The following is a 68,401-nucleotide window of genomic DNA, read 5'->3' as shown; positions in this document are numbered from 1 at the left end:
CAGAGAGGGCTTCCTGGACGAGTCTTCCCCCAGGGACCCTGGTGCAGGTTAGGAGCTGCCTTCTAGGGGCCCAAAGCAGAGAGAAGTCAGGCTTTGGGGTGTGGTGGGCCAGGGTAGCTCTGGACTGTGGCCCCAGATCAGCCTGGAACCTGTGACCTCAGGTGCTGCTGCGAGTGAAGGAGAACGAGCTGCAGTATCTGAAGAAGGAGGTGCAGTGCCTCCGAGATGAGCTCCAGATGATGCAGAAGGTGAGTCCTGGCCAGCTGAGGTGCCAGAGGGGTGGGGAGCCCCTGGATCCAGCTGTGCCCTCATCCTGTGATCACCTGTTCTGTGCCGGCCACTCCTGGCCTCATCAGGCCCTCCCTGTGCCTCCCACTTGTAGGGGTCAGTATTCCCATTTACAGACAAAGAAACTGAGGCTAAGAAAGGGTAAGTGATTTGCTCCAGGCCACCCTTGTTTTTATTGGGTTGGCCCAAAATTTCTTTTGGGTTTTCCCATAACATCTTATGGAAGGGACCCGAATGAACTTTTTGGCCAACCCAGTATTTAATCAGAAAATATTTATTGAATACCCACTACGTGCTCAGCACTATACTGGGTGCTGGGTGACTCGCTGTGGACCAGATCAAAATCCCTGTCCTTGCAGAGTATGCATTCCAGTGTGGAGTATGCGTCCCAGAAACCTGTGTTTCTGGGAGCTGGGGGGCTGAGAATTGGGGCCCAATCTGACCCACCCTTGGTGCCGTGTCCATGTGTCTTTGACAACTCTCTGTGTGTTGGTGGTTCTGGGAGACTCCTGGAAGGGGCCCAAACCCTGGGCCGGGCTGACCTGCCCTCCCAGCCACTCACTTGAGTGTGTGGCCTCGGACAGAAGCTTCACCACCCTGAGCCTCGGCTCTCATCTTAAATGGGATGAAAATGATGCTGAAACCTGTGTCACTGGGTGGAGCGGGGGAGCCTTCTGGGGAGGCCACCTAGAGGGAGAAAACCAACCGGGGGCCTTGGAGGGGCCTGGCTGTTTGTGCCGACGGGTGGGCAGGGCCAGGAGGGAGGGCTCCCTGCCCTCACAACGCCTCCCCGGCCCTCAGGACAAGCGCTTCACCTCGGGAAAGTACCAGGACGTGTACGTGGAACTGAACCATATCAAGACGCGGTCAGAGCGGGAGATTGAGCAGCTGAAAGAGCACCTGCGCCTCGCCATGGCCGCCCTGCAGGAGAAGGAGGCTGTGCGCAACAGCCTGGCCGAGTAGAGGTGGGCCCGCGGGGTGGGCAATGCGGGGCAGGCAGGGGGAGGCCGTCACGGGCGCCGGGCTGGAGGTGTGACCTCAAGGCTCATCTGCACCTGAAAGCCTGTGCTGCCCCCTGAGCCAGGGCACTTCCTCCTCCCAGCCTCCGTTTCCCCGTCTGGATGGGGGGACAGTGACGCTGGCAACTTGGGGCCATCCTGGGGATCCATCAGACTCGCCCAGAGGCTGCTCTGTGAGCTGGAGCGCGTTTCCTTCAGAGGTGGGCCAGCCAGTTCAAGTCTGTGATTATCGGCCTGTCCCCGCCATGTGACAGTGGGAGCTTCTTAACACAGAGCGACAGCTGCAGCCCTGCACCGTCCACGCCCCTCCCCAGGGCTGGCAGTGCCCTAACTGATCAGCCTGGGCTTGGGTGGCAGATCTGGTGTGGGTGTGCCTACCTCCTCATCAGACCCAGCAGCACAGCTCGCTGGTGTGTCTGCTAATCGCCCACAGGTTCCTTCCTCTGAGCTTCACACCCCAGACATCACTGGAGGCCGTGTTCTGTCCCACTCAGTTGCACGGTCGTCCCTGACTTAGCAGGGTCTGAGACTTTTTTTTTTTGATGCATTGGGTCTTAGTTATAGCATGTTGGATCTAGTTCCCTGACCAGGGATTGAACCCAGGCTCCCTCCATTGGGAGCACAGACTCTTAGCCACTGGACCACCTGGGAAATCCCTCTGAGCTATTTTTTTGATGCTTTTCCTCCTGCCCTATCTACCTGGAGCTTCCTCTTTCTAACACGTCCTTGGGGACTTCCTAAGGCACTCGGGAGAGGCCACCCTGCGGGCCAGGCGTGGGGAGAAGCCCAGAGGAGCAGGTCTGGCCCAGCCTTTGGGGTCGAGAGGCTTTAGAAGGACCTGCTGGTCACACTTCCCTGGCCTTAGCCAGATCCCCTTGCTCTGTTTATTAAATTGAAATGTAGTTGGTTTACAGTGTTACAGTTTACAATGTTGTTTTAGTTTCTGGTGTATAGCAGAGTGATGCAGTTATATATACTGGGTTGGCCAAAAAGTTTGCATTTTTCCATAAGGTGTTATGGAACAAACTTTTTGGCCAACCCAATAGAAATACAGATATGTTCTCTTTCAGAATTTTTTTATTATATTTTATTATAAGATATTGAATATAGTTTCCTGTGCTATACAGTAGGACTTTATTATTTATCTATTTTATATATGGTAGTTTATATCTGCTAACCCAAACTCCTAATTTATTCCTCCCCCACCCCTACTTCCCACTTTGGTAACCATAAGTTTGTTTTCTGTGTCTGTGAGTCTGTCTCTGTTTTGTAAATTCATTTGTATCTCTTTTAGATTCCACATTCAAGTGGTATCATATGATATTTGTCTTTCTCTATCTGACTTATTCCACTTAGTATGATAAACTCTAGGCACATCCATGTTGCTGAAAATGGCATTATTTTATTCTTTTTTATGGCTGAGTAATATTCCATTGTATTAATTATATGTATACTTTATCCATTCACCTGTCGATGGACACTTAGGTTGCCTCCATGTCTTGGCTATTGTAAATAGTGCTGCTGAGAACTTTGGGGTGCATGTTTTTTTTCTAATTAGCAGACTCCCCCAATCTTGTCTTCTAGGTCCTCGTGGTCCAGCCCACTGCAGACCCCCTAGTCCAAGGGGACCAATCGCCTTCCTTCCCTGCTGGACGGACGTCAGAAGCCAAGCTTTCTTCCCACCCTCTGTGGGCTCACACCCACATGCACTCACACCCACCACACACATGCACACACACACATACACACACACAGCAACACACACACATACACATGTACACTTTCTGCGTATCTGAGCGCGCCCCTAGCACTGGGTCTTACCTTGCACCTTCTTCAGGATTTTATATGTGAAGAGATTTTTATATAGATTTTTTTTTCCTTTTTTTCCCCCCAAAACACTTTATACGTTTTAAAAAGCAATTCCTGGTGGCACATGCCTCCAGCACCAGCCCCCACTCTGTCCCCAGCCACCTGCTTGGGTTTCTGGGCCTGTCTCCCCATCTGGGGTCTAGCGGAGGCCTGGCAGTAGCTGTGGCAGGGTGGACTCGGTGGGAGAGGCAGGGAGCCGGCCACCCTCTTCCTACCCTACCTCCCACTAACTACTTCCTGCCCTGGGGGGGACCCACTCCCTGGGACTCTGGACAGAGGGACAGATGGACAGAGGGAGCCGGCAGCTGTCCCCACAGCCCTGCCCCCTCCTCTGAGGGCTGCTGGGCATGGATCTGTGGGAGCCGCCCCGTGCAGGCATTTCTCTCCTGCTCCGTGAGCCTTCTTAACTTAATAAAATGTTCTGGCAGCTCTGGTGTCCTGGATGGCCTACACAGGGTGGGTGGCAGAGGTTGGGGGTTCTTTTTTTTTAATTAGAGGATAAGTACTTTACAATATTGTGATGGTTTCTGCCATATATCATCATGAATCAGCCACAGGTACATGGGGGTATATAGGTATATCTATCCTATATGTGTAGTCCGCCAGACTCCTCCATCCATGGGATTCTGTAGTCAAGAATACTGGAGTGGGTTGCCATGCCCTCCTCCGGGGGATCTTCTTGATCCAGGTATTGAGCCCTTGTCTCTTACATCTCCTGCATTGGCAGGCAGGTTCTTTACTACTAGCACTACCTGGGAAGCCCACGTAGGTATATATATAGAGAGAGAAAGGCATCCCATATGTCCCCTCCCTCTTGAACCCCCCTCCCTCCTTCCTCCCCATCCCACCCCTCTAGGTTGTCCCAGAGCACCAGCTTTGGGTTCCCTGCATCATACAGAAGACTGTCTCTATGGTCGGGGTTTCTTAAAGTGGCTTCACCACCCATACCCTCCAGCACTCCACCCTTCCTAAAGGAGCAGCATGTGGGCTTCTGAGGGCGGGGTTGAGAATCTGGTTTCTCCACCAGGCTTTGCAGCTCCATGTGGGGTTTGCAGGCCAGCAGGAGCAGCTGTGGTACCTGGGAGCTTGTGAGAAACCCCAAGTCCAGGCTCCGCCCTGACCTCCTGAGTCAGAATCTGCACTTTAACATGCCCCCCACGCCCCGCCCAGGCATCAGGGACATCTCACTTTGAGAAGCCCTGAGTGGGTGCTGGGCCAGCCTTGGAGGAAGGACCGGGACCTGAGGCTTTGCCCATGACTGACTTTGGTCAAGCCATGCCCCTCTCTAAGAGCCTTAATTTGCTTCTCCATCAAATGAGTATCTTTCAATCCCAGTCCCATGTTGACGCTGTGCCCAGAGGTTTTGTCCAGCCTGGCAGGCTTAGGGGCGGGGAAGTAGAAGCAGTCACCCCAGGCCACCACGCTGGGGGCCTCATCTCTGTTGGCTGTTGAGTTGATCGTGGATGGCCCCACCTGGGGCTGGGAAGAGGCCCCCTTTCTGAGATGCCATCGGTCCAGCCTGGGCTGTCCAATTTGCAGGGCTGTGGCGAAGGTGATGAAGACAAGGTGGCCTCACCCCCTGCAGCTATTCCCATCAACCCTTGGGGGGGCCTCTGTGCTGAGCACTGGGTGTGTAGAGTTGAACAAGAACTGGCCCTGCCCCCGACTGAGGCCACAAAAACAGGTCACATAGGGTTGGGTTCTAGAAGGCTGTGGGAATCCAGGGGAGACCCCCAGCCCACAGGTGGAAGAGTATTTTGGGGGTGGCTTTGGAATATGACTTTTCTAGATGGAAAAATGGGTCCATGGAGTCACAAGAGTCAGACTCGACTGAGGGACTGAAAAACAACAAGATGAAAAAATCAGAAAGGCTTTCCAATTCCAAGGGGAAAGCATGAGCAAATGCCCTGTGAACCTCCCTAGTGTGTTCAGGGAACCCGTGGAGGAGCAAGCTTGTGGGGTGTGGGGGAAATGTGCCCCATTCCCTTGTAGTGATGGGTTTAGGAATGGCCATGGGATACAGTTCCAGCCAATGAGATGGCCCAGGAAAGTCTTGACTGGAGTGGAGGGATGGAGCAGATCATCCTCAGAGGTCTTCCTTACTCTTAGAAAGGGGCACAAGGAAGAGAGGCCTCTCTCTCCTGACCTTTGGACAGTGCTGGGTGAAGTCCCCATGTTGCCACCATTTTAGCTCATTAATATGCTAAAGATGGTGGATCAGAAAGAAAGAAGAACCAGAATCCCTGAGCCATCAAATCACCCAGGCTTGGTGCTGCCTTGATTCAGGACTTCCCGTCTCATGGGGTAAGAAGCATGCCGTGGGCAGCCCCAGTAACCAGATAGTTGAGTCCAGGGCCCTGCCCATCCTCACCAGGCCCTGTTGCCCCAGACCAGCCCCTCCTGGACATCATTCTAGCCCATCCCCTGCCTCAGTGACTCTCTCAGTCCAACTTGGGCTGCCCATGTGGCACCTGGGCTGTGGCAACACCCACCCCACCCTCTCCGCAGGCAGGGCTTCCCAGGCAAACTAAAAAATCAGGCCAACCTATGAACAGGAGCCCCACCTCAGCCGTTGAAAAACAATGAGATATCCCTCCCCACTCCACCCCACTAAAATAGCTCAAATCAACAGAACGAATAATACCAAGTGTCTTGAGGATCCGAAAAACTGGAATTCTCATGCAGGGCTGGTGGGAGTATTCTAGGTACCAGCACTATGAGGAACTGTTGGCAGTTTCTTATAAAGTTAAACACACACCTACCTGTGACCTCGCATTTCCACTCCTGCATGTACACCCAGGAGAAATGAGTGCTGAGGTCTACAAAATGACTAGTACAATAATATTTGTGTCAACCTTACTCATGGTAGCCCAAATCTGAAGACAGTACTCATGTCTGTCAACAGTAGACTGAATAAATGGTGGCATATTCATACATCAGAATACAATAGGGAAATAGGAGAGAATTACTGCTACATGCAAGGGCACAATGAGTCTTCCAGACATAATGTTTAGTGAAAGAAGCCAGCCACAAAAAGGCCCACGTTGGAACTTCCCTGGTGGTCCAGGGGCTAAGACTTCAAGCTCCCAAGCAGGGGGCCCAGGTTTGACCCCTGATGAGGGAACTAGATCCCACATATTGCAACTAAAAAAAAAAAAATGATCCCACATGCTGCAATGAAAATAGAAGATCCTGCGTGCTGCACTAAGACGACACAGTCAAATACTTTTTTTCAAAGAAGGTCCATGTTGTACAAGTCCATTTATAGAAGTTCAAGAACAGGCAAAACGTCACTATGGAGATAGTCATCAGAACAGTGGGTACCTCTGGGTTCCTGGTATGGTAGAGCGCATGGACTCTAGTGGTAGGCACAAGGGAGATTTCTGGGGTGCCAAAAATGTTCCGTATCTGGACCAGGGAGGTCACATGTAAAAACCTACCTCGTTGCACACAATGATTTGTGCATTTGACTACCTGAATCGTGTCTAATTTTTTTAAGAAATCCAAGTTTCTAGCAGGTGCCCAGGTGAAGCTCCTAGGAAAACCACAATTACCTGTCACACCAGGAATTTGGCCAAAGCCACATGGTTTGGCTGCTAGGTCTGGTCTCCTCAGGCAGCCGACATGTGCTGTGGAAAGAGCACAGAGCAGGGTATCAGACATACCTGTCTGGGTTCAAACCCCAATTGCTGCCTCCAGCAGGCTACATGAACCTCACAAAGTCACATCCCTCTCTGGGTTTATTTCCCCATCTCTCTTTTTCCCCTTAGAACAGGGGTCCCCACCTCCTAGCCATGGACCTTTCAGGAATGTGGCTGCACACCAGGAGGTGAGCGGCAGGAAAGCCAGGGAAGCTTCCATCTGTGTTTACAGCCACTCACCATCACTTGCATTACCACCTGAGCTCCTCCTGCTCAACAAACTCAAGTCAGTGGAATGCACTTGAATCAACTCCCACATCCTTGGAAAAATTGTCTTCCTACAAAACTGATCCCTGTTGTCAAAAAACTTAAGGACCCCTGCCCTAGGCATGCAAGCCCAGTGTCTTTATTTATTTACTTAGGCAGAGTCTCTCAGCTTGTGGGATCTTAGTTCCTTGAACAGGGATCGAACCTGTGCCCCCACGAGTGGAAGCGAGGAGTCCTAACCACTGGACCACCAGGGAAGTCCCTATTTCCCCATCCTCTTAAGTGGAAATGATAATGCCTGCCACAGAGTTATTCAGGTATTGAATTACCAACTGTTTCAATGATCTATAAACGTAATGGTTTAGAAAGTTTTGTTATTACCACACTTGGTCCTGTGGATGGACTGGGCTCAGCTGGGCAGTTCTCTTGCTGTCTGTTCTGCAGTGGCTGTCAGTAGTGGCAGGGCTGGAGTTTCCTGAACGGTCACTGGGGTTGGCCATCGTAGATGGCTTCTTCACTCATATCTGGGCTTCAGCTGGGATGGTGATGATAGCAGAGGCCATTGGACATCTCTCTTTCTTTCTCCATGTGGTCACTTCATATGGCTAGCTTGGGCTTCCTCACGACACGGCAGTCTCCAGGCAGTCTGTGGTCTGACTTCTTACATGGTGGTTTACTTCCCTAGAGAGTTTCAAATGATGCTGGAAGCATCTACACGCCTCTTAGGACTTAGGCTTGGAAGTGGTGTGACACTGCTTCCGTCACATTTGTCAAAAACAAGTCACGGGGGCCACCCAGATTCAAGGGAGGGGACAACACCAGGGCATGGGTGCTGGGGGGTGGTTCACGGGGAGCCAGCTTTTTCCTCTGTGCTCCTGCTTCTCTACCTAACTCTCCAGCTCCTCTTTCTCAGTCTCCTTTGTGGAATTCTCTTCTGCTATCAGCCCTCTAATGCTGGGGTTCCCCAGTATCTGACCTCAGCTCTCCTATCTTCTACATGTTCTCCTGTGACAAGCTTGCTCTCTGTCTTTGATCTCTGCTACTGCTGCTACTGCTAAGTCACTTCAGTGGTATCCGACTCTGTGCGACCCCATAGATGGCAGCCCACCAGGCTCCCCCGTCCCTGGGATTCTCCAGGCAAGAACACTGGAGTGGGTTGCCATTTCCTTCTCCAATGCATGAAAGTGAAAAGTGAAAGTGAAGTCGCTCAGTCGTGTCTGACTCTTAGCGACCCCATGGACTGCAGCCCACCAGGCTCCTCCGTCCATGGGATTTTCCAGGCAAGAGTACTGGAGTGGGTTGCCACAGTCCTTGGCTTTTGTCTGTCTCCAGTCCAGACCTTTCTCAGAAACTCCAGACCTGGGCAGCCTCAATCTCAGGGCTGCTATCAAAGTCCTGTCTTCCCTCCAACCCACTCCTCTTCAGTTAATTACAAGAACATGCAGTCAGCACAGAGGATGCAGCAAATCCAGCCTGGGAGGTCAAGGGAGGCTTCCTGGAGGAGGTGGCCCTGAAGCTAAGCCAGAACTAGCTAGGAGAACGTATTCCAGGTCGAATGAACACCATGTTCAAAGGCATTAGAGGGGAGAAGAAGGTCTGTGTGTATATATATATATGGGTCACTTTACTATACAACAGAGATTGGCACAACATTGTAAATCAATTATACTTCAATAAAAATAAATAAATAAAAAATTTAAAGGCACTTGATGGGTCTTCCCTGGTGGTCCAGTAGTTGAGAGTCTGCCTTCCAGTGCAGGGAACATGGGTTCAGTCCCTGGTTGGGAAACTAAGATCCCGTGTGCTGCATGGCATTGTCAAAAAAAAAGATACTAGATGGAAAGAAAAGTCCATTCAGGGACAGAGCAGCTGTGTGTGGATTGAGGTTGGCATATATAGAGGGATCCAAAATGAGGCTGGAGGAACAAGCCAGACCTGGAATTCACACTGCAAGGAGGGTGGGTACCATGGGTCCAAGCTCTAGCTGCATTCTTAACCCAGTGGGGAGACACTGGGGAGTTTTAAGTGGGCACTGCCCTCGTTCAGGATGAGGATCTGGGCAAAGATGGGAGTGTGCACAACCCCTTCAGCACACGGGGTTGGTGAAGGCTCTGAGTTGGCCTTAGGGGTGGCATGTAGTGGGGGTTGGAGAGGAGAACAGGACCCCAAGGAAGAGCAGTAGGTAGATTCCCAATAGCCCCAGGGAGTGAATGCTTTGAGAAGGGACTGGCTGATGGGCTGGGAGAAAAGGCCCACTAAGGGCCTATTGGATTTCCTCAGGCCACGGAGGGTGGGGAGCTGTGTGGGTGATGGGGGCTATGGGGAGAGGACAAAGTTTTGTCACTTCCTTACCACCTTCACTCTTTACACCTTGTCAGACTTTATTCTGCCCCTCAGCTCCAGGGACCCACAGCTCCTCTGGGAAGAGCGGGGCCATGTCACCTCAGAAGGCACTGGTGATGCAGCCCTTCCCTTCTGCCTCCTCTGATGCCTGTGGGAGGCAGGATGAGGAGCGAGGAAGAGCTCAGGTTGGCGGCAGGGGCAGGGGAGTAAGGGGCCCAGAGAGTCCTTCAACCGTATCCTAGCTCCTAGGCAAACTTGGGCAAGTTATATAAATTTTCTGTGCCTCAGTTTCCTCATATGTAAAATGGGAATAGTAGTACATCCCTCTCAGGAATGTTGTGAAGCTCAAAAATGAGCCAAAAGATGTAACATGGTGAGAAAAGTTCCTGGGATCTAGTAAAATCCAATAAAAATGTTATTATTGCCGTGATTGTTATTGTTATGGGATGGTTATAAGGATTAAATGAAATAATGGAAGTACAATGCATGGCATGGGGCCCACAATTCAGTATTTCAAAAACAGGAACTATTATTTTTTATTTGTAGTGAGAGGTTAGCCAACTGCCCCTGCCCCTTGCCATTTCCAGGAGATCTGGTCGAACTTGGTCCAAACCCCAATTCCATGGCCTGCAAGAATCCAGGCCTCTTTATTCCATCTGGCAGGTTCCCACTTATCACTTGTCAGGGCATCCTGAGACTTCTCTTTCGGGGGGTGGGGGTGGTGGCAGGGATCTGTTGCCATGTCAGCCACACCCTTCAGGGGCTCTGTGATAAATCCTCTGGAAAAGAGTTCTGCTAGCAAGCTCTCACCATCTCGTCCCTGTGCCCTCTTGAGCCCAACAAGTAGGGGCACCTGGCAGTCTGGGAGGAGCCCACCTGGCTGTGGGGAACTGCCTGTTCCTTCTGCTTATCTTTGTCTCCAAGCCCATGATTCGTTCTGGGTCCTCCCCCATCCCAACGACTGGGACCTGAGTCACCCTCTTCCCTGGTCCCCAGCCTCTGGTTTTTCCCTTCCCATCAGTCCACACACCACCAGCGTGGGTTTTCTAAAACAGAGATCTCCCTTTGTGAAACCCTGTCCCGAGTCCCTGCTGTCCTTAGGATCGAGCCTTGGCACATGAGCCCCTACCCCGGCCTCCTCTCCCTGCCCCTTCAGGACCGCTGGGCTCTGGGTTTCCACTCCACAAAGGCACCTGCTGTTCTCAAGTGTGCCCACCCAGGCACCTGTCTGTCCTCACCCTTCATCTCCATCTGCACCTGCCACTTCCTGCCCCTCCCTTGGTAGGCCCCTGGCAGAGTCAGGACGCAGATTAGTCACCACTTGCCACCTCCAAGAAGCCTGCCCAGATTCCATCAAATGGAGCTAGATGCCTGCTCTGGCTTCCACAGCCCTTCCACCTGATATGTTCTCTCCACATGGCTCACTCAGTCCGGGAGCCCCCTGAAGCCAGGGGCCAGCTCTCACTCACTTCTGTTTCCCCAGCGCCCAGCACAGAACACCTGGAGTCTCAGCTGGATTCTTGTTTGTTGATTGACTCCCTGACTGACTGACTGGAAATGAATGACTACCCAGTCAGGCACCCTCCAGACAGGGCACAGACACAGCCTCAGCCTCACTCCCACACCGAACAGCAAAGGGTGAGGTCTCCCCATAAACCAGCTGGGAAGCTCAGCAACCAGCCGGAGGTGCTGGGAGCTAATGGCAGTTTCCTTTACATGAAAGGGCCCAGGTTGTAACCATGAGTCAGCCAGTCATCCCAGCGTCCCCTTCTGGCTTTTATGAGGGCCCTTTGGGCTCTGAGGCCCAGGGAAGGAGGAGCTCACAACTGAGGGAGCATCTGCTGTGAGTGGATTTTCAGACAACACCTCTTTGATGTGTTGCCCCCATTTGCAGAACAGGAGGCTGAGGCTCAGAGAGGGGACAGGACTCACCAAGGTCACTAACTTAATGGGTCACCTCACAGCGTGTCTGGTTCTAGAGCCCAAATCTTCTGACTCAGGCTTCCTGCCGAAGAGAAAAATATCTAGAGCCTTTTGTGGAGCACTAACCGTGTGCCAGGTTCTAGAATAAGCATTTGCATTCATCGTCTCTTTTAATCCCCAGAACAGCCAGTGAGGGAGGTGCATGGTCACCTCCATTTTATTTTTTGTTTGTTTTGGGTTTTTTTGTTTCTTTCTTTAAAATTTTTTTTTTCTGTTTTTGTTTTGTTGTTGTTGTTGTTGTTGTTACCTCCATTTGATAGGTGAGGGGCAGGGACCCAGCAGCGCAGGAATCAGAGAGCTCGAGTCCAGGTCAGTGGGTCTCATAGCACAGGGGGCTTCCCAGGCTGACCCAGGTCTTCTTACTGGAAACCACCCACAGACCACATGCCTTGAGTCTCTTGCTTGGGACATAGGTTTGCAGGGAGATAGGGGTTCACCTCTGTTGGGCTAACTTGATGAGCCACCTCCACACTCCTGCCTCAGTTTCCCCAGTTATGCAGATCAAGAGAGCTTCCTCCCAAGTGGGCTAGGAAGGCTAGGGCCCCTGGAAAGGGCAGGAAGAGGCCTGCATTGCTGTCCCTTCACCATCCCGCAGCTCCAGCATCACCCCATGTCAGTGAAAGTGAAAGGGTTAGCTGCTCAGTCATGTCCGACTCTTTGCAACCCCATGACTGTAGCCCGCCAGGCTCCTCTGTCCATGGGATTCTTCAGGCAAGAATACTGGAGTGGGTAGCCATTCCCTTCTCCAGGGCATCTTCTCAACCCAGGGATTGAACCTGAGTCTCCTGCCTTGCAGGCAGATTCTTTACCGTCTGAGCCACCAGGGAAGAGATCTGGGTTGGGGGGCTGCCAAACACACTTTCTTCTCAAAGCTCCTGAGCTCTTGCAGTGTGGCTCCCTGCCTGGACCTCCAACCCCATTCTGAACCCCCACACCAGACCCTTCCTGGCTCTGGGCACGCTGGACCCAGCTGGCCGCTCTCTCCAAGCGCCCTTGCATTTCCTTGAGATCATGGTTCACCGAGATCAGTGGCCGTCTCTGTGTCTCCATCTCCGCCATCAGGGCAAGGCGTGGAGCCTGCGTCCCAAAGATGCTCATGTGGTGTGGCCACCCATGGGTCCTGCTACCTCAGCGAGGCATTTCTAGCTTCAAGAGATGGGGGCAGCTGGCCAAGTGGGCGTGAAAGGTGACTCATGGTGGACACACCTCACCGGCAGTGAGACGTTGCTGCATTGTTGAGGAGGAGCCGAGGGGATCCTGCTGGGAGACCTTCACCCGGGACCCAGCAGGTCAGGACCCTCAGGACTCCAGGAGATTCTCATGTTCTCCCATTTCCGTAGGAAGACAGGCTTGGAGGTACCTCTGACTCCACACTCAGGGTCCCCCCATAACCCAGGCCCCAACCTCAGGCATCCTCTCACCTCTTCGCTGATCCATTTATTAAGTCAAAGTCTGTGCCTGTACAAGGATGTTCATTGCAACACTGGGATTAGGAAGTGGTTAATAAATTCCCCACCACATGCGTCAAGCAGTTATAAAAAGCAGTGAGGGGACTTCCTTGGTGATCCAGTGGTAAAGAATCAGCCTGCAAATGCAGGGGACACAGGTTCAATCCCTGGTCTGGGAAGATTCCACACGCTGTGGGTCACCTAAGCCCATGAGCCACAACTACTGAGCCCGTGCTCTAGAACCCTCGAGCCAAAACTACTGAAGGCCAGGTGCCCTAGAACCTGTGCTCTGCAAAAAGAGTGGCCACCTCAGTGAGAAGCCCAAGCACCACAACTAGAGAGTGGCCCCCACTTGCTGCAACTAGAGAAAGCCCATGCAGCAGAGAAGATCCAATGCGGCCAAATTAATTAATTTAAAAATTATTAATTTGGTGGCACTGTGCAGCATGTGGGATCTTAGTTCCCCCACCAGGGATTGAACTCGGGCCTCTGGCATTTAGAGCACGAAGTCTTAACCCCTGGACCATCAGGCAAGTCCCCAAATTAATTAATTTTTTAAAAGCGGTGAGGAAGTTCTTATATGATGATGTGGAGAGATCTCCAAGATGTGAAGTAAGGAAATCAACAGGCAAACCCAGGTGTGGGATGTGCCATTGTTTATGTAAAAGAAAGAAAATACAACAGGTATGATTGGCATATGTACTTAGAGATGCTTAGAACCTCTCTGGAAGGAGACACACTCATGTGCATGCACATGGAGAGGGAAAACCCAGGGGGAATATGGCCCTGGCTGTGCAAAAGCCTGGAGCAGTGGTTGCCTTGGGAGGGGTCTGGAAGGGTGGGTGACAGGGGGAAGGGATTCTTATTTTGAAGTTGTAGGCTTTCCTGAGTTTTCCCAGGTGCAGTGATAGCTAGTCCCAAGTAAATAAAAGCTTAAGTAATAAAATAGGGGACTTCCATGGTGGTCCAGTGGCTAAGACTCTGCACTCCCAAAGCAGGGGGCCTGGGTTTGATCCCTGGTCAGGGAACTAGATCCCACATGCCACAACTAAAGATCCCATGTGTCGCAGCTACGACCTGGTGTATATTAAAATAAATAAATAAAAGAGCCCCAAAGGAGCACACTACGGGAACCACAGAGCTAAAGCCAAGTCTGGGGTTCAATTTCTGGTCCAGCCAAGTACTTACTTCCTTCTCATCTGGAATGGATTGATGAACAGGATTCAGTGAGGTCATGGGGGCACCGCCCCCGAGCATGCTTGGCCACAGGGCCTGTGCCCACCAAGTGGCAGTTGTCATCCTTGCTGTTAATGTCCTGGTCAGGCCTGTCCCAGGACCTCAGTGACACAGATGTGAAGGACACACCCTTACCCCCAATGAAGACAACACCAGGGAGGGTGGATGTTGCAACTGCCCCAGCCAGAGGAGTCAGAGCCGCCTGTAGCGAGAGGTGACACCCACACTGAGTCTCTGGGGACTTGGGCGTCATCAGGAGACCAAGGCAGAGAAGGGCACTCCAGGCTGAGGGAGTGGGTGGGGACACCTGGAGCCACACCACGTAAACAGAGCTGTGGACGCATACTGTCGAGAATGCCTGTGCCCACGGCCACCCCATCCCCTGCATTCACACACTGCCCCGCTCAGACATCCAGCCCGCACAGGAGTCTGCATACGCTCCAGGGCCTTGCAGGTGGGCAGCTTGGGGGCAGATTTGCTTGTGACCACAGGCAAATCACTTAACCTCTCTGGGCCTGTTTCCTCACCTCTCACCTGGGGATAATAACAGTAACTGACCTTGTAGGAATGTGGTAAGGATTAAATGAGGTAGTTCCTGTAGAGTACTGAGAACACTGTTCAACAGATATTCACTGTTATGATTTCGAATAGGCATGTTAATAGGAATTCTAACACACTCAGTGATACATTAATATCATTACATTATGTGTTCATATTTCATAGACTCTAGATGGGGAAACAGTGGAAACAGTGTCAGACTTTATTTTTCTGGGCTCCAAAATCACTGCAGATGGTGACTGCAGCCATGAAATTAAAAGACGCTTACTCCTTGGAAGGAAAGTTATGACCAACCTAGATAGCATATTCAAAAGCAGAGACATTACTTTGCCAACAAAGGTTCATCTAGTCAAGGCTATGGTTTTTCCAGCGGTCACGTATGGATGTGAAAGTTGGACTGTGAAGAAAGCTGAGCGCCGAAGAATTGATGCTTTTGAACTGTGGTGTTGGAGAAGACTCTTGAGAGTCCCTTGGACTGCAAGGAGATCCAACCAGTCCATTCTGAAGGAGATCAGCCCTGGGATTTCTTTGGAAGGAATGATGCGAAAGCTGAAACTCCAGTACTTTGGCCACCTCATGCGAAGAGCTGACTCATTGGAAAAGACTCTGATGCTGGGAGAGATTGGGGGCAAGAGGAGAAGGGGACGACAGAGGATGAGATGGCTGGATGGCATCACTGACTCGATGGACGTGAGTCTCAGTGAACTCCGGGAGTTGGTGATGGACAGGGAGGCCTGGCGTGCTGCAATTCCTGGGGTCGCAAAGAGTCGGACACAACTGAGCGACTGATCTGATCTGATTAATGTTTTATTAAATGCATGCCTAGAGGATTTATATTAACATGTATTTTATGTTCAGTTCAGTTCAGTCGCTCAGTCGTGTCCGACTCTTTGCGACCCCATGAATTGCAGCACGCCAGGCCTCCCTGTCCATCACCAACTCCCGGAGTTCACCCAAACTAGATAGCACATTGGTCCCTCGAGTCAGTGATGCCATCCAGCCATCTCATCCTCTGTCATCCCCTTCTCCTCCTGCTCCCAATCCCTCCCAGCATCAGAGTCTTTTCCAATGAATCAACTCTTCGCATGAGGTGGCTAAAGTAATGGAGTTTCAGCTTTAGCATCAGTCCTTCCAAAGAACACCCAGGACTGATCTCCTTTAGAATGGACTGATTGGATCTCCTTGCAGTCCAAGGGACTCTCAAGAGTCTTCTCCAACACCACAGTTCAAAAGCATCAATTCTTCGGCACTCAGCTTTCTTCACAGTCCAACTTTCACATCCATACATGACCACTGGAAAAGCCATAGCCTTGACTAGACGGACCTTTGTTGGCAAAGTAATGTCTCTGCTTTTCAATATACTGTCTAGGTTGGTCATAACTTTCCTTCCAAGGAGTAAGCATCTTTTAATTTCATGGCTGCAATCACCATCTGCAGTGATTTTGGAGCCCAAAAAAATAAAATCTGACACTGTTTCCACTGTTTCTCCACCTATTTCCCATAAAGTGATGGGACCAGATGCCATGATCTTAGTTTTCTGAATGTTGAGCTTTAAGCCAACTTTTTCACTCTCCTCTTTCACTTTCATCAAGAGGCTTTTTAGTTCCTCTTCACTTTCTGGCATGAGGGTGGTGTCATCTGCATATCTGAGGTTATTGATATTTCTCCCAGCAATCTTGATTCCCGCTTGTGCTTCTTCCAGCCCAGCGTTTCTCAAGATGTACTCTGCGTATAAGTTAAATAAGTATTTTATGTATACATACACAAAAGCCTGTTAGCACACACATCTCATGTATGCCTATAAACATGTGCATATGTATGTATACACACACCCTCAAACACACACGTGTCTGCACACAAGCACCCTTTAAAGGTGCCCGCTTCACCTCCGCCTTCTCTTCCCAAGCAAAATAAGCACACAGGGCAGTGAGGCAGGTGGTCTGAAAGGCCACCCCGGCTTGAACCAAGCCAGTTCCGCAGGCCCCAGCCTCCTTCTCAGACTCACCAATAGCAGATCCAGACTGATAGGAGGCCAGGAACCACATTCCAGAGGCACTGAGTCAGAAGCTACTACTCTGAATGCAAAGAAGGCTCCAGGGTCATGGTGTGTGTTCTCAGCCTGGGCCCCCGCGAGGGTTGGTCGCATCTGTGTTCTTGCACCCAGTACAGTGCCTGGTGTTGAGCAGAAGGCCCGTCTCCTGGCGAGGGCTGACTATATGAGCAAATGGCTGCCTATGGTATGAGACTGAGACTAGAGTCGTCCTGGGATTATCTATTTCAACTTCATCTCCCCCCCAAACTGTGAGTGTCGAGAAGATAAAGCTCGTGTCTGATTTGTCTTTGTTCCCAAAACCCAGTCCAAATTCTGGTAAAAGAGTCATCAGTGAGTGAATTAGTTAGGACATATTCAGCTGTGGGTGACCAAACAGTAGCTTAAACAAGAAAGATATTTGTTTGCCTTATCTGGAAAAGTCTGAAGGAAGGATCCCAAGCTGAGCTGAGTCACAGTGTCTGGGATCCAGCTTCCTTATATACTTATATCTAGGACCTACACCCGGAGAAGGCAATGGCACCCCACTCCAGTACTCTTGCCTGGAAAATCCCATGGACGGAGGAGCCTGGTAGGCTGCAGTCCATGGGGTCACTAAGAGTCGGACACGACTGAGTGACTTCACTTTCACTTTTCACTTTCATGTATTGGAGAAGGAAATGGCAACCCACTCCAGTGTTCTTGCCTGGAGAATCCCAGGGACAGGGAAGCCTGGTGGGCTGCTGTCTGTGGGGTCGCACAGAGTCGGACACGACTGAAGCGACTTAGCAGCAGCAGCAGCAGGACCTACACCCCATCTTAAACAGTGGGTCCATTCACAAATGCACCTCATTGTCCAGTATGGCTGCTCTAGTTCCAGTCAACACATCTGCATCCCTGCCAGGAGGTAGAAGAAGTGAAGTGAAGAGGAAGGGGCAAAAGGCCTATGCCAGCTTTCTCTTAAGGAAGCCCTAGCACAACACTTCTATTTATATTCCTTTGGCCAGAACTTGGTCACATGGCCATTTTTAATTGTAAAAGAGGGTGGAAAAGGCAGCCTCCAGGTCACATGCCCAAGCCAAATATCAGAGACTGTCACTGTGCTCCAAGGGGGACATGGATATTGACTCCACCATCATCAGTATTTACCAACTCAACTCCCTAAAATTCAGACAGTATGTTGGGAATTCTTTGCCAGGCTGGGAGCACATAAACTGTAGTTGAAAAAAAAAAAAGACTCTAAAAAAAAGGACTCTAGGTGTACCCCAGCCTGTATTGCCTGTGCAGAAAAGGGCTGGCAGTGACTTCCAGCCCGAGTTCAGAGGAGGGAGAGAGGACCACTCAATGGTTACAGGCAAGCACTTTAGAGTCCAGCACGTTTGGTTTGGGCTCCAGTGCCTTTCAGTTGTGTGACCATAGTCACGTTCCTTAACTTCTGAGACTCTCAGCTTCCTCCTCTATAAAATGGGAAAAGTCATTCCTGCCTCAAAGGAAGATCTTGAAGATACAATGGTATCATGAACACAAGATGCTCAGCACAGTGCCCTGAGGAGATCCTCAGAAAACCAGCCCTGAGAGGAGAGGAATGTGATTACCTGACTGGCAAAGATCTGGGGGAATTGGGATGGGACTGGGGCTCAGCCACCAAGGGACCTGGAGTTCTTCAGGTACAGCAGGAACCAGCTTTTTGGTCACTTTTATTTTGTCCCCTATAAGTGTAAAACATTTACTATACAGGTGAAGTATGTTAATTTTTGAAAGTGAGCAAAAACAGAGGAGCTAAAAGAAGAATCAGCAGTAAACCTACCACTTAGAAGAAAACTTCATGAAGTTGTTGAATATCCTGCCAGACTGTTTTGTAACCCTCTGTATACACATGACCATGCACATTTATAAACTTCTTTTAATGTAAAATGTATATGCTTTTCATGGAATCACACTATACATAGGCTACTCGAAAACCGCAAAGTGCTAAAAATGCTCTGTTGAAATCTTAACCTCTTGACACATCAGCATCTTTTCATGACAACAAACTGGAGAGCCCCACCATTATTCTTACTGGTGTGAGATAAGACCAAGATTTACTCCACTATTATTCTGTTTCACACAGGAGTGCTTTTCATTTTTCTAGGGTTAAAAATAATGCTACAGTGAACATCCTCATGCAGAAATATTTGTGTGAATTTAAGGGTCATTTCATTAGGTTGGATCCCTTTAAGTGGCCCTCTTTCACGTTTTAAAAATCCTGGTCTCTCAAACAACCTACATTCAGAAATAGATCTCTACATTTAAAAAAAAAATTAAGGAAAGCCATATGGAACTGCCAGTCAGAAGTTTGGATCAGCAGGAGCAAATCCACTGTTTCCACACTGAACTGACACACATCTCAGCCAAAAGTAAAGACACTTAACACATCTGTGAGTCTCTCCCATCTTATTGTGAGTAAACACATCATTTCCGTCCAGGTGATGAAATACCAATAATGATGATAACAGCTAATGCTTAAAGTGTGCTGAGTATGTGTCAGGCACTCTTCTAAGTGATGTAGATATAATCATATCATATTATAATATAATAATATTATAGATGTTAGGTAAATGACATATAATTTACCATAAACATATTACATATGCACATACGAGTGCGTGCTCAGTCACTGTCTTGTCTGACTCTTTGCAATACCATGGACTATAGTCCGCCAGGCTTCTCTGTCCATGGGATTCTCCAGGTAAGAACACTGGAGTGGGTTGCCAATTCTTTCTCCAGGGTATCTTCCCGACCAAGGGATGGAACTGGAGTCTTCTACGTTGGCAGATGAATTCTTTACCACTGAGCCACCTGGGAAGCCCACATACACATATTTATCTATACACATATATACACATTTAGTCTTTGTGAAAACTCTATCAGGGATATGCCACTATTGTCCCAGTTTACAGGCGGAGGAAATCGAGACACAGAAGTGTCAGCTTGCCCAGACCTCATATCTGTAAGTGGTAAAGCTGGGACCTGAACCCAGACAACATGAATCTATGGTGCTTGGACCTCATCACCAGGCTAGACTTTGTGGACTTCTAGTGGGTCAGTGAGGCCTTCCCAATGCTGATATTCTAGGAGAGAGCACACAAGCCCAGAGAGGGTTAGCAAGCTATTTTAGGTCACATAGCAGATTCGGGTGTTTCTCCCACCCACGTTGCCTCCTCAGGTGTGTTTAAACACCTCCAGTGCCCATGGGGAAAGGCCCTGAACCTTTGCAGAGATGTCGCTCGCAGAGACCTGGAGTTTTTGCCCACCCCTTCCTGGGAGAGCATTTTGCTCTCCACCCCAGCCAGCACCAAAGCATGTTTTGAACACTTGCAGGGAGTGATGCCAGCTATGTGTGGGCTCCAGTTGGGCATGGCTCTCGCCAGAGAGCAGCTAGACCCAGTATGTAGGCCTCCTTGCCATCCTGGGCATCCCAGACTCGCTTCCAGGTTCCTTTAGCCACTGGCGCTGGTCAGAGTATCAGTTAGGGTATCTGAGAGTGTGGTGCATGGAGTAGAAAAACTGTATTTGCCCATCTGTCTAATCACTTTCCAGCCATAAGAGGTTGGTGTTTTTTGTTGTTGATTTTGTTTTTTGTTTTCCATATGGCACTTGGGATCTTAGTTCTCTGACCAGGGATCGAACCCTTGTAATGCAAGTGTAGAGTCTTAACCACTGAACTGCCAGGGAAGTCCAGCTATAAGAGATTCTGAATCTAATATTTAAGAATTCTAACGTAAGTGAGAATTCTAATATGAGTACTGAATTCTTGGCTTCCATAATTTCTCTGAATTCTTTGATTCTAGAATCTTTGACCTTCACTCCCAAAAGCTAGGGCCAAGGAAGGCCAATGGTCCCTCCTTTGGGCAGTCAGGGAGTGGCTGCCTGGAAAACATCAAAGTTGACGGGCAGCTGGTTTCGGTCTCTCAGAAGGAAAGGGCCACGGCCTGTGTACTCTGCCATCTTTTCCCAGAAACCCTGGTTTTGTTTGTGTTGTGTGTTGTTTGCAAGACGCCCTGGTCCCCCTGCCCCTAGCCAGGGACCCCACTTTATTTCCTCATCCAGGCGGGCTCTTACTCACTGGAAGGGCCCCAAGGTCAAGCTCAGCTGACCACTTCAATAGCAGAGCATGTGCCCCGAGGTTAAGGAGAACAACTGCTGCTGACGTTAGGTGTTGCTGGGTTTTGAAAAAATAAAATCAGACAGACCCTCCACATCTCCTGGGCTTCCACAGGGCCTGCACTGGGGTGGCAGAAGCAGGGCCTCAGATTGGGATAGGATGCTCCCAGCTTCTCCCAGGAGACCCCACCTCTGGGGGTGTCCATGATCTTCCAGGCTGTGGCTGCCCATGCAGCACTTGCCGGAAAAGACACAATCCCCCAGTGTTAGGGAGGACAGACAGGCAAGTCCAGTGAGGAAGTGGTCCCAGGGCAGCACGCAGGGGTAGATAAGGGCAAAAGATCACAGGCAGAGGGAGAGCTGAGATTAAGGTCCCAATTTGGCCTCCTCCTGGCCGTGGGATGAGGAGAAAGGACTGGCTTGGGGTCTGGAGTGAAACCAGGGCGCAGTAGCAGCACGTGGCACGAACCCCCCAGACAGGTCTGCAAAGGGTCTCCAGCCCGGAAGTGCTGAGGTCTGGTACCCGAAGGACAGAGGAGAACAGCAAGCTGGGGGGTGCTGGGACCAGTGCCAGGGTCAGCCCCACCAGGTTGCACATCCTGCCTGTCACTCAGAAGCTGAGTTGAGAATGGGCTGTGCCGCTGGACTCACTTGACCTTAAACACTTCTCCTCCAACTTATTCTGTGCATTTTCAAACCTACAGATGAGCTGCAGGAAAAGTTCAATAGGGAGACTTTCCTGGGGTATCCAGTGGTTAAGACTTCGCTTTCCAGTGCAGGGGATGTGGATTTGATCCCCGGTGAGGGAACTAAGATCCCCATATGAAAACTAAAATCCTTGCTGGGACTTCCCTAGTGGTCCAGTGGTTAAGCCTCTGTGCTTCCAATGCAGAGAGCATGAATTCGATCCCTGGTCAGGACACTAAGATCCCACATGCCATGGGGCATGGCCAAAAAGTAAACAAACATAAACTAAGATCCTCATATGCCATGCTGTGCAGCCTAAAATAAATAAATAAAATTTTACCAAAAAAATACTCCAATTAAATTCCCATGTATCCTTTGCCCAGACTCACCAACAGTTGAGATTCTGCCACCCTTGCTTTCTCTCTTGTGTTCTCTGTTGACATCTCTGTCTATATATATTCAAATCTATAAGCCTATATCTCTATCTAAATATATATATATATTTTGCTCAGTGATCTAAGTTGCAGACATCACAACACTCTCTCAGCCCTTCAGCATCCATCTCTTAAGTAAAAAGACATGCACTCACAAGAGCACAATCCAATGATTGTATTTAGGAAATGGAACACAGGTGCAATGTTATCTCTTATAGAGCCCACATTCAAACTTCCCCAACTGTTTCAATAATGTCTGTTAGAAGTTATTCTCTTTTAGATCCAAAGTCCATCCAGAAGCACGTATGGCATTTAGTTGGGTCTCTCTTTTCTTCTGTAATCTGGGACATGTCTCTGACTTTGTAGTTTTTCATGACTTCAATGTTTCTGGAGGATCCAGGCCAGTCATCTTATAAATGTCCTTTGGTTTGCATTTGTCTGGTTCTCTTCTCATGATTAGATCCTTGAACAATTCAAGGTCCTTGAGTACTAGCAGCAAATTGTTATCCAAACATGTTGATCTAATGTCCTCTCCCGCGAGCAGGGGAAGGGTGTGCCTGACTCACTCCCAGTCCTGTTACCATTTGTAAAAATCTTAGGGAATTCCTTCATGGTTAACACTATGTTTTCACTTCCGAGGCCCTGGGTTCAATCCCTGGTCAGGGAACTAAGGGGACCTAAGATCCTGCAAGCTGTGCAACCAAAAAAAAAATCCTGAAAGGTGGAAAATCTGATATTGCTACTGTTTAATGCTGCACATCTTAGCTTGTATATGAGATCAAATGAGATATTTGTATTTACTTGTCTATAATTTATCTGTTTATGTACTATTTCCCACTGTGGTGTGACCATTGTTCTTCCAAGGACTTGTAACATTATTCTATATGCTTTGGACATTTAATGTTCATCATATTTACTCTGGAGCAGTTTCTTAATATTATTTTTTTGCCTTTTATTCATATGTATGTTTCTGACATTATGAAGGTTCTTTATTACAAAAGTAATGCATGCTTATTATTTCAAAAATTAAAACAAAATGGAAGTATAAAAGTAAAAAATAAAGCCTGCCATGACCTAATTCTACTCCTCAGAGAAAACTGGCAATAATAACATGGATGTACACACACATATCCATAGCCCACTTGTCCAGCCTGGAGAATGACCTACTGGTCACAGATCAGCATGTTTTATTTTTTTAAGTTTTTATTACATTTGTTACAATACTGCTTCTATTTTATGTTCATTTTGGCCACAAGGCATTTAGGATCTTAGCCCCCCGACCAGGGATCGAACCCACACTCCTTGCATTGGAAGGTGAAGTCTTCACTGGACTGCCAGGGAAGTCCTGTGGTTGCTTTTTTTAAAACCATCTGTCATGCACCCGCATGCATTTATTGGTAAAAAGGCCCGGCGTCTCCCTCTTGAGGTCTCTTCCAGAATAGCCTGAGATTCCCAGAGCTCACTAGATTCTAAGGCCAATCCCACTTCCATAGCTCCCAGCCTGGCTGTTGCTGGCCCCCAGGTTCATACCAGGAGCTCAGTTCTTGATCCCTGAAATGGGAATGATGCCAGAAGGTGGGGGCGCGGTTGGGGGAGAGCATGGCTTCCCGCCCAAGCCACATGTGGTATCTGCCTTCCCACAGAGTGACTTCCCTCTTCAGGGGCACAGGTGTCTTCTTTGCCAGATGACCTTAGTCAGGACTGTTTCAATGGGTCAGATGGCAGCTAATCTCAATGACCCGTATAAGAGAGGGCCTGGTGCTCGGGGCTCTTTCCTCCTGGGGCTCCCAGGGACAGCCACAAATTTGCCCTCCTGGTCCCCAGATTAAGAGAGGGGAAGTTTATTTGTTTGTTTGTTTAATACACATTTGTTTTTCCTTATTCATTTCTTTGGCTGTGTCAGGCCCTAGCAGTGGCATGCAGGATCTTTTTAGCTGCAGCGTGCAGGATCTTCTACTTGTGGCACCCGAACTCTTATTGCAGCGGGATCTAGTTCCTCAACCAGGGATCAAACCTGGGGCCCCCTGCATTGGGAGCACAGAATCTTAGCTGGTCAATCCCTGGTCAGGGAACTAAGGGGACCTAAGATCCTGGACCACTAGGGAAGTCCAAGGGAGGGGAAGCTTTGAGAGTTGGTTAGAGCATGGAGTCAGACCCCTTTGGACAGGTTCCTTCCCCATCTGTCAGAGGAAGTGACAATAACAGAAAAAGGTCCAAATGCATTGTTGTCGTCCAGTTGCTAAGTCCTGTCTGACCCTTTGTGACCCCATGGACTGCAGCAAGCCCAAGCTTCCCTGTCCTTCACTATCTCCCAGAGTTTCCTCAAAGTCATGTCCATTGAGTCAGTGATGCCATCCAACCATCTCACCCTCTGTCACATTACTACCTATCAACAGAGCAGAGAGCCCTCAGCACAATGCTGGGCACACAGTAATAGCTCTATAGATGTGAACTATTACTACATACCTGGATGAAGTGCCCTATTTTATAAAAATTAGATCCCCACACAAAGTTTTCTCAGTCTGCTTTTCTGAATTGGTGTACTACAGACACCTCCCAAGTCTGCACATACAGCCTCCTCTCCTGTGGAAGAGTCACATGGGTTCCCAAAGGATGGTGCCAATGCAGGAGATTAAACTGTTTCTAAGAATCAAAACCCTCAGTCTTGGCCTTGCTGATGTCTTTGCTGCTTTAAATCTTAGGAAACTAGTTAAAGTTTAGTTCAGCTAGATTAGTTAACGTTTAATGGTGAAGCTATCACCTGCATTTTCATTCCTTTGTCCTGGGAGTGTGTGTTTATCTTTCTGTCCATCATTTGGCTCTGAATTCACATGGGATTTCGATCATTTTCCTAACTTGGGAGAAGTGGGTGAGAGGTCAGCTTCCAAGGCATGAGGTTGTAAAGGATGAGAAGGGACCAGGAGAGCTGCCAGTGAGGGTGGAAATGGGGATGCCCTTGAGGAAGGGTCCTGGTGTCAGACTTCCAGCCATCAGCATCTCTGGTTCCACCACCATCCTTGCTTCTGCTCCAGAACTCGGGACTCTTTCTGGTTGCTCCCTCACCTCCAACAGGGAACACTTCAGGGAGTCCTGTGGATTAGTCCTCCTTAATATTTCTCACATTTGACCCTTTTTCCCACCTCCACTGTCACTTCTCACCTCTAGCTCGCTGAGATGGCCCCTAATGGTCTCACCACCTTCATCCTGCCATTCCCCAAATCAGCCAAACTGTAGCCTATGAGAAGCAGTTGCCTTGACCTGGTAAAGCTGAGGCTGCACAAACAGCAACGTTATCTGGAAAGTAAGAAACTGGAACAACCTAAATATCAACCCAAACAGTAGTATATTAATTTCCTAAGGCTGCTGAAACAAATTGTCTCAAATTTGGTGGCTTGAAACAACACAAATTTATTACCTTACAGTTTTAGAGGTCAGAAGTCCAAATAGGGTCTCACTAAGCTAAAATCAAGCTGTCCGCAGGTGTGTGTTCTATCTGGAGGCTGTAGGGGAAGATCTGGATTCTGCCTTTTCCACCTTCAAGAGGCACCCCGCCTCTTGGCTTGTGGGCTCTTTCCATCTTAAAAGCCCACAGTGGTCAGTTCTTTCATGATGCCATCTCTCTGGTTGTTCTCTTCAGCCTCCCTCTTCCTCCACTTAAGGACCTTTGTGATTACACTGGAGTCCCCCTGGATAATCCAGGGTAATCTTCCATCTCAAAGGTTGGCAAACTTTACTCCATCTGCAAACTTGCCATGTGACAGAACACAAGCACAGCTTCCAGGGAAGGATGTGGACAGGTCTGGGAGCCATTTATCACACGTTGCATGAAGCCAAACTGCAGCTTCTTCCTACAGTGGAACATACCACTTTCTGGGATGGATTCACTGTGAAGCTGCCTCAGTGAAAGTTCTCTCCCTTGCGCAAGCCCCTTGTACAGCCGTGAGAGGGATCCTAGCAATGTGGGTCAAACAGTGCATCAGAAAAAATGTATTTCTGGATCTTATGATCTTTGTGATATTTACCAGGTTTTTATTTTTTTTATTTTTTTTTAATGAATAAGAAGATTTATTTTTTTTTATGTTTTTTCTTTTTATTTTTAATTTTATTTTATTTTTAAACTTTACATAACTGTATTAGTTTTGCCAAATATCGAAATGAATCCGCCACAGGTATACATAAAAGGAATCCAAATTGGAAAAGAAGAAGTAAAGCTCTCACTGTTTGCAGATGACATGATCCTCTACATAGAAAACCCTAAAGACTCCACCAGAAAATTACTAGAACTAATCAATGACTACAGTAAAGTTGCAGGATATAAAATCAACACACAGAAATCCCTTGCATTCCTATACACTAATAATGAGAAAACAGAAAGAGAAATTAAGGAAACAATTCCATTCACCATTGCAACGGAAAGAATAAAATACTTAGGAATGTATCTACCTAAAGAAACTAAAGACCTATATATAGAAAACTATAAAACACTGGTGAAAGAAATCAAAGAGGACACTAACAGATGGAGAAATATACCATGTTCATGGATTGGAAGAATCAATATAGTGAAAATGAGTATACTACCCAAAGCAATCTATAGATTCAATGCAATCCCTATCAAGCTACCAACAGCATTCTTCACAGAGCTAGAACAAATAATTTCACAATTTGTATGGAAAAACAAAAAACCTTGAATAGCCAAAGCGATCTTGAGAAAGAAGAATGGAACTGGAGGAATCAACCTACCTGACTTCAGGCTCTACTACAAAGCCACAGTTATCAAGACAGTATGGTACTGGCACAAAGACAGAAATATAGATCAATGGAACAAAATAGAAGGCTCAGAGATAAATACATGCACATATGGACACCTTATCTTTGACAAAGGAGGCAAGAATATACAATGGATTAAAGACAATCTCTTTAACAAGTGGTGCTGGGAACTCTGGTCAACCACTTGTAAAAGAATGAAACTAGAACACTTTCTAACACCATACACAAAAATAAACTCAAAATGGATTAAAGATCTAAACGTAAGACCAGAAACTATAAAACTCCTAGAGGAGAACATAGGCAAAACACTCTCTGACATACATCACAGCAGGATCCTCTATGACCCACCTCCCAGAATATTGGAAATAAAAGCAAAAATAAACAAATGGGACCTAATTAACCTTAAAAGCTTCTGCACATCAAAGGAAACTATTAGCAAGGTGAAAAGACAGCCTTCAGAATGGGAGAAGATAATAGCAAATGAAGCAACTGACAAACAACTAATCTCGAGAATACACAAGCAACTCCTACAGCTCAACTCCAGAAAAATAAATGACCCAATCAAAAAATGGGCCAAAGAACTAAATAGACATTTCTCCAAAGAAGACATACAGATGGCTAACAAACACATGAAAAGATGCTCAACATCACTCATTATCAGAGAAATGCAAATCAAAACCACTGTGAGGTACCATTTCACACCAGTCAGAATGGCTGCGATCCAAAAGTCCACAAGTAATAAATGCTGGAGAGGGTGTGGAGAAAAGGGAACCCTCTTCCACTGTTGGTGGGAATGCAAACTAGTACAGCCACTATGGAGAACAGTGTGGAGATTCCTTAAAAAACTGGAAATAGACCTGCCTTATGATCCAGCAATCCCACTGCTGGGCATACACACTGAGGAAACCAGAAGGGAAAGAGACACATGTACCCCAATGTTCATCACAGCACTGTTTATAATAGCCAGGACATGGAAGCAACCTAGATGTCCATCAGCAGATGAATGGATAAGAAAGCTGTGGTACATATACACAATGGAGTATTATTCAGCCATTAAAATGAATACATTTGAATCAGTTCTAATGTGGTGGATGAAACTGGAGCCTATTATACAGAGTGAAGTAAGCCAGAAAGAAAAACACCAATACAGTATACTAACGCATATATATGGAATTTAGAAAGATGGTAACAATAACCCTGTGTATGAGACAGCAAAAGAGACACTGATGTATAGAACAGTCCTATGGACTCTGTGAGAGAGGGAGAGGGTGGGAAGATTTGGGAGAATGGCATTGAAACATGTAAAATATCATGTATGAAATGAGTTGCCAGTCCAGGTTCGATGCACGATACTGGATGCTTGGGGCTGGTGCACTGGGACGACCCAGGGGAACACATGTTTACCAGGTTTTTAAAAAAAAACCTAGGATTTGTTGTGAGTTCTTTTCTCACTCTAAATATAAATTCACTTGTTACCCAATATTCTATTACAAGTTTGTATTTTTTTAAAGGACTCTAAAAATTGTATAAATGTCAGGTCCTACACAACTAGTATGTGCTCTGACCACTGAGCTACAGCTGCCTGCACCAATGGGATGACTGTCAAAAATACACTGAATAAAAGAAACAAGTCACAGAAAAAAATACTCATGATATGATCCCATTTGTCTATGGTCCAAAAACAGGCAAAACTAAGTTATACAGTAGTGTACGGGGTTAAGTACACATATGGGGAAACCATAAAGAAAGAAACAGAAGAGAATTGCTTACATAATTTCAGGATAAAGGTCACAGAGACGTGATTAGGGAGAGCAATAAACAGGGTTTCCAATGGACTGATGATGTTTCTTACGTTAACTTGAGCAAAAGAAACAGTTGTCTCCATATTGGTTTTAGAACTGAATATATGTTGCATACTCTCTTGCATGGGTGATGTATGTCATGATTTAAATTTTTTATTTTAAAATAACTGGGTTAATTATTTTAAGAAACAAAATTTTAAGCTTAAAATTCTCCAGCAGCTTCTAACTGCACTCAAAGCAAAATCTACACCTGTTGCCATGGCTTAAAGCCTCATCTGCTGCAGCCGGCTCTTCAACCTGAGGACATCTCCCATCACACTCCCCATCCTGCCCCCACCTAACCACATGGCCTCCCCTGGTGCTTGATCTACAAAAGCCCACCTGTGACTCCTTCCCAGGTCCTGGTTCTCAGCCTTATCTGCGCTTGACACAATCACAGTTTGCAGTGGTATCAGTGCCGTCTCCCCAGTGGCCTCTGAGCCCAGTATGACCAAACCAAGTTTGTTTTGTTCCCTCCTGGCCAAAGTAGAGGGTCTTTAAATGGGAGAACAGGAAGGTAGAAGATCTCTCTCCCTGAACTCCAGACTCAGGGTCTTCTATTTATCTGCCTTCTCAGCATTTCTACTCACACATCTGGGAGGCATTTCAAACCTAACCCAGCCAGAACTCTGAAACCCCTCAGTCTTGCCTGCCTCACTTAATGACAACTCCATCTTTGCTTGTTCAAGCCAAAATCCGCAGTGCCGTACTGGGACCTGACCACTTTCTGTCCCCTCCACTGCTGCCCTATGGACCAAATTGCCATGATCTCTCACCTAGATTACTGCAACAGACTCCCTACCCTGCTTCTGTCCTTGCCCTCTGCAGCTTCTCCACACAGCTGCAACAGGTGCCTGGTTGGCTACTGCCTGGGTCCCATCATGTCCCTCCTCTGCTCAGAAGTGTCCAGTGGCTCCCATCTCCCTCAGAGTAAAAGCCAAGGTCCCTACAATGGTATCCCAAACTATGTGACCTGTGCCTCCTTTGTTTCCCAGACATTAAAAAAAAACAAACAAAAAACAAAACCCTCATCTCCCCTTAGTGTCCTTCTTAATTCAGCCACCCCGTACATTCCTGCCACAGAGCCTTTGCACTGGGTATTCCCTCTGCTTGAAAGATTCTTCCTCCAAGAATAAAAATGGCTCCCTTTCTCATCTCCTTTGAATCTGCTCACATGTCCGATTCTTAATGAGTCCTTCTCTGACCACCCTATTTAAAATTGCAAACATTCTTCTCTCAGCACTCTTAGCTCCCCCATACCCTGCTCTCTCTCTCTATTTTTTAATTACCGCACTGGGTCTTTGTGGTAGCACATGGTCTTCTCACATAGTGCAAGGGCTTCTCTCCTTGTGAAGCACATGCCCTACTGGCCCTGGGCTCAGTAGTTGCTGCACCTGGGCTTCGCTGCCCCACAGCATGTGGGACCTTAGTACCCCAACCAGGGAGAGACTGAACTTGTTTCCCCCTGATTGGAAGGTGAATTGTTAACCACTGGACCACCTGGGGAGTCCCCCTGCTCTAATTTTTGCCTTTGCAACCAAGGCTTTCCGACATACCATACAACGGACTTCTTTTCTTTCCTAGCTTCTCCACTAGAAAGTAGTTCCCCAAGAGCAGAGATCTCTTGTTCACAGCCCTATCCCAGGGCCTGGCACATATCAAATGAATGCCTTAAGTTTTCCAAAGACCAGAATGAGTTCACATCTGGACCGGGAAAGTCATTGGCTTGAGAGTCTGTCACCCGTCACCCTCCTGGTTCACCCACCTTGGACAAATTATTTAGCCATCACAGACCTCCTCTCTGAAAAATGGAGATGTTATGTATGACTTGAATGTACTCAGTAAATTTACGGGCACATTCACCCAGGCATGTTAGTAAAAACAAGATCCCCGCATTCTAGCTCGATTTACCCCTTTCCATACAGGATTTCATTTCACCTTCACACCAACCCCAGAGGTAGGTAGAGCCCCTTTTTGATAAATGAAAACACCAAGGGCCGTTTTTGACAACCGAAAAACTGCCGGGAGGTCTGAGCCCCTCCCTAAATGAAAGGACAGGTGAGGTCTGACTCCCTCCCCATGCTTGGGGTGGCTCCGCAGTTCCGAGGCTCGGGAGGTCCCCGGCGGGTCGCAGTGCTGGGCTGCCACTCGGGGACTACATTTCCCAGGAGGAATTGCCCGCAGCTCTGCGGCTCCCAAGTTTTTAAAGGGCTCGCGTTAAATGAGGCGGAGGGAGTTCCGCCTTCTGCCGGCCAGTAAACGACTCGAAGCTTGGTACCCTGCCAGGGTAAAGGCGGGTGGGGCCGGGTCGCGGTCTAGAAGACCCCCCAGACTCTGCAGTGTCTGCGAGGCGAGGTGAGCTCAAGCCAATCTGGAGGCACCCTGTTCTCTTCGTGCCCACCTCGGTCTCGGACTCTATGTCCAACTCCGGGGAAACCCCTGCCAACCTCACACCCCGCCCCGCCCCGCCCCGCCCCGCCCCACCTTCCTATCCAGTTCTCCCTTACAAGGGGAGGGGCAGAGAATCTCGGCCCCTGCCCAGAGGGAGAAAGGGAGAAAGGCTGTCCGCCGGCGGTAAAGCCCCCGAGACCCCGAGGTGACACCTCCCTCCATTTCTGGCTTCTGGACCGGGAGAGAATTTACCGGTTGCTGGGATGGGCGGGGATTCGAGACGTGAGAACTATAAAATGAAGTGAAGGCCTGGGGGCGTGGGGAGCTGAGCCTCACAAAGCGCCTCCTCGTCCATCCTTCCTAGTCCTGGGACCTTCACCGTAAAATGGGAGTGATGGGGGGAAGTGATCGCGTTACCTGCTTCCCCAGGCAGGAGGCGCGAAGGATCAAGAAACGGCTGGAGAGCGCTGTGCAAATAACATTGTTTCATCATGGTGCCATTGAATTCATTCAGGCCTTATTTTTAGACACTCGGGGACCTGGGATGAGGGGATGACATATCTATAGGATCTCTGGGTGAAACAACATCTCGGACCTGTGGCTGTCACGTGGATAAGTATTTTCCTATCCAGATCTTAGTGGGAACCGGAAGAACTGTCTTCGACAATAACCAAAGCAAACCCATCAGAATGTTGTGTTTTCGAGCCAGGAGACTTCGGGGTAATTGACAATATTCAAATAAGAAGGTTGGGCTTTTGAACTAACCTGGCCCTTCCTGGTTTCTCTTCCTCATCTGTGGCACCAAGAAAAGCCCCGGAGAAGGTATCCCATACCGATAGAGTCTCAAGACTCCCCCTCCCCGTTCCCAATTATTTGGATTAATCCAACCCTTGGTGTGTGTGTGGGGGGGGGGGGGAACCCATTAATTTCCTTGTCCTCAGAGACTCCCAAGTCCAGTAGGAGCCTTTCCCCACACATACACACCTCCCAATTGCGACCAGTTTCCCCCTCTTCCCCCATCTAAACCCTCCAACCCTTCCCCATCTACAGCTGGTGTCTCAAACAGCTCCTGGACCTTACTACCCAGATGCCTTCATCATTTTGACTAGCTACCACCACCAGGGTATTGTTTAAGCTAAGAGTGTCAGCTTATTTGCTTGGAGAATAAAAGCGGGTTGTTGCGGGAGGCGACTCAGAGAGGGAGCATTACAGAATCTCAACCTAGGACCCCTGTCAAGAGGGACCCTGCATGGGAATATAGGACGTCTATGGCAGACTAGAGGTCCCAGGAACGCTGAGCCTCTGACCACTAAAGCCCCTCTGAGCCCCCGAGGCTCCCCACAGACGGTGATGCCCCTTGTTTTCCTTATCTGTACCTGCCAAGCAGCAAGGGGAAAGATACATACATTTTAACAAAGACACCGCATCTTCCAGCAAAATGGAGGTGGTCCCGGCCGGGGCTCCCTGAACAACTCACTTTCTGAAGATCACTCAGGACTCAAGCAATAGGACCCTCTCTTCGACCTCCCCGCCAGAGCCCCGTTTTCCCAAACTCCCAAAGTTCTCAGGGCTTCTCATCCCAGGGGTCCCCAGAACAGTCTTTGATAAGAGCCTTCTAAGTAGCGCCTTCATTGTTGACCTCCCCGCTCATTGTCTTCAAGGAGCCCTGGGAGGGGGACTAGACCCCCAGGCTGGGTCCTAGGAGTGGGGGCAGTAAGCTCTGTCTCTGACACCCCAAACCTCCTAGGCTGAGGAAGGACTATAAATGAATTACCAGTTAGGATACATGGAGGATATGGGGGGGGGGGTCTTTGAGGAGAGGAGGAGACCTGGGAGACCCCTCCTCATTCCCTCAGGGACCCATGCAGCATTCGGGGTTCGACCTCAGGAAAGATCCTTGATGTAGATGTCGGGGGCGCGCTGGGGGAGCGAACACAGAGGAGGGGGAAGGGACAAAGTTTGAAAGTGCCCTTCCAACTCTTCCAGGGAAAGTTTACTTAGGGGTCCCATGGCCTGAAAGATGGTAGAGGTGCGGGGGGCCCAGTGGCAGGATGACCCCCGAGAGGTGACCGGACCCCGGGGGAGCGACCCCTCCCCCCTGTCCCAGCTCGGCCCGGCTGGGAGTCGCCCGTCTCGGGGCCGCGTGTGTTAGTTGGGGCCGCTTTCGGGCCGCTCTGCTGGGCTGGGGGGTCCCGCCGCGGGCCGGGAGTGGGGTCTCCGGTAGCCCTAGGGGGGAGCTTTCCTACGGGGGTTTTCAAGCAGCGGAACTCCCAGGCCCCGCAGAGCCAGCCCCCCGCAAAGGGGAAATGTGCCGGCGCGCCAGCGGTCCTCAGCGCTGTTTGGGGCGCGTGGCGGGCGCGGGGGGCGGTGGCCGAGGCAGCTGGACGCCTGGCGGAGGAGCTCAGAGAGCCAGGCAGCGGCCCGGAGCGGCGGCGGGGAGCAGGAAGGCCCGGGCTGGGGGGAAAGGTCGGATTTGCTCGGCGGAAGAAACACAGATGGCGGCGGCGCGGCGCCATTCTGGGCCGGGAGCAGGCAGCCAGCAGCCCTGTCCTCACCGCGGTCCGCCCGCCGCCGCTAAATACCCGGATGCGCCGCCCGAGCGCCAGACGCGGAGCTGGGAAAAGGGAGGCAGAAGAGGAGGAGGCGGAGGCGGAGGCGGAGGCAGAGCCGGGCGCCGAGACCGACCGACAGACCGGCGTGGCTGGGCCACGCAGACACGGCCCAGTGAGCCCTCCCCGCGACCCGAGCCGGGCCCCTGAGCGCCGGCCTCTGGACTGGCCTGGGAGCCAGAGGCTCCAGAGCAGATCCCGAATCAGGCTTTCCTCGGTTTCCGACGAGGGCTGGCCCTTTGGAAGGTGCCTTCAACAGCAGGACCAGGCAGGCCACCATGACCGAGAACTCCACGTCCACCCCTGCAGCCAAGCCCAAGCGGGCCAAGGCCTCCAAGAAGTCCACAGACCACCCCAAGTATTCAGACATGATCGTGGCCGCCATCCAAGCAGAGAAGAACCGCGCTGGTTCCTCGCGCCAGTCCATCCAGAAGTACATCAAGAGCCACTACAAGGTGGGTGAGAACGCGGACTCCCAAATCAAGTTGTCCATCAAGCGCTTGGTCACCACTGGAGTCCTCAAACAGACCAAAGGGGTGGGTGCCTCGGGGTCTTTCCGCCTGGCCAAGAGCGACGAGCCCAAAAGGTCCGTGGCCTTCAAGAAGACGAAGAAGGAAGTCAAGAAGGTGGCCACGCCAAAGAAGGCAGCCAAGCCCAAGAAGGCTGCCTCCAAAGCCCCAAGCAAGAAGCCCAAAGCCACCCCAGTCAAGAAGACCAAGAAGAAGCCGGCTGCCACGCCCAAGAAAACCAAAAAACCTAAGACTGTCAAAGCCAAGCCAGTCAAGGCATCCAAGCCTAAGAAGACCAAGCCAGTGAAGCCCAAAGCCAAGTCCAGTGCCAAGAGGACAGGCAAGAAGAAGTGACAATGAGGCTTTTCTTGTGGACACTCCTGCCTATTTTCTGTAAATACTTTCTCCTTCTCTCTTGGTCTCATCTGCCATCCTGGATGCCCCTTTCCCTTCTGACTTTGTAAAGAGACAGAATTTGTATTCCTCAGAAATTAGGGAATAATACATTTTTCCTTAACCAACCATGCAAGGACAGCAACAACAAATATCTCTAATGATGAGAATGTACTTTTGTTTTATTTGTTACTAATCTGCTTGTGGGCTTGGGAATTTGGGTGGGTTTGTGTGTTTTCTTTAGTTGGGTGGTTGGTTCACTCTGAAGGTAAAAGTCGGTGGGGTTGGGGGGAGGAATGGGCAAGGTGGTTTGTTGGGGCTAGGTGACAGGGAGCCCAGGAACTGTAAGATTTGTAGGAGTTCCTCAGAAACCATCAAGCTTTAAGTTGAGCACTCCTGTGAGAGTTTCAGAACCTTGGTGGGGAGGAGAGAGGGATGGCAGCAGCTGGACGGCAAAAGAGGTAGATGGGGGTGGGGGGAAGCCCTCTCTTGGCTGTCTGCCACCTTCCCGTGGTGAGAGTGGGACGTCCAAACCCAGTTTCCTTCTCACTTCTGTTAGTCTGTCCCTGTGGCCTCTCTATTGTCCTAGGGAACCGGAGGGAGGGTTAAAGTGACAGCTGGTCCTAGAAACTAGCTTCTTTCAGTCAGCTAGAAACTAGCCACTGTGGGGGTTTCTGTGGATTCAGAAAGTCTGTTAAATGGGAGTGGAAACTTTAGGGGAAGAGTGAGGAGTCAGTCAGCCAAGTGCCTCAGTGTGCCCCTGTTGAAACTTGGGTTTTTCCACACAATTGTATTGTTTCCTAGGAGGACCTTTTTCCTTCCCCCCTGATTTTTGGTTCCTCTTGTATAAGAGGTGGCTTTGCTTGGCAGTCCAGTGGGGCTTCAGCCCTACCACCCACCACTTAAAAACCTCCAGACCTCTTTACTTTTTTTTATATGTAGTGGTAGACCGGGGGCGGGGTGGGGGGAGGGCGGGGAGTGGACAGTAAGACATACTGCAGTCGACTTTGAATTGCTAAGTAGTTTTACAGAGCTAGGTCTGGTGTGTGTGTGTGTGTATGTATGTATGTGTGTGTGTATGTATATATACATATTTAGGGCTAGTACTTAACGTTTCACACCCGGGAGCTGGGAGAAAAAACCCTGTACAGTCTTTCCTTTTTTTTTTTTTAAATAGGCGCGCTTGCGCTCTCCCCACCCCCACCCCCCGCCCCTTTTTATTTTTAAATAAGTGTTATTTGTGCCTGGAAGAATTTGCTGTCTTTGTAATTTTCAAACTTTAAAATAAAATTTAAAAAAAAATCTGAGCGGTGTGTTTTTCCGTACTTCTAAAACTGAAGGAGAATGCGGAGCAATATGGTGGGCGAAACCTGGGGGCTTTTGCACCTTAGCACTGGGGAAAGTTCCAAGAGCTCGACAGAACCTAGGAAACCTTAGGGCCGGAGTATGGAACGTCCCTCAGCCTGCTTCTAGGCGCCCGCCTCCCGCGTCCAGAGGGCGTCCCTACCTTCCGGGAGATGTGTGTGTAGGCAGGGCATGGGAATGGGGTGGGGGTCTGGTGGGTCTGGCCCTGATGTGCCTTCCAACCCCCGTCGCTTCTTCTCCCCCAACACGGACAGCTCCAGTCTCAACTTACAAGACACTCCACTTTCGTCCTCTTCCGATCCCGCCAGGTCCCGCCCTCCTATTCCTAGGTCTGCTTTCCTGCCCTAGAGCAGAGCCCTTCTCGCTCCGATTGGCTGCCGGGGCCCAGCCCCCGCACGTGATCACGCCGCGGCCTAGGTACGCAAGGACCTGAGCGGGCAGTCTAGCTCCGGCGAGGTGGGCAAAATGTGGGCTGGCCGCGTCCTACATGCTGCGCTCTCCCGGCCCCCCCGCGAGAGCCGGGCGCAGTCAGCGCTGGCTCAGCTGCGTGGCATCCTGGAGGAGGAGCTGGAAAGCATCCGCGGAGCTGGCACCTGGAAGAGCGAGCGGGTCATCACGTCCCGTCAGGGGCCGCACATCCACGTGGACGGCGCCCCGGGAGGTAACTCCCCGCTCCTGGGAATCGCCAGACCTGGCCGGGTGTTCGGGGGGCCGTCCTGAGGTTTCGCTGAAGTGGAGGTCCTGGAAGCAGTGAGCGGGCCGGAGCACAGGCACACGTAGCCGCTGCTGGACCGTTTCCCATCTGTCAGGCCGACTTGCCTTTTCCCACGGTTAATTCTAACCTGATTAGATCCGTTCCCCCAGAAGAAGGTAATTTGCCCTTTGAGCACCTTTTTTTATTTAGAGGCCAGGGCTCAATCCGAGATCCAGCCTGTGAGAACGTAAGGAAGAAAGAGAGACAGCCAGTTGGCTCCCACCATAGGATTCAAGAAAGGGTGATGGGGAGGCAGTAGCAAGAAATCCCACATTTCTAGAGCTGCTGCTTTGTTCAGATTTCTGCTAATTGCTGCGCCTGCACTCCTGCAAATCTCAAAACATGGGCATGACTGGTCCCATTTACAAACGAAGAGACGCTGATGCTCATAGATGTGAAGTGTCTTGCCTATAAACCCCCAGCTAGCTGCAGGAAGAGCTGGGCTTTTAGTGTAGGTCTTCTGGTATATTGGAGCTGGAAGGTCACATAACTGTCCATAGAGACCAACTTTCTGGCCAAAATCACTGTTTGAGCAAGGGGCTTGAGGGCTGCCCCACAAGTCATGCTGTGAACTGGCCCACCAGGCCACCCTGGTTTCTGTCATCTGTGGTCATTGCTCATTTTGTCTGTGCCAGGACCCAGGTGGGTGCTGGTTACCAATAGGCCTCCAAACCTGCCTTCTGCCCAGGAAATAGCCCTGGAATATTTGGTGCTGTTGTCCTTATTTGTAAAACAGAGGTCTCTATCCTCCTCCAGGGAACCTTGGAGCAGATCAGACAGTGGGAAATTAGGAGACCCAGGTTCCCATCCTGTTTTGCCTCTCCCAAACTGAGTAAACCTTGCCCTCTTGGAGCCTTAATTTCCTCCCTGGATCAGCTGTGTCCACTTTGGGCTTTAAAATGCAAGGGTCAAGGTCTCAGAGAGGCCACCCTGCTGAGCATACTGTTCTGTACCAGGCAGCAAAGTCAACTGTGTGGAGTTTGGAGACCATCGCAGGGCTCTATGATGCCCTCTTCTTTTACCCAGGAAAGAGCCAAGGGCCAGATGAGGGGTTACTGGTTTTCTTTAGAGATAGGAGAAGCCAGAGAGGAAGGGCTGGGGGTGAATGTGATCCAAACCTTCTCATTCTCCAAAGTGCTGCTCTGGGAGTCCATTTCTGCCCCTCCGTCTCCTGCAGCTGTTGAATTTGGTGCCTGCTAGGGGCTCCCCACTCCCCAACCTGGCCTCTGCCCCAGAACAGATGGCGCTGTGTGGTTGTTGCCTCATTAAGGGCGACTTCAGGTTCATTTCCTCTTCTGAGTCCCCAGGGCCTGGCACCTTTACAGGCCCTGATTGTCCTGAGCTCCTGTGTCCATCCCCTGTCTCAGGAATTATTAACTTCTGCGCCAACAACTACCTGGGCCTGAGCAGCCACCCTGAGGTCATCCAGGCAGGTCTGCAGACCCTAAAGGAGTTTGGAGCCGGCCTTAGCTCTGTCCGCTTCATCTGTGGCACCCAGGTACACTGAGGGTATGGCCCAGGCTGGGGCAGGGGAGGACGGGGTGGTCCCCAGTGTTGGCCACTGACCTCAGATGTCTGCTTCTGCAGTCAGCAGGGCTGGTTAGGCAATTCAGCTCATCCCAGAACTCAAGGCCCATGCTTAGCCCCAGTGCTGTTCACTGGGAAAACTGGGTTCAAGCTTCTGTTTTGTTGTGAAGCCTTGGGCAAGAAATTTAACCTCTCAGAGCATCCATTTCCCCACCCACACAACAGAGCTTCTTACCTGTTCCTCTTCAAGAAAGGAAGAATAGAAGGCAGGGATTGAGATAGAGGTTTCTGGAGCTATTCTGCCTGAGTTTGGTTTCTAGTACCACCATATATTGGTTCTGTTACCATGGGCAAGTGTCTTAACTTGTCTGAGCATCGATGCCTTCATTGGTAAAGTGGGAATAATAATACTTAATAAGATTATCGCAAATTAAAGAGTTAATAGTGGGTTGGCAAAAAAAGTTCATTCAAGTTTTTCCATAACTTCTTACAGAAAACCCTGAATGAACTTTCTGGCCAACCCAATACATGTAAAAATGCTTAGAACAAGGCCTGGCACACAGCAGTACTCAATAAATGTTGCTTAATAATTTTATTTTGTAAATGTTGCAAAATGAACTCTATACATGAAACTTACAGTGCTTACTGTGTAACATGTGCTATTTTAAGAACATTGCAAATTACTCCTTAATGCAGATAATAACCCCAAGTTCTAAGAGCTATTCTTGCCCCTGTTCTAGAGATGAGGACACTGAGGCCCCGAGAAGTTAATTGTCTTGCCCAGAGCACACAGCCTGTTGTGGTGGAACTTGAACCTATATGGCCTCGCTCAAGAGTCAGTGCTTCTGAGTCCTTGTGATTATTATTATTTGTCCTCTCAGAAAGGTGAAAGTGAAATGAATGGAACTTTTGACTTCCAACCAGGGCAGGTAATTCTGGACAGCTTCCAAATCTAACAACTGCAGGCCCAAATGAACCTAGAGTTACTTATGTAATCCCCCTTTTTGGCATTAAACAACAGAAAAAGGCGCTTAGGGACTTCTGTCATGATCCAGTGGTTAAGACTCTGTGCTTCCACTGCAGGGGGCGCAGATTTGATCTTTGATCCCTGGTCAGGGAACTAAGATCCTGCATGCTGTGTGGTGTGGTGAAAAAATAAATTAAAGGAAAATAAAGAAAAAATAGAAAAAAAAAAAGGTACTCAGTTTGAAAGAGAAAATATCTTCCTTTGCCATTAGTATCATAATTCCACCATCAGACCCCCACTGTAAAAGGAAAACCCAACCAGGAAGAGGGGTACCTAGTGGGCCCCTAATGCTTCAGATTCCTGTGTTGGCTCTGGGTGAACCCTTGTGGTGTAAAAAGCAGGGGGAGGGTCTGTTTGTGGCTCTGAGCCTCTGTCCCTGGGGCTTGTCTCATGTGGCCCCAAAGGCGTTACTGTGTGCTTCACCCCTTTACTTCAGAGCATCCACAAAGACCTAGAAGCAAAGATAGCCCGCTTCCACCAAAGGGAGGATGCCATCCTCTATCCCAGCTGTTTTGATGCCAACGCCGGCCTCTTTGAGGTGTGTGATGCCACGGGTGGGAGTTGGTGAGGCCTACCAGGCTGTGCAGGGCTTGGGAGAACTTGGCAGGATGCCAGGGCCATGTCAAGAGGCTCCAGTGCCCATTTCTTTGGAGGTTAAGGTTGGGCCAGCAGGTCTCCAGGAGGAATCCTGGGGCTTACAAGGAGGCCAGCTTCCAGGGCATTTGGGAGGTAACCTACATCAGCTGGAAGGCTGAGGGTGTTAGGGGCCAGGCATTCATCAAACATGTTCTCACCTGCTTTTGCTAGAGCAGGGCCCCTGATTCAGCCCAGTCCTGGAACACCTGGGGATCAAGATAGAGGCAGAGGGCTCCTTGCCTCCCTGCCCAGAAGAATGCCTGGTTGGCAGTGAAATATTGATTCAGGGGGAGTCATGAGGGAGGGAGAACCCCATGGTGGTTGGGTGATGTCTCTACTTGTGACTGCCTTCCACCAGGCACTGCTGACCTCGGAGGACGCAGTCCTGTCGGATGAGCTGAACCATGCCTCCATCATTGATGGCATCCGTCTGTGCAAGGCCCACAAATACCGCTACCGCCACCTGGATATGGCTGATCTGGAGGCCAAGCTGCAGGAGGCCCAGGTGCGGCAGGGCCTCGCACTTCCAGGGCCAAGGACTGATCTTAGCCTCAGCCTCCCCCGCAAACTGCCCCCTACCCCGGTGAAGGAAAAGAGGCTTGCAGAAGCCGTCTCCTCACTCACAGGCAAATAGCCTGAAAGTTCGAAACAGCCAAGATCTGAACCCAGATCCTCAGACCCAACATGACTTAGCAACTAAATAACATCAACAATCTCAGACCCAAAACTTTATCCCATGGCACAAAGCTGTTTTGAGTTTGAGGAAGCACCTTATGTGTGGCAGGCCCCTGCCCAGCATCAGAGTGGGATAAGCTTATGGACAGAACTAACCCCATCCCACCCTGCCCTCTGGAGAGGAGACTGGGAGAATTCTCACTGCCCAGTGGCTAAGTATGTCTCCAGACTGCCCTGGAAGAGATGGGGAAGGCCCAGAGAGGCCCAGAGGAGGGAGAGCATGTACCAGCCTCAGCACGAGGGTACATGTGTGCTCCCCTCTGTTCTGGGCACTGGGCAGAGTGAACCTTAAGAACGCCAAGCAGCACAGAAAGGGAGTGACTTGGTCCAACTCGTGATACCAGCCACTGCCTTCTGTATCTTCCCTGCAGAAGCATCGGCTGCGCCTGGTGGCCACTGATGGGGCCTTTTCCATGGATGGTGACATTGCACCCCTGCAGGAGATCTGCCGCCTTGCCTGTCAATATGGTGCCTTGGTCTTTGTGGACGAAAGCCACGCCACTGGCTTCCTGGGGCCCACAGGACGGTGGGAGCACATGGCCCCTGAGGCCTTGGGTTGGACTCGTCAGGGTGGGTGGGAAACCACAAGGCCAGCCCCCACGCCCAACCCATGAGCCTGGGTGCTCAGGTGGCCGAGGTGGTAGTGGCAGCTTCCCTTGCAGGGGCACAGATGAGCTGCTGGGCGTGGTGGACCAAGTCACCATCATCAACTCCACACTGGGGAAGGCCCTGGGCGGAGCATCAGGTGCCTGCAGGCTTGGGCCCCTGGGCTCCCTTTATCTGCGTGCACGGCCCTGGAGGGGACTTGGGGGAGGTGTGAAGGGGAGGCCTGGGGCTGCAGGGAAGAAGACAGCATGGACGGTCCTCTCAGGAGGGCCACGGGGTAAGCTCTGGCACCTTGTTCTCACCCTTGTTCTCAGGGGGCTACACGACTGGGCCTGGGGCCCTGGTGTCTCTGCTACGGCAGCGTGCCCGGCCCTACCTCTTCTCCAACAGCCTGCCCCCTGCTGCTGTCGGCTGTGCCTCCAAGGCCCTGGACCTGCTCATGGAGAGCAACGCCATCGTCCAGTCTATGGCGGCCAAGACCCTGCGGTGCGGTCCTGGGCAGGGTGGGGCCCGCGGGGGCGAGGGAGCTGGTGAGGGCCTGCCCTGTGTGCCTGCACAGGCCCATAACTCCCTGCCTTTGCGTCCTGCCTCTGCCCACCTCCACATCCCCAGTGGGTTGCATTGGGACTTGTCTCTCTTAACCAGAGGCTACCTGCTTGCCCCCGCCCTCTTCTCTCTGTCTGTCTTTTCCTTCCATTTCTTGGCGCATTTCATGTATTTTTATTTTTTTATTTTTTGGCCCTACTGCCTGTGGGATCTTAGTTCCCCAACCAAGGATCGAACCCATGCTCCCTGCATTGGAAGTATGGAGTATTAATCACTGGACTCCCAGGGAAGTCTCCCCGGTGCATTTCTTTGCAAATGATCCTGCATTCCCCCTTCTTGTACAGTCCCGTCTTTCTGCCTTCCTAATAGGTCTTCCTGTTCCTCTGCCTCTTTCGCCATCTGCCTCTCTGGGTCAGCATCTCTGTCTTTTTTGGTCCCTCCTGCAGACTTGGCCACAAGCCTTGGGTCACATCCATGTCCATCAGGAGTGGGTATGATTGCTCCACAGTCCCCCAACTCCCAGTGACACCCAGCTCATGCCCACAGATTCCGCAGTCAGATGGAGACTGCTGGCTTCACCATCTCAGGGGCCAATCACCCCATCTGCCCTGTGATGCTGGGTGACGCTCGGCTGGCCTTAAACATAGCAGATGACATGCTTAAGAGAGGTAAGGAGGGCGGGGCTTGAGATGTGGCTGTGGGTCCTAAAAGAAAAGGAGGGAACCCTTAGACTGTGAATACTCCCTCTTCCCCCAGCCCTACTACCCTTCTTAGATCAGATGTCTGTCCAAGCTTGAAAACCCTAGGCCGTGAGGCAGTCCCAGGTTTGAGAGACCTTTGGCAGCTCCCTTGCCCTCTGTAGCCCCCAGAAAAGTAGGAGCTATCTGTCATGCCCCCAGAACCTGCCTGGCTCTGGTGAGCCCCAGCTTGACCCTCTCTACCCTCACAGGCATCTTTGTCATTGGGTTCAGCTACCCTGTGGTCCCCAAGGGCAAGGCCCGGATCCGAGTCCAGATCTCAGCAGTGCACACTGAGGAGGACATTGACCGCTGTGTGGAGGCCTTCGTGGAGGTGGGGCGACTGCACGGGGCGCTGCCTTGAGTTCTGGGTAGTGACAAGCAGAGCCGGGGTCCCCCTCCCAACACAGTGAAAAGGGGGGCCTTTGATCAGCCCAGGCTACAAGCTCTCAGCTCTGTCAGTCCTGGCGCTAGCCTGGGATGAGGCCTGTGCTTGTGGGTGTGAGGTTAAAGCAACAGTGTGAAAATCGGCTGTGACGTGTTAGTCTGCTTTATTCTCTCGGAACAGCCCCAGTCCTGCAGCTGGTCGAAGAATCAGGCAGGATCTGGGGCTTTGAGGGCTGTGATAGCTCTCAGAGTTGACCACCTCTCCCAAATTAAGGTGGGACCCAGGCAGGTGGGATGACAGATGCCGGGGCCACCGTTTGGCTCAGTTGGATGCTTTCCTGACGTAGAGAGAAGCTGAGCACCAGCCCTACAGGCCCCTTCCCATGCCACCCGCCCCCCTACTCCGCAGCCTCCAGAGTCTAGCCTTGGTGAACCTCTCGTCCTCTTCTCCCCACCCCAAGGATGGCCTACAGCTGCCCAGATAAGAAGGGGCTGGGCACCCAAGCCCATGTTTGGGAGAAGCAGAAGATTGCATCCCAGAGGAAAGAATGTCTGTCACTATTGGAGAGGCCCCGAGAGTCTGGAGCCCTATATTCTAGCCCCACTTTGTCCCTGCATTTGTGGCCTTAGGCAGCCCCTTCCCCCGTGTGTGCCTCGGTCTTCCCTGCTGTACCAAGACTGGCTGTTACATTGGTATCTGGGGCCCTTCCATCTCCATATTCCCAGGGCTCACTGGTCTGGTCAGAGGAACCGCCAGGGGGCGCAGTGAGCTTGGGTTCTGGCTGCTATTTTCCAGCCCCCTCTAGACTTCAGGCCTTGGACAGGCTGTTTTTGCAGCCCCACAAAGACCCCATCCTCCCTTGCCTCCCGACAATGGCTCACTGCTCCCCTGCTGTAGATGACAGTCCCCTTCCCACAGTCGCAGCCTTTCTCTCTCCATAGCCGTCCCCACTCAGCCTTATGGGCACCTGGTAGGGTAAAGGATGGGTCTGAGTCACCAGCCTCAGCATGGTGTGGCCTTGGGAGCTGACAGTCTGCTGGCGAGGGGGCAGGGAGGATGAAAAAGCCCTTTTTCATGAAAGGTGGGGACCACGGCTCTGGTGCCCCACACCCCCAGCCCTCCCTTCAGCCTGGATGTCTAGAGAGGGGTAGCCTGGGTGAGCTCTGGCCCCAGCCAGCAGGGTCTTAATGCTGGGATTCTGAGAATCCTAGCCTGTGATCCTGGGCAGCTTGAAGCTAGGGGTCCAGGAGTTTGGGGGTACTGGGGGATACAGGTCCCGGGAAGGGGGCTGCTGTGGCCACGTCAGGGGCACAAACACGGGGTGGGGCATCTAGCACCAGGCCCACGTCAGCAGCAAGTACCCACCACCTGGTGCCCAGCCCTGGCCAGGCCAGCTTGATGTGTGTGGTCTGCTCAGGCTGGCAGGTCATGGCAGGTGGCCATGAGCAGCCACAGGATGACGGGTCACAGTCGGTGATGCCAAGACAAGACAGCGTAGGTGAGGTCCACCCACCAGTGGTAGAGAGCGCATGCTGCTTCCTCCTGCAGTTTCCAGGCACCACCAGCTGCTGACACTGTGTGCCTGGGGACAGCCCAGCACTGGGACACTGTGAGCCAGCTCGTCGCAGTAGGGCACCAAGTTTTCAGCCAGCTCGTGGCTCAGCATGTGACCTGTACTGGCCCAGGTGCCCCATGGCGCAGGTCTTTCGCAACTGTCCCAAGGGGTCACAGGAGGTGCCAGCAGGCACAGGGGCACCTCTGGGCACACATGCTTGGGCTCAGCACATACTGGTCATTGCCAGAGGCCAAAACAGGCTATAGGGCTGAGGACCAACCACAAAGTCGCAATTTCACATCTTGCAGGGCCCAGATCTCCAGGGACTGCTCTCAGGCTGCACCATCTGTCCTCTGCATTGGGTGCAGGGTTCAAGGCCACAGCTGCCAGAAGCAGCAGTTGGAACAAGGGGAGGTGTGGGTGCCCGGGGCCCGCTGGGGCTCAGGTCGTGGCGAGGCGCCCCTCCTGCCTGCCTCATCGGTAGTCCCACTCTGGTTGCCACCATCTTCCTCTCCTCTGCTGTCATATCACAGCTCAGCACTGCTGCTCCTGGGAGTTCTTTGCCCTAGAACTGCTCCAACCCATCCAGAGCCCAAACTCTGACAAGGAGGGGCACAGCTGGCTTGGGGTTCCCAAGGGGAGGGAGGGCAGTGTGTCAGGGGCTTTCAGGGGCCAGGCCTGCCACATTTGTGAGTCCAGGCTTCTGGGCGTCTCACAGTGCATTTCTTCCATACAAGATGGTTGTGGACCCCCAAGTTCTCAAATCCTACCAGTCTTAAGTCTAGATCCTACAGTTCTGCTCTTCAGAGATCACAAGATTCTACAATTCTAACTCCTTAATGCAGTTTTGATAGCTCTGAATTCGGGTTTGCAGAATCTAGGGATGATCCCTAATATCTTCAATTCAATGAGTTTCTGCTTCTAAAAGTTCGGGGATGTTCCACATCTGGAATGGGTGGCATCAGGCTTTAGAGGAGCCTGAGCACTGGTGAACATCCCAGGGCCTCGGGAAGCCAGTCCTGAAGAGTCTCTTCCCAGCTCCTCCGACCTTGGTTGCAAGTCCTGGCTTCGTCAGTATCCTCTCAGACTGTTTTCTTTCCCCTTGCACCGACTTCTTGACATTCATCCCATCCTCCCAGCTTCTAGAAAGACCACACAACCCCTACCGCCTCTCCTTCCCATTCACTGCAGACTCCCTTCTGCCCCCACTACACTTGTCTAGTACCAACAAACACCTTGTTGTTAAATCCAATGCATCTTGTCCCACTGGCCTCTAACCCTCTGGAAGATGTGGCCATGTGGTCCTTCCAAGAGGAGGTCCAGACCAGAACCCCATGACTGAATCACCAGTCATTCATCAAGACCTGGTAACCTCTTTGCCTGGAGGAGAGGCTCTTAATGGGTCTCTCATTAAATCACTCCCCCTCTAGCCATTCTTTTAACCCCAGGCCATAATGAGCTAATTACAAAATAAATGAGCAGGTCACATCCCTGCCCTAGAATCTCCTGTAGTTCCCCACTGCCCTAAGACTAAAAGTTAGACTCCAGACACGCACATAGGCCCTCCAGTCTTCAGGCAGACTGAAGCCCTGGAATCAGCTCAGGGAAGCTGATGGGTCTTGAAATTCTCAGGGCCAGGAAGAATCCTAGTCTGCAGAAAAAGTGACTTTTATCTGGTTTCGTAGCATTGGACACTCTATCAAGACTAGAAGTCCTGGGACTTCCTTGACAATTCAGTGGTCAAGACTCCGCACTTCCAGTGCAGACGGCTCTAGTTCGATCCCTGGTTGGGGAACTAAGATCCCACAGGCTGTGTGGCAAAAAAAAAAAAAAGACTAGGAGTCCTATCTGAACTTGGGTTGGAGCCCTTCTTGGAGCAGAGAGGATGTGGAGTGGAGTGAGCAGGCAGGACCACAGGAGGTGAGAGGGCCAGGAATGGACTGGGCCTTGGGCACAGAGGGGTTAACCACAAAGCGAGAATCTCAGAGAGCGAGATCAATGGGTTACTCGCTGCAGAAAGGCAGAAGCAACGCAGAGAGGCGGAGGAGAGGAGAGCCAGGCAGAAGAGCATGCCACCCTGGGAAAATCAGGGGCTGAGGAGGAGGCGGCTACTTCTTCGGAGGGAGAGGAGAGGACTTAAAGGAGAAGAGGGAGCAGTGGCAGGCAGAGCTGTACCTGCAGGTAGGCACCAAGAGGCAGCCACTGAGCCAGGAGGCAGCTTCAGCCTGGTCAGTTCACCCAGGGAGAGCAGGAGCCCAGTGCCCAGGGCTGAGGTCTGTGTCGCCCATCTGGACTTGCCGGTGGGGGAGGGGGGGTGGCTCCTGCATGCTGGGATGGGGCGGGGGTCTCAAAGATACCACCTTTCTTTCCTCCTCCCTGCTTGGCCCCCTTGCCCTTCATTCATCCAGCCACCCCAGAGGTCCAAGCATGCAGGGAGACCCACAGGTAGCAGACGATGTGGGCCATGGGGTGCGACAGGGGTCAGGTGATCACAGCTTACATAGATGTAACGCACACACACACATACACACACACAGGTTGTCAGGGGCACCGCCTATTACAGCTCTCAGATGAGTGCTCCAGCCTGGGAGTCGGTACCAGGGCGGCAACAACCTCAGGTCTACCACTCAGAGTGTGACACTAGCTTCCCAAGTCCCCTCTCTGAGCCTCAGTTTCCTCATGTGAAAAGGGGGCAGTGACCTATATGGTGCTCCCAGCTGTGCCAGGTGGTGCTGTCACTAAGCTGGGCTATCCAGTGACTCAGGGGTGTCACCCATGTTTGGTTGAATTTGACTAATATCCAAAAGTCTTCCCTGTATTTCAGATCCCCATTGACAAGTGAGGAAAATACACCAGATCCTGGGGTTGGAACTGCCCCTCCCCGCACCCACTTTGCACGTGTCTTTACCTGCATCATTGGTTGAAGGTGTCTATCAACTACCTAATCAGTCCTTCAGACCCTGGGATGTTTCCAAGGAAACTGAGAAACCCACCTTAGACACCAATGAGACTGCCAGGAGCTTGCACAGTGGGTCCCAGGGATAACTTTTGTCTTTGTCGGTCCAACACCTCTATCCCCCACAAGCTTCCACCCCAGGAGAATTGGCCAGGCCTATGGTGGGGGAACTGGACCCCTGAATTGAGTGACCAGAGCTGAGGACTCCAGCTTTTCTTCCTCAGGTGCCCATCTGTTGGGAAGATGGCTGATATCCAGAATGTTTCGCTAGACAGCCCGGGGAGTATGGGGGCTGTGGCAGTGCCCGTGGTCTTTGCCCTCATCTTCCTGCTGGGCACGGTGGGCAACGGGCTGGTGCTGGCAGTGCTGCTGCAGCCTGGCCCGAGTGCCTGGCAGGAGCCGGGCAGCACGACGGATCTATTCATCCTCAACCTGGCGGCGGCTGACCTCTGCTTCATCCTGTGCTGCGTGCCTTTCCAGGCCGCCATCTACACGCTGGACGACTGGCTCTTCGGGGCCCTGGTTTGTAAGGCTGTGCACCTGCTCATCTACCTCACCATGTACGCCAGCAGCTTCACCCTGGCGGCTGTCTCAGTGGACAGGTGCGCTGGGCTGGGAACGCGGCCCGGTCTGGGGGAGGGGAAGGAGGAAATAGGGTACCAAAAAGGGAGGGGGAGGGAGAAAAAGAACAGCTGTCTGGCCCCCACCAACCAGTCTCGGGGCACCTTCGGGCATACTTGAGGGGGTCATCCTGCCCTCACCGCATCTTCACTGGGAGAATCCAGAGAACATCTCCGTGTTCCAAGTGTCAGCTCAGGGCCTGGCACTTATTCCGTGCTCTGTAAGCATGAAATGAATGGCCAAAGGAACACACGAATGAAATTCATCAGCTATTTTATTACCGCCCACATCTGGCCCGAATTGTGGTCAGACCGGCTTTCAGGGGTTGAAACTTGGGGTCAAGTCCAGGCTCACTCTCTAGTTGACTCGTTGATGACCTTGGGCCGGTTGGTCACTTCTCGCTGAGCTCCGACCCAGCCTCGCTAGGTGCCGGGGGGCGCTGCTCCAAGCGCTTTGTGCGCTAACTCCCTTCATCCCCACAACCTCCCTGCGAGCGAGGCCCGGCGCGCGCTCACTGTGGCGGTTCAGACCCGGGCGGTATCCAGGCCGCCCGCCCGCCACCTCGCTGACTCCGCGCCCGCCCGCAGGTACCTGGCCGTGCGGCACCCGCTGCGCTCGCGGGCCCTGCGCACGCCGCGCAACGCCCGCGCCGCCGTGGGCCTGGTCTGGCTGCTGGCGGCGCTCTTCTCGGCGCCCTACCTCAGCTACTACGGTACGGTGCGCTACGGCGCGCTTGAGCTCTGTGTGCCCGCCTGGGAGGACGCGCGCCGCCGCGCCCTCGACGTGGCCACCTTCGCCGCCGGCTACCTGCTGCCCGTGGCCGTGGTGAGCCTGGCCTACGGGCGCACGCTGCGCTTCCTGTGGGCCGCCGTGGGCCCCGCGGGCGCGGCGGCGGCCGAGGCCCGGCGCAGAGCCACGGGCCGCGCGGGGCGCGTCATGCTGGCGGTGGCGGCGCTCTACGCCCTCTGCTGGGGCCCGCACCACGCGCTCATCCTCTGCTTCTGGTACGGCCGCTTCGCCTTCAGCCCGGCCACCTACGCCTGCCGCCTGGCCTCGCACTGCCTCGCCTACGCCAACTCCTGCCTCAACCCGCTCGTTTACGCGCTCGCCTCCCGCCACTTCCGCGCGCGCCTCCGCCGCCTGTGGCCCTGCGGCCGCCGCCGCCCCCGCGCCCGCTGCCCCCCGGGTGGTGTCCGCCGCGCCCTCCGTCGCGTCCGCCCGGGGCCCGGGGACGCCGCTGGCTGCTCCGGGAACGCCCGGCCTCGCGGGAGGCTGCCGGCAGGCGGCGACTGGGGCGGGGAGCGGGGTCCGGAGCCTGCAGGTGGTGGAGAGGCGTGCAGGGCCCTACCTGTCAGAGTACCAGAATAAAGCTTGTCTGCCTCCGCTCTGCCGGGTGTCCGTCTGTCCTTCCTCTTCCCCCAGGGCCGGACCGTACTAGGGGATGGGGTCAAAGCCAGGAGCCCTCTAAGGAGCAGTGGATACTCAATCCACGGAGTGGACACCCTTGGACGGTGAAAATGATTCCACGCAGCCAAGCGCAGGCCCCCAGGCCAGACATCCCCAGACTGTGTCCTTAGCAAGTCTGGCAGGAAGGAGGGTTGTCCCTCTGCCCATTCTGCCAACTCTGTTAGCATCTTGGAAGCCCTGCTTCCTCTACCAAGCTCCTTCTCCCTTCGAAGCGCTGTCCTGAGTAACTTAATAGTGTAGTGGTAGTCTTGGTCGCTCAGTCGTGTCCGATCTTTGCGACCCCAAGGACTGTAGTCCGTCAGGCCTCTCTGCCTTTGGGATTTCCCAGACAAGAATACTGGAGTGGATTGCCCTTCCCTTCTCCAGGGGATCTTCCCAACCCATGGATCGAAGCTGGGTCTCCTGCATTGCAGGCAATTTCTTTACCATCTGAGCCATCAGGGAAGTCAGAGTAACTTAATACTAACAGATACAAAATAAATATAGCAAATATTTATTAAGCACTTTATATGTATCCCATGGGGCTTCCCTGATGGCTCAGCTGGTAAAGAATCCTGCAATGTGGGAGACTTGGGTTCCTTTCCTTGGTTGGGAAGATTCCCTGAAGAAGGGAACAGCTACTGTGGTATTACATTCTTCAATCTAATTACAGTTTTGCAAGGTAGATATCATTCGTTCCTCTTTAAAAATGTAGACATCAGGAATCAGAGGGGTTTAATGATTTGCCACACAGCTAGTGTTTGGGAGAGTCTGGATTCAAACCTACTGCTGTTTACCTTTTTCTACTTAGAAGAACCGACTTCTCCACCTCTGGAACCTCTGTTCTCAGATCCCATGGTTTCCAGTGTTTTTCTTGGTTCTTCCTGATTCTGCATCAGCTCTCTTCCCCAAACCTATAGCTCCCCATACTCAACTGGCTGCCCTGAAACCGCAGAGGGCCCCCAGCCCCATGCTATAGCAGAATTCTGTTTCGGTACTCAGGACAGCAGGTCCTGATGGGTGTGCCCCAGGCGTCAAGTCCTAGGTCCACTGCCTGACCTCAACCTCTCGCATTATTCCTTCAGCCACTTAAGGCTCCTGGCTCAGAGGAGACATTGAGCTGCACTCAGACCCCAGCTGGACTTCCAGCAGCCCTGATTACCCTGTGGCGCCCTCCCTACCTGGCCCTACACACAGCTGGCATAGTCTGTGGCTGTGGAAACCTCCTAATTAACCAATAGATCAGTCTCGATGGTTGTGGAGCTGCCCACTTCCTCCTTCACTGTAAGCCAATATTGTTTATTAGCTTCTGGCTGAGATCTTCCAATTCTCTGTCTCCCCAGCACACATACCCCAGCTGCTAGGCACCCTGGAAAGGCCCTCCTTGACACTGGGCAGCTGCTGAGACCTCCTCACTGCCTGCCACCTGCCACAGACCCAGGGATCAGAGTGGCAGTCAGCCTTCTCAGGCGGAGGCCGAGAGCCAGCTGGGTAGCCAGTGCTGCCAGGGCCCAGCACCAGGGCGGACACCTGGTCCCAGGCTCTTTCTCCCCGGTCTCTGCCAAGATGGCCCTGACTGACTCAGGCTGCAGCAGTGGGAAAGTTTCCTGGAGGGCAGGGGCTGTGATGCTGCCACTTCTGCAGCCCCCAGAGTGGCCTCTGTCTCCCACGGCCATCACTCACACCTCCCCTGCCTCATCCGTGCCTCGCACCAACAGGCAAGGGATATGACCTCCATTTGTGGAAGTGAACACTGAGGCTCAAGATGAGGTACTTGATCATTGCTAAGTGGCAAAATTGAGGAAGAGCCAGGATCCTAACTGGGTGAGAGGAATGGCTTTCGGGGCAGCCTGGGAAGTATTGGAAAAACATCTAAGAGCATCTGACAGGGTTGCTACACACGACAATGGTGAGAGCCCGCAAAGTCAAAGTGCAGAATAAAATCTTGCAGGGTGGCCTATGCCATGGTTGGTCCAGCCACCCAGGTGGGCTGGTGCTCCTCCACAGTCACCTCTGTGGGCACAGACAGGTGACAGACTGCAAACAAAATGGACAAGCGCCCAGCCAGGGAGTGACAGAGCCAGAGCCTGAACTTGAATGAAACTCCAGGCCTGGGGGAGGGGTCCGTCAGTGAAAGCCCTGCATAGGGGCCTGGCAGAGGGACACTCGTACAGCCCAGACCCTGGCTGGACCCCGAGGCCTCCTGCTTCTGACTGCTGCTTCTGAATGGGTCTCCCTGACCCATTGGAGCTAGATAAAGAAGCCCAGACACCCCGACTAATGGAGGGCCATACAGCCTGGCCCAGAGTAGGCAGCTGACATGATACATGAGGACAGAGGTGCCAGAGAAGGCAAGGTGTGACCCTTTCTTCCTTTATCCCTCAAACATTTGAATGCCTGCCTTAATCTAGCCCTCGAGAGGAAGTCGGAAATGACGTGAATTTGGCCTGACCCCTGCCTTGCGGGAGTGCTTAGTCTAGCTGGAGAGCCAAAAACCAAAAGAAGAAAGGATAGCACTGCATCATGGGGCCATAACAGAAAAGTACACAGGGCCCAGAGGAAGAAATGCCTGCCTTCCTTGGCCAGTCCAAGCAGGATACCCAGAGGAGATGACATTTAATAGGCATTTTCCCTGGGAAAAGGTGGGACGGGCCTGCCAGGCAGAGCAAAGGCCAGGACAGGTACAGGTAGGAGCAGTATGTGGGTTTGTGTAGCTGAAGCAGGGTTGGATAGGGTGGGGTAGGGTCTGGGGAGGCTGGGAGTGTGGGTACAGTGAGGTCACGTGTGCCTCCTAGGTCAGCTGGGGGGGGAGGGCAGGAACTCCATCCTTTCAGGCAGACAAAACCTTCCTGAAGGTTTTCAGGAAGGGAGGGGCCCACTGTTGCTGTGTAGAGGTTGGATTGGAGGTGCCAGACTGGCAGCAAGCATCTAACCCAGAGGCTGCTCTGTGAGCCCTGGGCCAGGAAAGCTACCACCAAGGGCCTGGCCTGGGGCTGGGAGATTATTTTTGCCATGGATTTGGCAGGAAGATCGATGGCCTGATGCTGGGCTTAGGCTCAGCCCCTGAGGCTTCTGGGTCTGCTTCAGGAGGCTAATGAAATGTGTGGAAGAGCAGATGATTGTAATACTTTGGTGGAGAGAGTTGAGTCCTGGAGGACCACAGGCAGGCAATCGGGCTGTCCAGAGGCTGAATGAGCCCCAGCCACTGCCCCTAGGGCCCAGGAGAATCCACCTGACCTGAGCCTCCTACGAGGTCTCGGGCCAGCCTGGGGGTCAGGATGGAGCTCCTCTTATTTGGAAGGAGATTTGAATTATGTAACCCTCTCACCCTCCTGTTTGTACCAACCTGTTAGGGATGATCCTGCAGCCTTCAAGTCTGAACACCTACTCAGTACAGAGTTCTGCAGGAAAGCAAGATAGAAGCATGGGGGACTGTGGGAGCCCAGAGGAGGGTCTTACCCAGCTGGGAGAGGCAGAGAAGATTTCCGGGAGGAGCTGATGCCCAAGCCAAGCCCTGAAGTGCAAGTCAGGGCAGATGTGGAAGGGAGAGACAGGAGAACATGTGCACAGGCCACCTGGAGTCCTCCGCCTGGACTCAGGCACAGCACGACGAGCCCAGGGCCTGGGACAGGGTACAAGGGAGCCCCAGCAGGAGGTGAAGTGGGAGAGGTTGAGGGAGGCAGCTGCAAAGGATTCTCTAAATCCTGTCTGTAACCAAGACTGTACTTTGTCCCGAGGGCAGGGGGAGCCATGGAAAGATTTTGAACAAAAGAGTGACCGGGTCAGATATACTCTCAAGGGAACTCTTTCTGGCTGAAAGGCAGACTATATCTGGGGAGGGAGAGCAGAATGAGGCTGAGGGTAGGCAGACTAGTTAAGAGGCTGGTGTGAGAACCCAGAGAGATGAAGGTGTCCAAGACATGGCAGTGGGTAGAGAGACATGAACAGATGGGACAACCACATATGAGGTACAATTGTTGGGGCTAAATAGTGATTAAATGTTACAGGGTGGGGGAAAGCGATGTCCCAGATAACACCCAGTCTTCTGGCTTAGGCTACAGGGAGTGGCAGTGGGGGAATGTTAAGCTCAGTGGAAACCCACTGAGACAAGGGGCCTGGGGGACATGGTGAGGGTGTCTGTGGGGCAGTGGTGAACTGGGCACCTGCTGTATTTCAGACCTTGTACTTGGCCCTGGAAGGTGTGTCTCATCTGCTTTAGAGTTTGGATTTGGAGAAACTGAGGCTCAGAGAGATTAAGTCACTGGCCCAAGATCACAGAGGTAGTCCCAGACAGTGCTGGGGTCTAATTCAAGTTGGTCTGATTTCAGTTTCATGGTCTTTAGGGAAGAGAAGAGGCAGATAGGAGTTTTTTTTTTTTTTTTTTTAAGGGGAGGGAGGAATTCGAATGTGCAATGGTGACCCCCATCGCCAGCCCACCCCATGTAGCAAATGTAGCCAAGGTGAAACTCAGCCCCGGGAAGGGTGGGTGAGGTGAGGACCTTGGCACAACCATGTTAACCAGTCTCTCTCCCTGCCTCCGGCTGACAGGAACAGCACCATCTATCAACTTCAAGGTGTGTACCTGGGACATAAATACCAATTAACCACCCCGAGTTTCCCTATGAATGAACATTAGTCCTCAGCCTGGATACAGGGCTCATTTGCAAGTTGCCGGCTGGATCCAAGATGGCATGAGGCCAGAAGGACTGGCTGTGGGGGTAGAATTGTTTCTGGCTTAAGAGGATAAGACTGATTTATTGAGGCATCTGCTTGGTGCCACCTTGCTTTAGCAGCTTGGGCTCTGCGTAGGGGTGAGACTGAAGCAGGGGGAAGGGTTGTGAAGAGGGGTTGAGGGGCAAAGGGGTGCCAGCTGGGAGTTCCTGGGGGTGCTCTAGATGGCTGTGGTTCTGGGGAGGATGCTGGACTGGGCATCTGGTGGGCCTGCCAGGTCAACTCAGAGAGGTGGCCACAGTGCAGGGGTCAAGGCACGAACTGTGAGCCACATCACCAGGTTTGAATCCTGGCTCCTGCACTTTGCAGCTGACCTCTTAGGACTGTGGAACTGAGCTGCCTGAGCTAGGCTGCAATGTAGGCACACCGCCCCGGGGCTGCTTCCTGGCTGCTGCCACCTATGTGAGAGGTTTCCAGGGCTCTCCTGGGCACATCCTTGCCTCCATCAGAACCCTAAAAATCCTCACAATCTGAGACTTCCCTGGTGGTCCAGAGGTTAGGATTCCGAGTTTCCACTGCGGGGGCCGAGGTTCAATCCCCGGTTGGGGAACTAAGATCCCACAAGCTGCATGGTGTGGCCAAAAAAAAACAACCCCAAGAACCCTCACAATCCAACTCGATTGTGGAGGAGGCTCAATTCATCTGCCTCTGCCCCCTCTGGGCATGCTGATGGCCAAGGGCATTTAATAAACGTGCCATCCTCCCCAGCTTCCAAAGTGGGAGAACATCACTAGGCTGGCATGGGCCATTCATAGAGACAAGGGACCACTCTGGGTCCTGGTCTGGGGCTTTGGGCAAGACTCCTTTGCTTCCCTGACTTTGTTTCCTCAACTGTGACGTGAACTGATCATATCTCCCTGCATGTACCGAGGCCTCAGTGTTCGCTGGAGAGTCAGCATCAGGGGCTTTGGGCTCTCATTCCCTATAGCTGGAGGGAGCTGGGGACTTTGTTGGATTATCTAGGTATGTATCAGTCCAGCGTCCTACAGGACTGATACATACCTGGATAATCCTGACCTCTCCTGACCCTGGCTTGGGCTCAGCCTCTGAAGCAGCTGGGATCCGGTGGGAGGGGGTCTTTTCCCCAGAGCTCATGGTGATTGCTCTGGGTAAGGACGCATATGACCTTGAGGGTGGAGGTGAGCCTGCCTCACCTGCTTTCTGTCACCAGGGCAAATCTTCTGACCTCAGGATCTCTGCAGCCTGGTCTTACCTCCCTCTCTGGCCAGCCCCTCACGCTTCTGGGCCCCACGTTTCCCATGCCATCTCCTGGTCCCACAGCCAGCTAGTGTCCGTCTGTCTACCAGGCCTGGCTCATGCTGTTCCCAGCTCTCTGACCACCTCAGAAGGCCTATAATAGTGTGGGCAACCACCAAAGACGGGCAAAGACCACTCCAGACCCAGCTCAGTCCCATGACTGCCCTGTCCTCTCTTCCCTTGGTGACCAGGTGCAGGCCTCGCACACCAGGCACACTACACCACGTGCTCAGTGAGGAAAGGGCCCGCCCCTCCCCACGTGGGGAGAGAGATTTACTCAGTAAGGTGTCTACTGTGTCTTACGACCACTGGGGAGATCAGCACTTTAGGAATCTTGGCAGAGATTCCTGGGCTGGGCTGGGTCACGTGCTGCTATCTGACCTCAAGCAAGTTACTCTCTCTCTGAGCCTCAATCTTGTGCATCTATAAAATAGTGAGCAAGGGTGCTGGCTAATCTTTGACTGCAAACACTAAAATCAAAGGGCATGTATAACGGGCCTGCTGGCATGTAGCAGGAGCTCAACAAATGTTGTGGCCCTCAGTTTTAGGAAACTGCTTCTGAGAAGACTCGGACTTCAGGCACGGTGGAAGCATGAGCTTTGGGGGTGAGTCCAGGTTCCACCCCAGCTGCCCCGTTGGGTCACTCTGGCAAACCTGCCTTTTCTTACCCATCCGAAGCAGCAGGAAGGCCAGCTATCTCACAGGATGGCTGTGAGAACCCGTGAATACCCTTCTCCCAGCATCACCACCATCTGCGTGGTAGGGATTTTGTGTTTTCTTCCCCTGCTGTGTTCCCACCTGGAACCCTGGTGAGTGTAAAGCAAGTGCCCGAGAGGTATTTCCAACGTAAATGAAATGGGAGATGTAGAGAAAAGGACCCTACCCAGAACGTGAAATCAACAGACGTGGATTTTTTCTTCCTGCCACCACCACCCTCCCCACTGCTTCCCCCACAAACTCGTTTATTCCTGGAGCAGCCAGTGAGAGAGCTGACTCCTGTGTGGGCAACCTGTCAGGTTCTCCATCTTGCCCTGCCCAGCCCGCTCAGGGCCCACGTGCGTGTTTGCTCCTCTTTTTTAAAATGTTTACTTATTCCTTCGGCTGTGGCATGCAGGATCGCTACTGCGTCCTCTGCCCTCCTCTCTCCCCAGTCTCTCCCCAACCCTGGCAACCCGATGGGGCTTGCAGCTTCCCTTCTCCCAGGGCCCAGGAGGCAGCCCCCGGCTTGAATCTCATCCCCTGCCTCCCCAGAGGTCCTTTCTTCTTTAGGGTCTGGGGAACTGCTAGGTCCCATGAGTTCAATTCAGATCTGATCAAGCTGGGATTTGGGAGACAAACTCCCCTCCTCCTGAAAAGCAGCCAGGACTCGAGTCTGGCAAGAGGGAAAGCAGGGCAGAGCAAGAGCAGAACCGGGACCGACAATTTGGGAAAAGTCTATCTTAACTCCGCAAATGTTTTCTGGGAGACAGCTGCGTCTCGCAAGCCTTCCCTTCAGGCTTCCCCGCTGTGGCAGATCCCTGCCAGGAGGGGGCGCTGCCTTTTGCATCTCTGAGCCCCAAGGGGAATGTCGGCTTCTGCCAGGGTAGAAGTTGCCCGGTTGTGTGTTTTTGAGCCTTCGCTCGAGTATTAGTTTCCCTTCACTACTGCAACAAATTACCACAAATCTAGTAGCTTAAAACAACACAAATTTATTCTCTTACAGTTCTGGCGGTCAGAATCTGAAACCTGTATCTCTGAGCTAAAATCAAGGTGTCAGCAGGTTGGTTCCTTCTGGAAGTTATGAAGGAAGAATCCATTCCCTTGCCTTATTATTTTTTTTTTAATTTATTTTTTGGCTGCACTGGGTCTTCATTGCTGTGCTCGGGCTTCAGTAGTTGCGGCACACAGGCTTAGTTGCCTGGAGGCATGTGGGATTTTCCCAGACCAGGGATCAAACCTGTGTCCCTTGCATTGGCAGGTGGATTCTTAACCACTGGCCCACCAGGGAAGCCCTCCTTGCCTTTCCCAGCTACTGGAGGCCGCCTCATTCCTTGCCTTGTGACCTCTGCCTCGCGTTACTCGTTTCTTGATTGGTCACCTTGTCCCCTACTTCCTCTCTGAGCTCCTGCTTCCTGCTAATAAGGATCCATGTGATTACATCAGGCTTGCCTGGATAATCCAGGATAATCGCCCTGTCTAAAGACCTTAGCTTAATGACATCTGCAAAGTCCCTTTCATCATATAAGGTGGTGTTCACTGGTTCCTGGGATTAGAATGTGGCCATCTTGAGGGCCTCTCCTCGCCTGCTACAACTAGGCTGCAGAAAGGCTACACCTTCCTGGTGTTTCTGTGATTGGGCAAAAAAGGGCTGGGGATTTTCTGCTTTGGGTTCAGCTAGGTCCTCCCTAACCTTGTATTTCTAAGGTCTAGGCTTCACCAACCCCCTGACCCCTTCCAAACCAAAGAAACTAGCTGCCATGTCTCCTTGCAAGTCCGGTGACAAGCCTGATCTAAGTGCTGGTGAGAGGTGCAGGGCCAGCCAAGAAGCCCCCTAGGCCAGAGGGTGCCTGCCCTAAGACCACCCGGCTGGCTGCAACAAGCCCACGGCCGGGAGAGGACTCAGAGGAGGGTCTGGGGCCTGCCGAGGGCACCAGGGAGGCTGTGAGATGAGCAAGGCTGTGAGGAGAATGCGTGTCAAGTCAGCCAGGGCTGAGGCGTGGCTGTGCTGCTGCGGGAGCCAAAGGAAGAAGCTGGGGGCTGTGGTCTCGGCCCACGGACATGACAGAGACTGCGGCTGGGAGCAGCGCTGAGGTCAGTGAGAGAACGCCTCTGCCTCCCAGCAGCTGGGATGAGGCCTCGGCAGATGGGGTCCCAGGCGCCAGGCCTTTTCTTTGTTGCAAGAGGGCAGCGGGCAGGGCGGGGCGGGCAGCGGGCGGGACGGCGGGGAGGCGCTCTCGCTACCTCTTCTCTATGTTCTGCATCTGCAAGCTGAGGGAGGTGAAGCTGGCCAGCAGGTCGGTCACTTCGTCCACCTGCGGAGGAAACCAAGGCTCTGTGATGGGGTGCCCCGGGTCTCCCCCCACAGCACCACAGGCGCAGAGGCAGGCACGGTCTCTCCTCCCAGGGCCTGTGAGGGCTTCACCCTGGACTATGGAGCAGCTGTCCAAGGGTGAATCCTCGCTGACCCAGAGAGAAGGACCCAGGCCGCTTCCAAGGACGTGGAGAGAGGCTCTGAGGCCCACAGAGGACGGCAACCAGCAGCCATGCCTCTCTCTCCAGCCTCAGAGCGGGGACCGGCTCGCTCTGAGGCTCCTGCCAGGCCCGGGTCTGGACCGCAGCTGCGCTCACCTGCTCGCGGGTGCTCGTCTTCTGGAGGCGGGTGCAGAGGTCATCTAGCCGCTCCCGCTGCTCATGCCGCCCTAGGCGCTCCAGGTACTCCCTCAGCATCTGGATGATCTGAAACCAGAGGGCAGGCTGAGGGTGTGCCCACGGGCACAGAGCAGCCTGAGGCTGCTGCCCAGGGGCACGCTGGACGAGGTGTCGGCTGGGGTCCACGTGAACCCTGAAGTCACCCACTCAGTGCTGCAGGCTCAGCACTCACCTGCTTCACCTCCAGCCGCACAGCCTCCAGGCACTGGGAGTGGCCTTCCTGCAGGATGTTGAGCTTGGACTTAGCCAGGTGCAGGGGTGTGCGGCCCGCTCGGTCCAGAGCATCTACTCGGGCCCCTGGGGGAACAGGCAGTGGTGAGCACGCTGAACGGGGGGGGAGGAGGAAAGAGGACGAGGAGGGGAGCACTCACCTCCTCGCAGCAGCGTGGTGATGACGGGGGCGTGGTTGGTGCAGGCCGCTGAGGAAGGAGAACAGGGACTGAGAGCTCAGGACCTCAGAGAGGCACCACTGAGGCAGCAACTGGGGGGATTCAGCGATCAAACCCAACTTCCTCCCTACACAGCTGGGGAAACTGAGGCTGGGAGGCGGGACCCGCCTTGCCACAAGCCATGATGAGAGTTGGCCACAGGGAGGGAACCTCCCCTGGCAGAGCTGCTGCTGAGCCAGTTCAGGTTGTGAAATCAGCTCTGCCTGGGGCACAGCCAACCAATAGTGGACGGGGTCAGCCATGGACACAGCCCAAGAGTGCGGCCCTGGGGACTCAGGCTCTCCCCAGGGGACAGGAGAGCCTGCTAGGGACCTGCAGGACCCTGGGCTCTCCATCAAAGGAGCCTGTCTTGGCAGCTTCCAGGCACTCACCCAGGTGCAGTGGCGTGTTCCCCAGCCCATCTCGCTGGTTGGGGTCGGCTCCATGGTCCAGAAGCAGCTGTACTGGAAAAAGGAAAGCCCCAGAGGAGCTGCTGGGGGTGTCTACTGGCAGCATCCTAGCCTCCATCCCTACATGGAACACTGAAAGCCAGTAAACTGCCCTGTGCGGTTTCACTCCCTTGCTCACTCGTGAGGCCTGCGTGCAGGACGCTGAGCACCATGAACTAAGGCTTCTGGGAGGGTCCCTGAGCCTGTGCAGGTATACGGGACTGAGATTTTAGGGTTAAAGAAAGTTCTCCCAACAGCTGTGGCTGCTAGTGAAGGTTCTTAAGGGGCATGAGACAGGATGCCGGGCACTGAAAAGATTCTATATTTTGATCAAGGAGGTGGACACAGCAGTGTATGTACATAGAGACTTCACTGTTTGCAAGTTATACCACATCCTAAAAAGACTTCCGGGAAAAAAAAAAAATGGGTTTGGGGCGGGCTGTCCCACTGCTGCCCTTAGCACTGAGTAAATGTTGCCTGAATGTTTGGAAAGTCCGGTCTGACCTTGGGGTCGATCTCGTTCTTTCCCCAGGTGAGCCCCACCTTAGCCTGGCAGTGCCAGTTCCACAGGCCAGAGGCGTGGGAGGGTCCAGCCTTCCTCGCCTCCAGCAGCCCCCACCCGCCGTGTGCTGCTCCCAGTGTCTCTGGAGGCGGAACACTCACCCAGCCCCCCTCCCCCACCTCCCCGGGACTCACCGATCTGGTCGTTGCCATTGCAGGAGGCAAAGTGCAGGGCGGTGCGGCCCTTGTCGTCAGCTGCACAGGGGTCCGCGCCTTCCTCCAGGAGCTGCTGCACTGGCACCGCCAAGACAGAGGGAACAAGCAGGGAGAGTGGCGGCATCAGCCAAGCTGCAGCCCCGGGGGGGGGCCAGGGTCCTTAGGGCCCCTTCCAGCAAGGCATCCATAATGTGTGGGACAGCTAGTCCCTCCAGGATGCGGCCCCTCGAGGACTGCCGTGACAAGGCACTTGTTCTCCTGAGGGCACAACTGAGCACCATGGGTGCTGGGTGCTCAAGTATGTGTCTTGGGACAGAGCATCACAGAAGGATCTCGGCCCTCAGGGTCAGGAATTCTGGAGTCATGGAAATCCCCAGTATTGATTTTCGTCCTGCCCCTCTGAGTCTGGCTACACATCCATCCAACTGGGACACATCTGTGGGCTGACGCTCACTTAGCTCCCAAGAGGCAGCCCTTTAGAGTGGATGGAGCCTGGGCTCTGCCGTGCAGACCAAGTCCCAGACTGAGCTGAGCAAAAAGGAAAGGAGTTCATTGCCAACAGCATGCGGCAGTGGGCAAAGCTGGGCTGGAAGCAGGAAGGCCGAGATTTGGGCCCCCATTCCTCAGCAAATGGGAGTAATTTCTGCCAGTCAACCTCTAGAGCTGCCATGATGAGAATAATGGATATGAAAGTCCTTTTCTGAAAAGTCTGGAGCCACTATAAAATGGGAGGCATTATGTATTGCATGCCCATGTCCAAACTGAAATGTAGAAATTGCTGCCAAACATCATTTTAGAGCAAGCAGTGGAATGCCCTAGCAATCCCCCAGCGAACCTCTCAAGGACCCGAGTCCTTCCAGGAGAAGCCCAGATAATCTCCTGCTCCATGAATCTCTCCCGTCTCCTTAAGGTGAATGAGCCCCTCTGACCCCCACATCTCTGTAGTGCCCTGGTCATCCTGCTGCTCTCACATTAACATGCTGAGCTCTTTCAGAGTAACTGCCTATACACCAAACACCAGCCAGGCATCAGCTGCCTGACTGCCAAGACCCTCAACCGCTCAACATGGTACCATGTCTATGCTACACACGAGGAGACAGACTCCAACCCAAGCCAACACGAGGGCTGGGATAGGAACCCAGGTTTCTCCTGCTCAAGAACTTTTACCTCTCTGACTAAACACATGACTTCCCTTTCTTTGGGTTTTTTGTTTGTTTTTAGAAATGGTGTCACTTTATACTCTTCTTCTCCAGCTATACTGTAGGTTTTTATTTTGTTTCTTAATATCCTGGACGGAGAGATGACTTGACCTGTTTCACAAATGTTGCCGACTGACTGCATAAATGAATGAGTGGTTTGGGAATGAATGAATGGGAAAGGTTTATAAGCGTGGAAAAGAAGGAAGAGCTTCAGGTCACCTCGGCGCTCATCAGTGCAGTCACCAAAAGAGAGCCAGCATCCCCGAGACAAAGTAAATGGTTCTATTTTTGTGATCTGTACAGCTAACAGTCTTTTCAGAAAGCACTTTAGCAACACCTATCAGAAGCCATCAAGATACACATATCCTTTGATGTAGAAACCCCATTCCTAGGAAATTATCTTAATAGTGAAAAACCAGCGTGCAAATATATGACTAACTGAATAACTCTTGCTTTGTCCCTTTGAAGGCATCGTGTGCATCCATTACAAACTGTGGTTTTAGCTGGGGAATGGAATTACAAGGTAATTTCTGCTTTTCACAAGCTTTACAAAAATTGTACAGCTATGTATTTATTCTATGAATAGGAAAAATGACACTTCTGTTTTGAAAAAAAAAAATGGTTATGAAGACTATGGAAAATGTTTATGATACATAAAGCATTAAGCAGGCTGTAAAATTGTGTATACAGCACAGTCTACAAGCTCATCAAGAAAATTCCTCTGCACAGGAAAAAGGACAGGAAGGATATTCACCAAAATATTAACAAAGATTAGCTCCTTTGCTGACATTTAAAATGTTTTTCTTGTATATTTTTCTAATTTTTAAAAGATTTTAAATGCATATATCATTTTCACATTTAAAATCTTTTCAATGGGACTTTTCTGGCAGTTCAGTGGCTAAGACTCTGAGCTCCCAAGATAGGGTGCCCAGGTTCGCTCCCTGGTCAGGGAACTAGATTTCACATGCTGCAACCAAGAGTTAACATGCCACAGCTAAAAGATCCTGCGGCTAAAGAGCCCCCATGCTGCGACTAAGACCTGGCGCAGCCAAAAAAAAAAAATCTTTCAAATGATTATAAATTCACAGAAAGGTACTTATAATTTAACCATAGGAGGGTAGAAATTTTACATCCACTATAATTGCTAACCTATACCAAAAGACCCAACAAACATGAAGCAAGAAAACAGAATGCTAACCATACAGTAAAAAGGAGTGAAAAAGCTAAAGTACAGCCAGTTTCGCTATCAGAGTCCTGCAAGAGCCTGGTAAATCTAACAGCCATGAGCTACTTAGATTTGAAGATGGGTGTGTCACAGACTCTGAATGGAAAATTACAGCATTTCCACCAAAATAATGAAACTACCATGTGGACACCTGATTCAAGATAAGCTAGACACTGGCTAATGATTGTGAAAGCTGATAAACATCTTTTACTGTTGTGAAAAAGAAAAGATAAGCTAGACATAAACTCACAGGCATAGAGAACAAACCAGTGGTTACCACTGGGAAGAGGGGAGGCAATATAGCGGTGGGGAAGTAACTATTAGGGGCAAACTATTAGGTATAAAACAAGCTACAGGGGAATTATATTATATTATACAACAGGGGAATATAGCCAATATTTTGTAACAACTATAAATGAAGTATAACCTGTAAAAATTGTGAATGACTATTTTTGTATTTAAGTATATTTTTGTACACTTGTAACTTATATAATAATGTACATCAACTATACTTCAATTTAAAAGAGAGAGAAAGTAAACCTATTAAAAAAAGGTAAACTAGACTTTCTATGGAAGGGAAGTATAATTAAAATATTGTCTGGCCATACACTATAGTTATTAAAAAGAGAATATATCATTTTTCCTTGAAAAGCCATATAGTTTACCACCCAAATATTCCACAATATTAAAGTTCATGGAAGAGATGAAATTGGAGAGCGCTGAAAAGCCCTCCAGTTTCTAGGCCTGCTCACTATGCTCTGCCAGGGATAAGGGACCCACTCAAGGCCCAGCTCCCTGAGGGGAACAACCTCCTCTCCGTGCCTGCTCTCCTATCCATGGCCCTTTATCCACACTTATATTTTATCTGTTGACCACAGCATCGCACTCTCAGAATGATGGCCATGTGAGATACACAGAATCACAACACCCAAAGATGCCTATGGCTAAATAGCCAGAATTTATGGATAGGCTACCTTACATGGCAAAAGGGACCTCACAGACAGGATTAAGGTTAGCGACCTCTAGCTAGATTATTGGAGAAGGCAGTGGCGCCCCACTCCAGTACTCTTGCCTGGAAAATCCCATGGAGGGAGGAGCCTGGTGGGCTGCAGTCCATGGGGTCAAGAAGAGTCGGACACGACTGAGTGACTTCACTTTCACTTTCACTTTCATGCATTGGAGAAGGAAATGGCAACCCACTCCAGTGTTCTTGCCTGGAGAATCCCAGGGACGGGGGAGCCTGGTGGGCTGCCATCTATGGGGTCGCACAGAGTCGGACACGACTGACGTGACTTAGTAGCAGCAGCAGCTAGATTATCCTGGATTTTGCAGGCCCAATCTAACACATGAGTCTTTAACATCAGAGAACCTTTTCCCATTGGTAGAACCAGTGTGCGGACTCAGTCTACTATCGCTGACTCTGAAGATGAAGGGAGAGGACTACAAGCCAAGGAACGTGGGCAGCCTCAGGAGCTGGGAAAGGCAGGAAAACAGATTCTTCTGGAGCCTCCGGCAAGAAATACAGCCCCACTGACACTCTGATTTCAGCCTGATGAGACCTAAGCTGGACTTCCGACCTTCATAGTTGTATGACAACAAACTGGTGCTGTTTTACACAACTGTATCTGTGGTAATTTGTTACAGCAGTTACAGAAAACCACTTTTCCCTGATTCACAGAATGAATTAAGTCAGTGGATAAAATTAAATCTTTTTTTTCCCTATAACTTGTCTTGTACCTTTGATGCTGCTACTGCCCTATCAGCTAGTAAAGGATGAAGAGCAACAACAACAACAACAACAAAAAACGGAGCCGTGTCCTGCTAGGAGCCCACCCCTGCCTTTCAGATGTTCTGTCAACTTAAGTTTGAGAACCCCACTACCACCAAGCCTCAGGGAGCAGCGGAAGGGCTCTATGCAGATGGTGGCTCTCCTGGCGGTTCAAGTTGATTGATGTTCATTCCTTTTAGCCAGAAGGTCCCAAAAACTCCCACTCTGAGGCTGGGTGCCAGGGATACAAAAGCTCCCACCATGAGGGGGCTCACAGGGTAATAAACACTCTGACATCAGGAAGGACAGGGTGGCAGGCAAGGGTGGGAAGAGTAAGCATCTGAACCAGACGTGTCATCTGTAAGATGACAGCAGTTATATAATAGATACAGTGGTCCCGGGCTGAGCTGGCAGAATTCAAGTACTGTCTTCCCAGGTACTGGTTACGTGGACTTTTCCTTCCCTGACCAGACCATGGAGCCGGACTCACTCTGCACACTCACCTGTTTCCACATCGTTGGCATTGGCTGAGTCCCTCAGCCTTTTCAGAGCTGTGAAGAGAATAAGAGTGCCAGTTAAAAAACAAACAAAAAAAACCCAGCAATGGCCATGATGAAGCAGAAAGTGATGGCATCCTGGGAACTTCCTGGCAGTCCAGTGGTTAAGGACCCATGTGTGTGTCGCACACAGCACTGCCAAATGGAAAAAAAACAACATCTAAAAGGAAGGAGAGGTGCCAGGATATAACCAGGAGAAACCTGAAATGTGACACAGCTCGTGCAAAAGCCACATTTTGTAGCAAATCCTCCAAGGCCTTTGCAGCCAGATCTTGGCTCTGCCACTTGGTGACCTTGAACAAGTTAGTTAAGCCCCTGGGCTTCAGATCTATCAAGTACAAACAAGGTTGAGCTCTGTCCTGACAGTCCTGAGTTGTTGCAAAAATCAAATGAGATGATTTACACAAAGCTCTTTGTGAGCTGGTTACACATATAATCTTATATTCTCCTTCAAAACAGGCCACTCCCAAATGGCATATTTAAATTTGATAATTCCCACAGAGAAACTTGTTTCTCCACAATGACACTACCTCTATATTAAAGGCTAATAGAAAGCAATACTTTTATCATCAGAGAAATGGACAAAAATTACACTTCAGATATATAATGATTCCTTACATTCATACAGCACTTTCAAATTCTCAATTAATCCTCATAACACCACTAAGATATGAGTAGGTCCTAGAGGGAACCTAAAAGTCCCCATTCTTAAACCTTTCAGGGTGTTGGTTTCCATGGCATCCATAAAATGTAAAAGACAATATGGAAGAAGTATCAGAGCAGGAGTTCTAACACCAGCACAACCAACTTCTACTGATGTGACTTCAGTCAGTTCAGTTCAGTTCAGTCGCTCAGTTGTGTCGGACTCTTTGTGACCCCATGAATCGCTGCACGCCAGGCCTCCCTGTCCATCACCAACTCCCGGAGTTCACTCAGACTCATGTCCATCGAGTCAGTGATGCCATCCAGCATCTCATCCTCTGTCGTCCCTTTCTCCTCCTGTCCCCAATCCCTCCCAGCATCAGGGTCTTTTCCAATGAGTCAACTCTTTGCATGAGGTGGCCAAAGTACTGGAGTTTCAGCTTTAGCATCATTCCTTCCAAAGACGGAATGTGACTTAGAGCAAGACAATTATTTCTCCAAGCCTCAGTTTTATCTTCAGTAAAGTGGGAACAGTATCTGGATCCTGATGAGTTGTTACGAGGATCAAAAACCATCACAGGGCTTCCCTGGTGGTCTAATGGTTAAGAATCTGCCTGCCAATACAGGGGACACAGGTTTGATCCCTGGTCCAGGAAGATCCCACATGCCTCTGAGCAACTAAGCTCATGCGCCACAACTATTGAACCTGAATTCTAGAGCCCAGAAGCTGCAGATACTGAAGTGTGTACCTAGAGCCCATGCTCTGCAACAAGAGAAGCCACCGCCACGAGAAGCCTGCGCACCGCAGTAAGGAATAGCCCCCACTCACCATAACTAGAGAAAGCCTGCGCTCAGCAAAGACAGCCCAGCAGAGCCAAAAATAAATAAATCTTAAAAAGAAAATAAAATGACCACATTATCACCCAACACTGGCACACGTTGAAGGCCAAATATTGACTATACATTCCCTACTTTACCTAACTCTTGTCAACATTCCTGTAAAGCATACCATTCCCATTTTACAGATAAGAAAACTACAACTGAAAGGGTCTGTAGTTTGCCTAAGGCCACCACGAGCTAGAAAAGTCCAACCCAGGTCTGTGCATTTAAAGAAGCTGGTACGACTTGGCTCTGATACGAAAATATTCTCCACTACCCCATGTATTATCTACACCTGGGGCTAGGAATCCGTTTCTACTCAGGAACTACCCAATGTGAAAAGCCTCCGGGACTGTTTCTGAGCAGGAAGACTACTTTTTTTTTTTTTTTTTTTTTTTTACACTCATGGCCCTTAGCAGTCTTACGACTACTATTCCTACTGGAAGGGGACTCAGGGGTCACTCCAGGTCCGTAGCGCAGACGTCGGAGCACTCCATCCTGAGCGGGCTGGGGAGATCAGCCGAGGCCAGCCCCGCCTCCCGCCGCGCTCCTCACCGTGCACCTCCTTGCCAGTGGGCCCGAGCCGGCGGTGGGGCCTGGCGGCGCGCCGCAGCCTGCCCGCGGGGATCTTACAGCGCAGCTCATCGCGGGGCTCCGCGTCCTGCTGCCACAGGACGTGCAGGTAGCGCAGCGGGGACTGGGCCCCGCCGGACGCCCGGCCCGGGAGGCCCGCGCCGCCGCCCAGCGCAGACCCAAAGTCGGCGAAGGAGAAGAGGCCCTCGGGACCCGTCAGCGGCTCGGGCGCCACCGCGCACTCGCCGTCGGAGCTTGAGCGGCCAGAGCGCGACTCGTCGTCCGCGCCCCCGGCGGCGGCTGCCATGGCAACGGCTCCGCGCGGGCCTGGCCGCCTGAGGAGCCTTGTGCCTGACGGCCCAACGGACCCGCTTCCCTCCGCCCTAATGGCTCGCTGTCAGCGGACGAGCTGGCGGGCCGGGCCTGCAACCACGGCAACCGGGTGGGAGGGCGGGCTCGGGGAGGGGAGCGGGGCCGTTTTGGACCAATGAAAACCCTTCCAACTGCAATAGACTTGGTTTCCGGCAGTATGACTGATGGGTATAAGGACCAATCGCAAATTTGAGCTGCCCAATCCCCTCGCCTTACTTCCCTACCGAAGCCAATAAAATAGCTGAGTTTAAGACACTTTTTTCTTATTTCTCCCATCGGATCAAGGGAAAGATAACGGGCAGATGCCCTAGCCAATCACGTTAAGATGATGTGCAGCCAATCACAAAGGAAAGTGAAGAAGCCGGGGGGAAAAGGAGAGGAAGAAAATGTTTAAATCAATGAACGTAAAAAAAAAAAAAAAAAAACTTCCTAAAAATACACGGTGTTAAGTAGGAAATGAGAATACGTTAAAATGTGGGGCTAGCAACACGAACCGTGTAGTAATAGCTTTTAAAGGCGATAGATTCCTTTCGTTCTCTCCGTAACCCTGGCGTTGATCACTAATTTACAAAGAAACGAATTCTGTAATTCAAGGACTTTCCTGAAGGCTCAGACGTTAAAGAATACGCCTGCTATGTAGGAGACCCGGGTTCGATCCCTGGATCGGGAAGATCCCCTGGAGAAGGAAGTGGCAACCCACTCCAATATTCTTGCCTGGAAAAACCCCATGGACAGAGGAGTCTGGCGGGGAGTCCAGTCCATAGGGTCACGAAGAGTCGGACACGACTGAGCTACTAACACTGTAACTCAACATCATTACACGAGAGTGGTCAACATTTGAG

At 51.5% G+C, this 68,401-nt stretch overlaps 5 protein-coding genes, 1 long non-coding RNA gene and 1 other non-coding gene across 8 annotated transcripts in view; 5 read left to right on the top strand and 2 right to left on the bottom strand.

Moving 5' to 3' along the window:
- TRIOBP (TRIO and F-actin binding protein) overlaps positions 1 to 3,603 on the top strand; it is a 24,657-nt gene extending 21,054 nt beyond the window's left edge. Inside the window, exons 12-14 of the mRNA XM_055567134.1 lie at positions 162 to 248; positions 1,090 to 1,253; positions 2,892 to 3,603. Coding sequence (XP_055423109.1) covers positions 162 to 248; positions 1,090 to 1,251 — 249 coding nt within the window. The 3' untranslated portion in view covers positions 1,252 to 1,253; positions 2,892 to 3,603. The remainder of the gene's footprint in view (positions 1 to 161; positions 249 to 1,089; positions 1,254 to 2,891) is intronic.
- A 3,665-nt stretch (positions 3,604 to 7,268) lies between these two features.
- Positions 7,269 to 7,341, bottom strand: TRNAG-UCC (transfer RNA glycine (anticodon UCC)). Its single transcript has one exon. It is a non-coding gene; the product is annotated as a tRNA-Gly (tRNA).
- A 26,186-nt stretch (positions 7,342 to 33,527) lies between these two features.
- On the top strand, positions 33,528 to 34,607 carry LOC129643052 (histone H1.0). Its single transcript, XM_055567130.1, has one exon. It carries the CDS (start codon positions 33,832 to 33,834, stop codon positions 34,414 to 34,416), a length of 585 nt encoding a protein of 194 aa, XP_055423105.1. The 5' UTR covers positions 33,528 to 33,831; the 3' UTR covers positions 34,417 to 34,607.
- A 929-nt stretch (positions 34,608 to 35,536) lies between these two features.
- On the top strand, positions 35,537 to 42,920 carry GCAT (glycine C-acetyltransferase). Its single transcript, XM_055567113.1, has 9 exons — positions 35,537 to 36,481; positions 37,942 to 38,072; positions 39,565 to 39,666; positions 40,123 to 40,269; positions 40,871 to 41,025; positions 41,162 to 41,244; positions 41,420 to 41,591; positions 42,198 to 42,319; positions 42,601 to 42,920. The coding sequence occupies exons 1-9, from the start codon at positions 36,286 to 36,288 to the stop codon at positions 42,750 to 42,752; spliced, it is 1,260 nt and encodes a 419-aa protein (XP_055423088.1). The 5' UTR covers positions 35,537 to 36,285; the 3' UTR covers positions 42,753 to 42,920.
- A 4,604-nt stretch (positions 42,921 to 47,524) lies between these two features.
- On the top strand, positions 47,525 to 49,423 carry GALR3 (galanin receptor 3). Its single transcript, XM_055575259.1, has 3 exons — positions 47,525 to 47,889; positions 48,496 to 49,264; positions 49,331 to 49,423. Exons 1-3 carry the CDS (start codon positions 47,531 to 47,533, stop codon positions 49,421 to 49,423), a joined length of 1,221 nt encoding a protein of 406 aa, XP_055431234.1. The 5' UTR covers positions 47,525 to 47,530.
- Positions 49,424 to 51,798: 2,375 nt separating this feature from the next.
- On the top strand, positions 51,799 to 64,285 carry LOC129643053 (uncharacterized). Its single transcript, XR_008710039.1, has 4 exons — positions 51,799 to 52,041; positions 53,903 to 53,928; positions 62,012 to 62,066; positions 64,154 to 64,285. It is a non-coding gene; the product is annotated as an uncharacterized LOC129643053 (long non-coding RNA).
- Positions 57,008 to 67,595, bottom strand: ANKRD54 (ankyrin repeat domain 54). 2 transcript variants are annotated; one of them, XM_055567114.1, is made up of 8 exons: positions 67,170 to 67,595; positions 65,040 to 65,087; positions 60,324 to 60,422; positions 59,571 to 59,642; positions 59,122 to 59,169; positions 58,923 to 59,047; positions 58,670 to 58,777; positions 57,008 to 58,353 (listed from the first exon to the last, which is right to left on the bottom strand). In XM_055567114.1, the coding sequence occupies exons 1-8, from the start codon at positions 67,492 to 67,494 to the stop codon at positions 58,279 to 58,281; spliced, it is 900 nt and encodes a 299-aa protein (XP_055423089.1). In that variant the 5' UTR covers positions 67,495 to 67,595; the 3' UTR covers positions 57,008 to 58,278. The 2 variants fall into 2 exon arrangements, with proteins under 2 accessions (XP_055423089.1, XP_055423098.1); XM_055567123.1 differs by having other exon boundaries at positions 60,324 to 60,417; positions 67,170 to 67,307.
- Positions 67,596 to 68,401: the final 806 nt, after the last annotated feature.

This window comes from Bubalus kerabau, chromosome 1, assembly GCF_029407905.1.
Source record: "Bubalus kerabau isolate K-KA32 ecotype Philippines breed swamp buffalo chromosome 1, PCC_UOA_SB_1v2, whole genome shotgun sequence".
Lineage (NCBI taxonomy): Eukaryota > Metazoa > Chordata > Mammalia > Artiodactyla > Bovidae > Bubalus > Bubalus kerabau.
The sequence above is the reverse complement of the archived record's forward strand: the minus strand, read 5'-3'. Positions and strand labels throughout refer to the sequence as shown.

Excerpts from the sequence above, each read along its gene's own strand:
- GALR3 (XM_055575259.1), top strand. The coding sequence starts at position 47,531 with ATGGCTGATATCCAGAATGTTTCGCTAGACAGCCCGGGGAGTATGGGG. Across the intron at positions 47,890-48,495 it reads GCGGCTGTCTCAGTGGACAG|GTACCTGGCCGTGCGGCACC; the intron begins GTGCGCTGGGCT and ends GCCCGCCCGCAG. Across the intron at positions 49,265-49,330 it reads GCAGGGCCCTACCTGTCAGA|GGCCGGACCGTACTAGGGGA; the intron begins GTACCAGAATAA and ends CTCTTCCCCCAG.
- LOC129643052 (XM_055567130.1), top strand. The coding sequence starts at position 33,832 with ATGACCGAGAACTCCACGTCCACCCCTGCAGCCAAGCCCAAGCGGGCC.
- GCAT (XM_055567113.1), top strand. The coding sequence starts at position 36,286 with ATGTGGGCTGGCCGCGTCCTACATGCTGCGCTCTCCCGGCCCCCCCGC. Across the intron at positions 40,270-40,870 it reads CCAAGCTGCAGGAGGCCCAG|AAGCATCGGCTGCGCCTGGT; the intron begins GTGCGGCAGGGC and ends TCTTCCCTGCAG. Across the intron at positions 41,592-42,197 it reads ATGGCGGCCAAGACCCTGCG|ATTCCGCAGTCAGATGGAGA; the intron begins GTGCGGTCCTGG and ends TCATGCCCACAG.
- ANKRD54 (XM_055567114.1), bottom strand. The coding sequence starts at position 67,494 with ATGGCAGCCGCCGCCGGGGGCGCGGACGACGAGTCGCGCTCTGGCCGC. Across the intron at positions 59,643-60,323 it reads CAATGGCAACGACCAGATCG|TACAGCTGCTTCTGGACCAT; the intron begins GTGAGTCCCGGG and ends TCCTTTTTCCAG. Across the intron at positions 59,170-59,570 it reads GAACACGCCACTGCACCTGG|CGGCCTGCACCAACCACGCC; the intron begins GTGAGTGCCTGG and ends CTCCTTCCTCAG.